Raw genomic sequence first — 71,646 nt, forward strand, 5'->3', positions numbered from 1 at the left:
AGCCTGACACAGGGGGGGGGGGGGGGGGGGGCGACACATCACTGGCCCAGCCGTTGCTGACAAGAACCGAACCGCTGCAGGACACCCAACAGGTCCTCATAGGAGACATTTCTGTGGGAGGGCAGGGAGCTGAGGACACAGGAGCAGGACACACACTTTAAACATATCAAACTGAACACATCTGAACACATCTGGAGAGGAAAAAAACATACCCGTATTGAGAGCTAAACAGTGCCATCTACTGGGCATGTTGAAGATTGTTTTTGTTTTTGCTTTCTTTTAGTGATATTAAAGTTCAGACGGCAGCTTACATGAATTCAGTGAGTCTGATGTGCCAGGGGAGGAAGCCCAGCGTGCTGTCCACGGGACCAAACTTCACCACCAGCTCAGGGTCTGGGACGTTCTTGGACTCTGAAACAAACGAGCACAAAGACGGGCAGCATGTCATCAGCACGACCGATGTTTCCGTATGAAGTCTTTGTATGAACATAGCAAAAGAAAAAAAAGAAAAAAAAAAGAAACCTGCATTTTTAATAGTGCTAATTATGAAATGTTGATGAGTGTGACACAGTGGGTTCTATCCAGTAATAAGTGGGCAGAGGTCTTCTTCTTACATTTGCATATATTTGTGAATCTGGATCATCATTAGTGGACTGTCGCAGTCATTACGTTATCGCCTGATCACGTTCATTTTCCACGATCAGTGGAATTTAAAGCCAAAGTTACAAATGTGGCAACAGATAGAAAGTGAATTAGGTGCGCTTCCATCAGCTGGGTGAATTAAGTGTCTACCTGAGCACAAGGATCCGATGCGAGGAAGAAAACATGGGGACAAACAGAGGTCGGCTGTCCAGATCTTACTGCTGTCGGACATGTTCCTGTTTCAGCTCATATCGGCCTGCATTATGTTGCTTTCTGAAGCAAGGCGGCGACAGAGAGGAGCTGATAACAGGTCTCTTTATTGTCTCCCCTACACATGCAGCGGTGTGTTTGACAGCTTGGGGGGGGGGGGGGGGGTATGCTGGAGTCGTCGCTTCCATCCAGCTTTTCTAATGACAAAATTCACATAAAAATGTCTGGGCTGCAGACAAATTGTCAAAACAATGACGTCCTATGTCTTCCAAACCGCTTTTCCTTGACCTCAATGGAAAACATCATGAGGAAAGATGTGAAGGAGGATTCATTAGGACTTAGAAAAGACAACTATGTTGCTCAGAAATATGACTCCACTTACATGACGGCTACGTAATTATGATGCTACGGCGGATGTTATTGACGTCGTTGCCGCAAGGAATTGTGGGGCGGCTCCATCACCTTTCCTTTGGTAAAGCACGGTCCAAATCAACGTCTCCCTGTGCCTCCAGTCTGCAGGCTGAATTAAGAACGGTTCACACTGGCTTTGTGTTTCCTTGTTGCATATTAACCTCGGAACATAAAATCAAGCTTCCTTCCACAGCAAGTAAACGGCTTGAAATGGATCTGTGCAGCAGAGAGCGAGGTGGAGCGTCATTTTAGCAAACTATCCGTGGACCAATAGTCTCTCCTTTTGCAAATGATTGCATCATTTCAATGAGCGGATTCCGGTCTAGTTGAATCCTCATCACTTCACTGCTCCACTCACTGAGTGAACAAAGGAAAACTACACACCAGTTTAAGGCAACTTTAATTACCTCATTAAATGAGTGATTGTAGGTGAAACTGTGTCACTTGTTTTTGCTGCAACATGTTTGTTGTTTCTACTTGCATGGATTTTTTAATAATCCAGAGAAGCAAGTTATTTCATTATGAATAGCTGCACAACACACAACATAAACAACCATCTTCATTCAGATTTGTTGGAAGTGCATTTTTTTTTTTTTTAAACAATTGTGACTAAGATCCATACAGAGCAGAACATCTCAGCGCTCTCTGGTGGACTATGATATGGTGACACCGTTCCTAAACGGCCTCAACCCTCATTTGACAGAAGTACGGGTGTGTAATTTATCGACCTGGATGATTTATGCCCACTGAATGAAGGCACATCAATAATCCCCGTCAGAAAAATATAGCAATAGAAGGATAGTATCTGTCGGCCGATTATTGCCGTTTTGAGATAATCGGCATCGGCCAATGTCTGCACTGTTGGCCGACCCCCTCGTGACAAAATGATCCGCTGATAGTCGTACTGGCTTCATACCAGCTCCATTGCAACTTTCACTACAGATTCTGTACTGCAGAATATGTAACAGACATTGATAACAGACAAAGTGATTAATACAAACTAAATGTATAAAATAAGAAACCCAAATTGACTCCAATATAATCTTGTTTATTTTAAGATAAATCCTGTATTTTCTTTTTTCTATAGGGTTAGCAATAATAATATGTAATAATATGTTAACAATAATGATGATAGTTTTTATTTTTTATTTCAAATGAGTGTACTGCAGAGTGCAGATTTACTTCAGCAAACAGGGACAAGTCAGACAACAACTGTGTTAAATAAATGCTCATTTAAGTTCAGCGATTGTGTAAATTGTTGTATTTTATCATATGCAAAAAAAACAACAAAAAGACAGCATAATATCGGCACTATTCATCAGACGCCCTGCTCTCGAAATATCGGCCATTGAAAAGCCCACATTGGTTGAATACTATAACACCTTTCCTCAACAGTGTGCTGCAGATAAGACACAGACCATCAGTTCCTTCTTTTAATCAACCCAGCTGTGTTTCACGATGAGTGTGTAATGAATATGGGCATTTTAATTAGTTTTGTGTGTAGGTTGCTGTGTATTGCGGCACTGTTCTGATGTCAAGAGTGTAATAGAAAATGTAAAGCTGAGACATGCCTCACTGTGACACACACACGGTTATGAACTGGTACCTCTTAGCAGCACGTCCAGCATGGAGACGCTGATGTCTTTGGAGCTCCTCTCTTTGTTCTCCACAGAGCGACAGAGCTGCTGCGCTGCCTGGACGATGCTCTGCTTCCCGTCCTCTGGAGACAACACCTTCACTGTGGGCCTGCAGGAAACCACTGACACACACACACACACACACACACACACACACACACACACACACACACACACACACACACACACACACACACACACACACACACACACACACACACACACACACACACGATTAACTTCCACTGTCCCATGACTGAAAATCTGAGCACGATGGTGAAAACTGTCCCGGTCCTGCATCTATAAAGCGAGTCGGACCGTCACTGATCCTGGAGCTCGATCCTCGTCCTGGGACACGGCACCTTGAGTGATAGTTGTGACCGAATCAGAGGAAACATCGATGACACTATAATAACAACGCGGTGGAATTTGCATTGTATAGAATGAGAAGTACATTTTAAAAAGGGGAGAAAATAAATTGGATAAGTACTCGCAAAGCAGCTTAAAAAACAAACGAGATAAATTCAAATTAGTGATGAGAAACAAAGACATAAAGTCTCGTTTGATGATTTGTATAAAAAGCTGCAGAAGGTAGGGTGGACATGTTTTGATATTGGAGGTGTCATGATTCTCAGCCCTTTGTTCCTACAGGTTTACCTATATGAGAGAGTGCTAGAACGTTGATTAACCAGTGCGACCAACCATTCAGGACCCAGGGGCCCTCAAAGTTGACCCTCATTTTTTTATATGTTATAGGGTAGACACTTGTTTAGATCTCCCGAAGCTTTCATGTTGTCGGTTGAGCAACAGCAGATTTCTGAGTAAGTTGTGTTGAAAGGAAGCCTGGGTGGGGCTGAACCCACCCGAATGAATTCTATGTACAGTAAAAACTGGAACTACAGTCTATGGGAAGTACACGGATACTACAAGAACCTACCTGCGTGGTGAGAAAAACCTGCTCCACAGCTTCCACAACACAGGACATCACCATCGAGGAAACTACATTCCATTTGATGGGTTCATGGGGAAGAGACTGTGGCACCATATGATTGAGACATTCAAATATCTAAAAGAAAGTCCATGGGCAGGGTGGCAGGCACCTTTTGCCTGACAGACACAAATTACTCCCCTCCCCCCCCCCCCCCCCCCCCCCCCAATTCTAGCGTGGTGCAGAATTCTTACTGTAATAACTGAATTTGCCCTCCATAACACAACTCTAATACTCTGTTGGAGTACTTCATTGTACTAAACAAGTGTGAGATAAAAAACCGTGACTAAAAACTAGTCAAGGGCTTAATACCCACTCATGAAATTTGGGGAGCCTTCCCGCAACATCCGCGAGATCTTAGGGCTGTCCCAGTGACAAACCAAGTACCAAGGACTCTCTCGCAGACATTCTGAGCCCTTTTTATGCACACTTTTCTTAAGTCTGCGTTTCTTCAGACTTTGCCTGAGGGAATTACCCACAATTCATAGGGTTGTGACGTAAAACACAGGGTTACCAGGTGTAAAAAATAAATAAATAAATATATATAAATATACATACATACATACATATATATAGCTTAAAGGTAAACAAATAAGACGGCACAAAGCGTGGCGTATTAATATCTTTGTATTATGTCTTTACCTTGTACTGTTTGTTATTGTGCTTTCCTTGTTTGACCTGCCAGGGGACTACAGGTGCGAATTAGCTTAAAGCTATAATCTGGCACGGTGCATCAAATGGTGACATTTATGTTTTAAACTGTACATGGTCCCTTTTAAATAAAATAAATTAATTAATCAAAAAGTCCCTGAGGGTTCAGGGCTAAAGGCCTCAGGTGGGGACTTTGGGATCGGGTCTAAGACCACACAGAGGAACGCAATCCTCCTGTCCTGGTATTTATCCAATAGGACGACAGTGGACGGGGGAAATAAACTAAGAACTGAGCCTGTAGTTTGTGCATACAGCCATGTTTTCTGTCATGTTCCCCTTATTCCACAGTCTTCTCCTTACTCTCAAAATAAAGCCGTTTGTTAAAATAGATGGATTCGAGGGGCTTTGGGGTCATTTCATCCAAAGTGTTTTGAGGAGACAAATTCAAACGAATGGCAACTTCATCATGTCAGCCAGTTCATTCAAGCTTGCACTTTGCACTGTAAATGTTGTGCCAACGCTCTATTTATCTGCGTGGAATGAAAATGACCCGGCGCCAGCTAGTGCAACAGTAGATATTACTTCAGCGTAGCGTATCACACTTCAGCCTTTCAAAAGGAATGAGGCGATGAAAGCTTGTGAAAACAGGAGTGGGACTCGGCAGTCAACGAACCCGATTGCCATGTTCTTATATATGAGGTTTCAGTGAGCCGGTCCATCACCAGGGACAAGAAAGTGAAGCAACAAACACTGTTCCTCGATTGCAAAGATAAATCTCACGCTGTGCCGAGGACAAGTCAACAACACAGCTGAGCAACAGTGAGTCTCTTACATGCCAAGACGCCCGACATAAAGCGAGCATCACATCTCAACTGTGACCTACTGTGAGTGAGGCAATACATGACTTGTGTCCAGAGTTACTCAGCCACCTTGGTGTGAGCCACGGAGACACTAGATTATTTTACAAGCATGCAAGATTTTAAAAAACAGGATTGAGGACTGTTTCAATACCGATTGAACTACAAAATATCAGCACCAACTCGTTGATGAAATTTTCGGTTTAAGTCTATAATTTGTGCTTTTATGTTATTATATTTGCACTTCTTGGTGGTTTTATGTGTAAATCTTTTATGCTGCCATCTTTGCAAAGTTATGATTCTCAACGGGACCATGAATAAAGCTTACATAAAATGAAACAAATAATAAATAATTGTGTTATAACCAGGTCGTGTCAGTCCTGACTTTTTCAGAAGGCGGTTGTACCTTTTAAGTTTCTGCTGGTTTATTATTATCATTATTATGTAAAGAGCCGATTAGGGCTCTTTGTGTCTCTTCCGTTACCAATAGGCCGATGTGGACCGGCAGCTTCTCCAGAGACCTGCCGTCAGACAGCCACCGTGGCCGGCGACCTGCAGTGCAGTTTCCAGTCACGGGGTTAGCGTTAGCATCAGGGTTTTGATTTAACTTCTTCTGGTGGTCCGGGAACCCAGCCAGGGCTACCGGCAGCAGCAGACCGGCCATCGCCTGCTCCCACAGCCGCCCCCTTCCAGCTCCGAAGAACCAGAACCAGCAGTAGACGCCATAACAAGCCGTAAAGCAGCGCCATTAGTGTCCTTATTCCTTGTAAGAGCCTTAAAGGATAGTGGTCTGAATGTGCAGTACATGTGCTTTTCTCTTTAAGTAGTATCTGCCTGCTAAACCTGTTTCATCTCTGCCTGCAGCTCGGTCTTTTAAGTTTCTGCTGGTTTATTATTATTATGTAAAGAGTCAATTAGAAAACCGATTAGGTTTGTACATAGCAGAGAAATCGGCCTTCTGCAGGAGGAGTCTTGCTGGGGAAATCAGGTCTCCTTAATCCCCTACCGAGACTAGGGAGACCAGATTTCTCCTCCACATGACATTTAAGTTATCAGTTTACCGGAGAAGCCTTGATCATACCGAAGTGCATGTAAATGCACCGACTATAACAGCAGAGCCAGCTGTGCATAATCCTTACCGTGGTGCTGGTGTTTGTCACTGCCGTTGCTTAGGAACTCCACATTGTATTTGGATCCATCCGCACCCAGCAAGTCCTGCTGCTGCCTTACTATCTCCTCCAGCAGACGGGAGTTGTTCTTGCGAAAAATACCTGAGCGAAGAGACCGATGGGGATGAGCACATCATTCAATCCAGAATAAAATAGGAGAGACATTTTTCATTAATTTCACTATCACATAATCAAGGGAGAGAGATGCATCAGATGGAACAGAAAAGACAGAAACAGGGCAATGATAAAGAGGAGTATTTGACTTCATTCAAAGTATATATAAAAAAAATAAAATATGTTAATGTAGAAAGTAATAAAGCAGGGTTTTACGTGACCAATTCGCATCATGTGGTCGGACTCTAAACTTTTTTTTTTTTCCAGCAGGATGAAGTTGTTTTTGGGATGAACCAGTATATTCCGTTCAGGCCCAGCAGGAGGATCCCAGTTTAGAACACAGCTTGTGAACAGTTTGTGAGCTAAACTGGGATCACGCCCCGACAACACGGCCTTCACGTCTACACGATGGACCTCTAGGAGAGGCTGGAATAAGTCACACTGGGTCCCGAATCAAACTTTAAAAATAAGCCTTGTGTGGACGAGATGTTGTCACTACTAACACTTCTGGTCCTTGTGTGTAAATGCATGTTACAATTCCACTGCTACTGTGATGATCATATCAAATAAACTAAACCTGGATAATAATTTAGACCCAAATAATAAGTAGCAGATTTTGCGACGGGCTTCGAAGAATAATAAGTCTCATTTCTGTTTCCTCAAAGACCAGGAAATGAGCATAGTCTCTGCAGATCAACGTTTTTACAACTGAGGCACATAAAGTGGAACAAACCAATATAACTTCTACAGTCACATGACGTTACAGAAATAAGACTGAGGAGGAAGGGAGGATCATTTCGACTTGTATAAGTTATGGTCAGATGAGTGAGGGAACATTAAAAAAAAGGTCAAACAAACCGTATCTAATCAAACTAATCAAACACAAAGTGGGTGTCTGTAAATGATGACGTGAGGATTGCGTAGTTTACACAGTCTTCTAGACTGTGAAATCTGTTCAGCGACAGCAAAACCTGTTCATCTGAGCCCTCCGAATTACACTGCAGATGCGCAAACGTTTGCATATTTAGACAGTTTCAGGGGTATAATTGACTTAGAAACACTAATGAAAAGCAGGACACGAGAACAGCTGCTGTCTGCTATACACATTTTGGTTTTATTTAATTAAAAAGACATGCATTTTAAATATATGGGCAATGGGAGAGCGAGGGAGCAAGTTTAGTTGGCCGTAGTTACGTTTGAAATGTAACTTAAATAGCGGTGTGGCTACATTTGGCCGGTAGAACCAGCAGACAAAACGTAAGAGAGACGGGTAGTAAAGGTAGAGATGTTTACCGTGATGATCATAGACGCTGACATAAGAAATGCCGACAGCCATACACCAGACCACCAGGTTTGCTATGTCCGTGTAGCTGGGTTCTTCTTCCGTTACCAATAGGCCGATGTGGACCGGCAGCTTCTCCAGAGACCTGCCGTCAGACAGCCACCGTGGCCGGCGACCTGCAGTGCAGTTTCCAGTCACGGGGTTAGCGTTAGCATCAGGGTTTTGATTTAACTTCTTCTGGTGGTCCGGGAACCCAGCCAGGGCTACCGGCAGCAGCAGACCGGCCATCGCCCGCTCCCACAGCCGCCCCTTCCAGCTCCGAAGCCGGACACGGAGCCAGGCGACGAGCGCTCTGTTGATGTGGACCAGAACCAGCAGTAGACGCCATAACAAGCCGTAAAGCAGCGCCATTAGTGTCCTTATTCCTTGTAAGAGCCTTAAAGGATAGTGGTCTGAATGTGCACTACATGCGCTTTTCTCTTTAAGTAGTATTTGCCTGCTAAACCTGTTTCATCGCTGCCTGCAGCTCGGTCCGCCTGCCGCCATCTTCCTCTTTCGTTGGCAACCCCTGACCTGTGAACCTTCTGCGTGATACACGTAGCTCGCTGATTGGATGAGAGAAGAGTGACGCAGTGCTAAGAGCCGCCCTAACGAGTGTCAACCCGAGCCTTGAAACCGCAACACCTAATAGAGTGAGGTTTCAGATTTTTTTGTGGTAAAATATATATTATTTTCAAGAAAGAAAATAAGTGTTGTGTCAAAGTAAAATTATATAATCAAAAATTGAAAAAAAACCTCTAGGTGTTGTGTCTTTCGATTAAACGTGGGCTGTAGGCCTACACATCCAGAAAGTTATTGACGGATCTAAGAAAGTGTAAAATGTACAGGAGAATAAAAATCTAGGTTAAAAGTGAATAGGGGCAGAAATAGTTCATCTAATAGTTCACCATTCATCTTGGTTTAATTAGATCAATATTAGATTGTGGGCATGTGTGTTTTGAATTAGACACATTGTAGGCTCCATTTATCTGGAACAAATAGGGCACAGATAAGGAGTTTATTTTAAATTCACATACAATAAAGACATATACATGAAGTCAATAACACTTAAATAATAGCATCAGTTTGAGTGACCCGCAGTGGAATGTAACATCCACGCAATTACAGTACCTAAGTATAATTTTGAGGTACTTGAGTATTTCCATTTTGTACTACTTTATACTTCTATTAAAGTGATGAATGCATTTATTATGTGTGGTATCTAATCATGAATCACTAATATAATATTTATGAATCTGAAATGAATCACTCTGTATAATGAGAACTTTTACTTTTGGTACTTTAAGTATTTTCTGATGCTGATCCTTTTGTATCTTTACTTGGGTATGCTTTTGAATGCAGTACTTTCACTTGTAACATAGTATTTGTACACTGTAGTATTGCTGTAGTATATACAATTAAATAAATTAATGAATTAATCCTAAAATCCCAAATTTGCCTCAGAGGGCTTTACAATCTCTACACATGCGACATCCTCTGTCCCGGGACCCTCACATCCAGATGATGGCAGGATTCACAAGCAGTGTAAAGGTGAACAAAATGGTAAGAAGCTCAGTTGCACTTCTGATGTCAGATGCACGCTGGCCTCCTCCAGAGCGTTATTCTGGTGCTCCTGGTTCCTACCAGCCATTCCTGATTCAGTGCTCCCTCGCCTTTGAGCTTCAGCCTTCCGCCTTCCCCTCCGAGAGGTCCCGAGTGGCGTATATCGTATCTCTCCTCACGAGCAGAGCCAAGAACTGGGGAACCGCAGAGTGGGAGCGACAGTCGTCAATCTGCTCTTCAGTCCAGCTGTTTTCCGAGGAACTGCTGAAGGTCTTTGATCATGCCACACCTGGAAGAGAAGTCACTCGAGGTTTGTTTGACCTGAAGCAGGGAGGGAGATCCGTAGCCGACTACTCCATCGAGTTCCGCACCATAGCAGCCGAGAGCAACTGGAACGCTCCCTTGCTCCTCGACGCCTTCTACTACGATCTCTCGCCCTGCTTCAAGGACGAGTTGGTGGCTCGAGATCTTCCTGCTGGCTTGGACGAGTTGGTCGCTCTCTCCATCCATATTGACATTTGTCTGCGGGAATGGAGAAGAGAGAGGGACTTTTAGGCTGCTCCACAAGGGCCACTTCGCCTGTCAGACGATCTTCGGGGGTTTCCGTCGGAATGGGCCTCTGACGGTCCGGCCGACTCTCCTGAGCCTATGCAGCTGGGGCGGACCCGGCTCTCCGTAGCAGAACGACAGCTCCGCCTGCAGGAGAATCGATGCTTGTACTGCGGCCAGAGCGGCCATTTTGTATTCTCTTGTCCAGTAAAAGAGATGGCTCACCAGTCATCCGGAGGGCACTGGTGAGTTGAAATGTGAACTTAAAAATGCCCTCTCGCACTTTGATTCATGCTCAGCTGTTTTTTTCAGGGATTAATCACACTGTCTCAGCCCTCACTGCCCTCACCTCCCAGCATGTGCCCTTCCGGTGGTCCTCTGCGGCAGAAGGGGCCTTCGGTGAGTTGAAATCACATTTCACCTCTGTTCCCATCCTCATATTCCCAGATCCCGCCCGGCAGTTTATTGTGGAGGTGGACGCCTCGGACAATGGTGTAGGAGCAGTCCTTTTCAGCGGTCGGCTGAGGACCAAAAGGTTCACTCATGTGCCTTCTTCTCCCGGAAGCTGTCCCCTGCGGAGAGGAATTATGACATTGGGAACCGGGAGCTGTTGGCGGTCAAACTGGAATTGGAGGAGTGGAGACACTGGTTAGAGGGTGCGGAGCAGCTGTTTGTGGTCTGGACGGATCACAAGAATCTGGAATACATCCGTTCAGCCAAGTGACTGAACTCTCGTCAAGCTAGACGGGCTCTTTTTTTTTTTAACCGTTTTGAGTTTTCACTCTCATACAGACCAGGTTCAAAGAATGTCAAGCCCGACTCCTTGTCTAATCAGTTCCAGTGAGAGAACTCTCCTTCCCATCCTGAAGGTATCCTTCGCCCCGAGTGCGTTATTGATATGGTAACCTGGGAGGTGGAGGACAAGGTAAAGCGCTCCCATGCCGAACACCCTGCCCCCAGTGCTTGTCCTGATGACAGTTTGTTTGTTTCTGTCAATCTCCGTCCTCAGGTCCTCCAGTGGGGCCACTCTTCCCGCCTAGCTTGCCATCCTGGAATCAGACGCACACTAGCACTGCTCAGACAGCATTTCTGGTGGTCTTCCTTGGAGGAAGATACCAAGGGGTTCATCGGTGCTTGCCAGGTCTGTTCTCAGCATAAGGGCACTCGCCAACCTCCCTCTGGGCTTCTTCATCCTCTGCCAGTTCCTAGTCGTCCCTGGTCTCACATTGCTTTGGACTTTTTTTGCTTGCTCATTGCTTGTAACCGGCCTACCCCCTTCTGATGGTAACACAGTTATTTTCACGGTCATTGATCGTTCTCCAAGTCTGCTCTGCTCATTCCACTACCCAAGTTACCTACCTGCCAAAGAGACTGCTAAAATATTACTGCAAAATGTTTGGCTCCATTGACGTGGTTTCCGACCGGGGACCACAATTCACCTCTCGCTTCTGGTCAGAGTTTTGCAGGCTGCTGGGAGCTACGGTCAGGGTTTCATCCCCAATCTAATGGGCAGGCTGAGCGGATGAATCAGGAGATGCAGACAGCCTTACGCTGCCTCTCCTCCCGCAACCCCTCCTCCTGGTCTAAGCAGCTCTTGTGGGTCGAGTATGCCCACAACACCCACCCCAGTTCAGCCACCGGGCTCTCACTGTTCCAGTGTGCCCGAGGATATCAGCCACCACTCTTCCCGGAGCAGGAACAAGAGGCAAGTGTTCCCTCAGTCCAGGCTTTCGTCCAGCGGTGCCAATGCACTTGGAGGCAGGCCCACTCCACACTCTTCTGACCGCTACCAAAGGTCTGCCAACAGACGTCGTGTCCCTGCACCCCATTATGCACCGGGACAATGTGTCTGGCTGTCTGCGCGGGACCTTCCCCTCAGAGTGGAATCCAAGAAAATGTCTCCTCGCTTCGTGGGCCCTTTTCCTGTTTCTCGAATCATCAATCCTGCTGCTGTCCGTCTTCGTCTGCCATCATCCATGAGAGTTCATCCCACCTTCCATGTCTCCAGGATTAAACCCGTCAAGGAGAGCCCCCTTCAGCCCTCCCCCAGACCCCCTCCACCCCCCCAGCTCATCGATGGGGCACCTGCCTACACGGTCCGTTGCCTTCTCAAGTCTCGGCGACGGGATAGGGGAGTGCAATATCTAGTGGACTGGGAGGGTTATGGTCCCGAAGAGCGTGAATGGGTTCCCACTCGCAGAATATTTGATCCCTCCCTGATCACGGACTTCCACCAGGCTCATCCGGACCAACCCAGTGGGACGTCAAGAGCCGTCCCTAGAGGGGGAGGTTCTGTCATGAATTTCCCCTTCATATTAGTTTGTTTTCATCTTGTCTGCTTGTTTAATTAACTCTCCTGTCATTTCAGATCCTACCATTCACACCCGATCACCTCTCATTCCCCTCACCTGGTCCTCCACACCCCATCTCACCTGCAGCCCATTCCCTCATTAGCCTTCACTATTTAGGTCCCCTCACTCGCACTTGTTCCCTGCCAGATTGTATTGTGTGCTATTGCCAAGCTCTCCAGCGTACCTTTAGATATTGTTCCTGATCTGCCTGTTCCGGTCCTGTCTGCCTGTTATTCGACCTTGGATTTTTGCCTGCCCCTTATTGGATTTGTTTGCCTGTTTGACGGACCTCCTGGTTTTGACCCTGCCTGAACACTAAGTAAAAAGAACTTTACTTGTATTTTGTCTGCGAGTTGTGCTTTTGGGTTCTAGTACCTGTAATCCTTACAGTCTTGATGAGTTTATATTTATTTGCCCGTATTGTGTTTTAATCTTTTGAGGTATTGATGCACTGTTTGGTTTTAAACATTTAGAAGAGTAATCACTATTTAGAAGTGACAGCCTGGTTGGGGCTCGGTAGGATTTGGATAATTCTTTTTGATGTTTTCTTCTTTTTGCTTACATTCTGTTTTAAATGTATTCACTCACAGTAGGCACGTGGTGCCATCTTAATGTGTGCCTACTGATGTTTTCATGAGTTAACGATGTGTTCTGCACGATGTTTAGCGGCTGTAGCAACATAAGAATTAAGGAGGTTCATTGGCCGACACTAACGCCGCGTGTTTTTGACAACAAGTTCTTCTTTTGTTATTAAATAGAACTAGAATAAATAATGAGCTTCTATGCAAATGTCAATATGTGGTGTCACCTGCGTTGTTCAGGTCTGGAACTAGAAACGCACACAGGCTAAATATGCTTAAAGGGGTACACCAACAACACATTAAAATGTGTTTTTTAATGCGTTTCGTGTGTGTGTGTGTGTGTGTGTGTGTGTGTGTGTGTGTGTGTGTGTGTGTGTGTGTGTGTGTGTGTGTGTGTGTGTGTGTGTGTGTGTGTGTGTGTGTGTGTGTGTGTGTGTGTGTGTGTGTGTGTGTGTGTGTGTGTGTGTGTGTGTGTGTGTGTGTGAACTCCTCAAAAACTCACAACAACCCGAATTATTTGGCAAAGATTTGAGCTTGCCATTTCAATCAGTACATCACAGCAAATGTGTTTTTCAACAAAAAGTTTGTTGAAGAGAAACCATGTGATGAATTTAAAGACTCCAAACTGACCACATTTTGATCTTTGATGGTACAAGTGTTTACAAGCTTTTTATCCCTGCTGTTGATGAAAACATGGTAAATGTTCACTTATATTTAATATTTAAAAACTTCTCAGATTCTGCTTTGTCTCATACACAGAATCTCTTCATATCTGTTTACATTTGCATTTGTAGTTTAGTTTTTGGCGACAGGAGACTGGTAGGTTATTATAAAAATGATAATAATACAAAGCAGAGAGAAACAACTTCCTGTAAACCTTTAAGTGTAGACATTTTACAAACTGTTATCGGTGGAACTGGGTTCCAATAGTGGCCGACGTCACATTGGGATGTACATCACCGTTTTACATGGAGGATCCAGAATATGGTGCACTTTTTGCTTAAATTATCTGCATGTTAATAACTAATAATTCAAACCTTTGTGAAAGACTCCATAAAATAGCATGATGGAAAGAAATTACTAGTGTTTTCTTAGGTGCAAAGAGCTGTTTAGTTACATAATGGTTATTAACACACTGATGAGCTGTATCAGCTGTAGTCCCACGGTGACCACTACCGTACTACTAAAAAAGATCATTCTGAATCTGTTCTTTAGTTCCTCTTTAATACATACAGTACGTATAATATACGGCACAAACAACAGTCCGACAGATGGGCTCCGTTATCCTCAAAGGTTAACGAGGTTTAAAAGACTGGAGGGAGACGAGGACATCGAGGTGGACCTGAATAACACTACTGTCATCTACACAGCAGTCACATGACTGTGATACTTGAATGGAAAAGCTCAGAGTAAAGAAACACCAGTTTGGTGTATTTATCTGGCATTTTAGCCTCTATTTTATTGGATGTAAATTGTGTAAAATGGAACCAGGGGAAATGCATACTATGATAGCATGTTGAATAAAGTCATAGTATAGAAAGTTTCTTTTTTGCTACCTGGGTCAGGAAGTCTGTGTGCCAGTCTGCCTCAGAGCTCACCTCAGGCTTCCGGTGTGTCCGATGTGGTAAGATACTCGCACCAAACTCCTGTCTTGTAAATCAGTAGCATATCTGACCTGTAACTTTGGATTCAGAATGGACTTTGACTGCTAACACTTTTCGTAATTTGGCTCAGGATGTTTGGTGCCACCATAATGATTTTAGGATGACCAAATCCCTCCTTGAATATCAAATTGTTCACATTGATTATTTACTTAGTAGAGTAAAAAAGAGCTTAGCTTACAGGAGAGAAAGGGAAATGTATACATCTTTATTTAAAAAATATAATGAGATGAAGTTTATTATCGTCGTCAATATATACATTAGGTACATATGGAATTTAAGCTCTGCATTTAACCAATCCCTAGCATATTGGGAGCAGTGGGCTGGGTTTAGTGTCTTGCTCAGGTACACTTCAGCACAGGACGCGTAGCAGCCAAGGATGGAACCGCCGACGATGCGGTTACCGGACGACCCTTTCTACCCAATGAGCCACGGTATTTATAATCACACGGTTGTAAATATTTTTTATAGAATGGGGGGGGGGGGGGGGAGTAATAAGATTGTACATTGAAAAAAGTCATAGTACAGTATGTTTAATAAAGTCATAGTATTGTTACGCCCACCCTTGGGGCGAAGAACAATCCAGTTCTTACCTAAACAAACTATAGAAGACACGTTAAAAACAATTAAACCCTTAGGATTTATTATCAGAAAAAAATCAAAAGAAAATGTTAAGCTGAGAGGCAGCAAGATCAGCAGTCGCCACACCTGAGGCCTTCCTCTTCTTGTGCTGCTGGCACAGGAGCGCCTCGTTTGGCAGTGCAGTACACCTGGGCAGAGCTTCTGGAGAGGGAACATATACGGTGTCAAAAAAAGTCACAGTATAGCATACCATAATGTGACATTTTTCATATCCTTTACTAAACTATAACATTTCTAGTAGTATCATTTTATGGCATACCATACTATTTTTATGAATTTTCATTATTTTCTATGGCATACTATGACATCTTTATAATATATGTGTTCTGTTTGCTGTCTCTTTCTGTCTTTCAGGGTATTGACCGTCATCTCATGGGCCTCCTGGTTCTGTCATATTACACTCGTCTGACCTCCCATTCATGTTGCAGCCTTTATCTACATTATCTGCTCTTGAGAATAGAATAGAATGCTCACATTCAGAGCTGCACAGTGGCTTAGTGATCAGCACTGCAGCCTCACAGAGACACCTCCACAAATAGACTGTGAGTGGAGTTTCTATATTCTCACTGTGTCTGTGTGGGTTTTCTCCTGGTACTCAGGTGCCCACACAAAATATATGAATCCACAAATTAAGAAATCTGGAAGGAAATACAAAATAAAAAATTCAATTGAACAAAAATACAATGTTTTACTTCTGAATAAATATATACATTATGAATACAACTGTATGACATCATGGTGGCTGTAAGTTAAGCACCCGCTAGACTGCTTCTTCAGCCCCTGTAGCGCTCAGCTTCAATCACTGACGTTAAAAACCACAAACCAAGCCAGAAATCTAGGTGTAGTTATGGATTCAGACCTCAACCTGAACAGCCGCATCAAGACAATCTCAAAATCAGCCTACTATCACCTGAAGAATATATTAAGAATTAGAGGACTTATTTCTCAACAGGATTTGGAAAAACTTGTCCATGCATTTATCTTCAGTAGACTCGACTACTGTAACGGTGTGTTTACAGGTCTCTGTAAAAAGTCAATCAGAAAGCTGCAGCTGATTCAGAACGCTGCAGCTCGAGTCCTCACTAAGACCAAGAAAGTGGATCACATCACTCCAGTTCTGATGTCTTTGCACTGGCTTCCTGTCCAACAAAGTATTGACTTTAAAATCCTGCTGTTGGTTTATAAAGCACTGATCTGCTGCTACCTTATGAACCATCCCGACCCCTTAGGTCGTCTGGGACCGGTCTACTTTCTGTTCCCAGAGTCAGAACTAAACATGGAGAAGCAGCGTTCAGTTTTGCTGCTCCACATATCTGGAACAAAGTCCCAGAAAGCTGCAGGTCTGCTGAGACCCTCAGCTCCTTTAAATCAAGACTGAAGACTTTTATGTTTGCTGCTGCCTTTAATTGAACCAGATTGAAGGATATTAATCAATTTCCTGCATTTTACTACTACTGTATTTTATTTCTTGAACTGCACTGCCACTATTATTCTGTTTTTAACTTTTTAGTGTTTTAATGACTGTTTTTAATGTTTCAATGAATGTTCTTAATTGTTTTTAAATCTCCTTTTTCTTTTGCAATATGTTTTGATGCTTTTAATGGTTTTTTGTGAAGCACTTTGAATTGCCTTGTTGTTGAAATGTGCTATACAAATAAACTTGCCTTGCCTGTAAAGCCGACAGATGATTACAAACAAAACACATATGAAGAGTTGATTTTAGACTTCTCTATTAGACACAGCTTTTATTTTATTATTATTATTAATAAATAATTGTTATCATTGTCATTAAAACAGGTTGATAGATGAGTCTTTTGCAAAGACAATTGTTAGCCTCTATTAAATATGAAAATACTATTAATCTCAACTGGAAACAACCTCAAATCTCACAGTGTCACCTTGTGGACATTCATACTCAATGTTTCATTTACAACAGTAAATATTTATTTTATATTCATGATATGCAGTCTTTCTTCTTGTACAAGTAAAACATGTACAGTTACCTCGTTATTTTAGCTCTTTGCTTGCTCCTAAATGGACAGCACACAAAGTAAAAGCTTGTATTTCCTGCAGAGCGGGAAGGCAGCATAAGGACCGCAGTGAGTGTCACGCCTGCTGTAAACAGGACATGTTGTCATCTGCTGCCCTCCTGTGGGGAAGCCCAGTACAACATAATAAAAAACACATCTACAAGTTATTATAAGCTGATATTTTGATTCTGTACAAGTGAAGTCAAACTCACAAAACCAACAGATTATTCTCACAAAGAACATGTTCACAGGTTACAGGTGTAACTATAGTAACTTTACTTGAGCGCCACAATACAACTGAGCCACAATTAGTTTCACCAATAATAAGTGTGACACAGGTTCATAAGTCGACACATTTACATTTCATGTAAACCCCTGTGAGGTAACAAGCTTCCACATAAAAAGTTAATAGTTGAGTCGTACAGTACAAAATAAAGTGACCGACATCCTTCTATTAAAGTTATTGTAGTTGTAATGTGCCGTCAAATACAGCTGGACATAAACCACTTTCCTCACGGTAATTAAAAGCATTGATAATAGAGCTGTTCCATATGTTTATTAAAATAGCTTAAGTAGAATATTGAGGTACTTTCCATTTCATGCAACTGAAAGCCAATATTGTAGTTTTTACTCCAGTACATCATGTTATTCTACCGATTCAGATTATTATACAAAATAAAAATCAACTAATACATTATTATTACAGATTAAACTTCCTGGTATTGTAAAATAAATAATAAAAATTAGGCCCACATTTACCATCTGCATTATAAAAGTGGTGAGCACGTGAAACCCTTACAGTCATTTCATGTTATTCTTTTATAAAGTACTACTGTGATCTGTTCTTTCATCTGGTAGCTCAAATACACAGTCCAGTAAGTACTTCACCCTCTGATATCCCTCATGTACACACTGATGTTGGCAGAGCTGGTTTCAGGTACCATGAAACGTTTAAATGGAGTCTCGCATCACTCATGAAGATTTTAAAGTGTTATGCCTGCAGAACTTCAGTGTAATAAACATTAAAACATAATGTATTTCTTATGTTATGACTTTTTAATGACTTTATTCGACAAGCTAAAATTATGATTTTCATGACTTTATTCAACATGCTAAACTATGACTTTTTAATGACTTTATTCAACATGCTGTACTATGACTTTTATGACTTTATTCAACATGCTATAATATGACTTTTTAATTACTTTATTCAACGTATAGACCCTTTCCTTTAAAATCTAATGTGAAATTCAATGGATGTCGGCTCATGAATGAGATTTTTAAGGGCTTTTATTTTGAAATGCTACATCAGAATGTCCTGGTTCTCTCTGGGTGACACCTTGAGGTGGTCTGCTATCAACCTGAAGTGAAATGATTTTGTATCTATAGACCATTTCCTTTAAAATCTTATCTGAAATTCAACAGATGTTGATTTATGAATGAGATTTTTAAGGGCTTTAATTTTGAAATGCTACATCAGAATGTCCTGATTATCCCTGAGTGACACTTTGAGGTAGTGTACTATTAATCTAAACTGAAACTATTATGTAACAATAGACCATTTCTTTTAAAAGTTAATCTGAAATTATAAGGAAGTTGGTTCATGCATGAGATTTTGAAGGGCTTTCATTTTTAAATACTACATCAAAATGTTCTGATTATCCATAATTGACACTCTGAGGTGTTTTACTATTACTCTGATGAATTTGATGTAGTTTAGTCATTTTTAAGTCATGCTGTTCTGTGTTAATGTATTCTTTATTAATATATTTGAATAAACACAATTGGAATTAATTTTTTACTTGAAATACAGTGTGCCTGCAGTAATTATTATTGTGTTTAAAGTTAGCATTTATAAAATGTATACTTTTTCATTCATTAATTTAGTTTCATTGATGTATGTATCTATTTATTTATGTTTTCTAATGTATTAATTAATTGATCTATGATTTACAGACTTATTGAATGAATGTGACATATCCTGTCACCACGTTCACCAGAACTTTGCTCTTATTTTGAAGTAATTTCTTACACGCTACTACCGTAATGCTTTGTACATATGAGTATCGCAAAACAACGTGCGGGCTGGCTTGACTGTGTTTGTCGAAGTGTATACTTCATATTTGGTCCATACTATACAAATGTAATAATTTTATTATCGATGAACTGTACAATACAGTGTACAATCATGTTTGTTATTGTCTACAGGAACTGTTTCTTATTTTATTTTGAAAACTACGACCGGAAGTTCAGTGTTTTCTGTGATGTCTGCATTGTGCATCTGTTGCAGTGAGAGTACTTGAGCGCTACAGCCTGCAGACGCGCATGCTGTGTTATTTATCATGGCTCAGTTTAAATACTGGAGACGCGTGTCTTCTCTCTTCTAAAACACAGTCGGTAGTTGAACTTAATTTTTTGTGTGTGTGGAGATAATCACTGCTCGTTGCCACCCACTAGTTTGTTTGTCGAGTCGTAGTATTCGGGATTAAAATGGTCATCAAGGTTTACATCGCCTCCTCAACCGGCTCGGTCGCGGTGAGTGTTTTTGCAATTGTGTTTTCAAGCCTGTTGACAGTTGTATTTAAGGTATGTAGGCATATTAAAAAGGCATGTGGAAATCTGTGTGACTTAAGCCACTGTGTGACTCAAGTATGTTCACAAATCAGTGGGAGTAATCAGCATCATTCAGACAGGAAGAAAGATTGTTCACTAACCAAGACGCACATTTTTAATTGCCAGTGTTGATTTATTTTGTGTTCTGGGCAATGCATACGTCAATTCAGACTGTTGCATTTTTGTTAGATGCATTTTCAACAAAAGGTTTATATTTTTCATTTGACACTGTATTAAGCCTTCATTGTGTAGAAGCTTAGTGAATAACAACATATGGTAAAACGTCTCCCTCCAGAACAAAGTTTGGTGTGCAAACAATAACCTGACCTATAAAATGACAGATCCAGTGTCTATTGGTCGTAATGTTGTTAGATTCCCAAACAGTATTTACAGCAGATTTGTGTTGCGTTACAGGACCAATAATGATCACATGGGTATTTTACTTTGAAGACATCATCAGGAGATGCACCTCTGGAACAAACCTCCTGTGTCCTGTCCTCCGCTCTTATTTGTGTTGTGGGATGTTACTTTCCACTTTGTTCCCCTCCTGAGTGATTCTAGGGTGGGGTTCCTACAACTGAGCAGCAGTAATATGCCCAAGGGATTTGGGTAGTCGATCAACAGATAATTCCAGCTTCTCGGATGTGATCTTTTTTTTTTAACCATTGTATATTCAATATGATTTGGTTTTGGACTGATACTCAGACAAGAAAGTTAAATGTTTCACTTTGAGCTATGAAAAATAGCTTTTTGCAACTCTTTTCTAACATCTAATAGACTTAACTAGCAATTAATGGGCTAATACAAACAAACAAAAAATACTGTACATATTAATCAATAATGGAAGTAATCGTTAGTCCCAGCCCTAGTGCTGTAGTGTCTATTGGGAAACAACAGACGCATGCCGTTGAGAAGGCCCAGCTGATATTGAGTACCGGCAGAAAATCATCAAACAACACTCCTCTGTGAATGCTTCAAGTCCTAGGTAATGGGGAAAATGAGTAATATGTTTATTTTATCATGCTCCATCTCTAGAAGAGGGCAGCGAAATTAGTAAGCGCTTAGATATTTTTAACCCTCTGACACGTACATTCAAAACACACAGACTCTCTCACATACACGAGGCACAGTCATGCACGCCAGAATAGGTCGACCATTTGGCTCAGTTATGCCCGTGTTGAGCTCATGTGAATGTGATTTACTGTGAATGCTTTAGAATTGAGTTACAAGTGATTGAATTAAGAGAGAAGGTGAGACTGATTTCAAGTGAAATGGATGTGTGTGTGTGTGTGTGTGTGTGTGTGTGTGTGTGTGTGTGTGTGTGTGTGTGTGTGTGATTGAAAAACAAAGAGAGAGATAGTAGTGTGAGATAGAGATGCAGGGAGACGGTGAATATAGGGAAGTCAGGAGATGAAATTTGAAAAACAGACATGTTCCTCAAGCAGGAATACGTGTGCAGAATCAAGGGAAGAGTAATAATCAAAACGCTACATGAAATAAGCATTTCGCAGCTTAGCAACAGCAGATTAGTGAGGCGGAAATCATCACCACAGAGTGAATGAAGTGTAAATTAGGTTACCCCCCCCCCACCCTCCTCAGTGAACATGTATCAGGTCAGTTAGTTTGTATGAGTATCGGTCTCATCAGGGTTTTTTTTGTTCTAATTCCTAATGCCCCAGTAATTATCCTGACTGTAGTTTTTAATAATTGCAAATACCACTATGTGTCCTCACATTATCTGACCAAAGAAATCATTTCATGCTTAGAAAGCATTGCAATCCTATTTGTGCAAATAATGTGCAAAGTTGAAAATAGTTTTTAGTGGTAATGTTTTATTTTCAGATTCTTTTTGTTTTTCTTTGTTCCTCAGGGTAGGTGAAATGTTTTCTATCCAAAATCCTCTCTTTTGCCCGTGTCCCTCTCTGTCCGCGACTGATGGATTAGTCTGGACCTCCGGTTAATCCCTACATTTCAGAACAATGCATGCATACTCGTATACTGTAATATGAGTGTTTGTTTACGAGTGTCATTTGTGTATTTGTCTGTAATCCTACAGGCATACCAAAATCTGAACTCATCCATCCCCTTTCACACTCGCTCACTCACCCTCACAGGGGGGACCTCTTTCATTATTTAGTCTTCCCGCTTTTCAGCTCAGGGGAAGCTCGTATCATTTGTACTATGTTGCATCGCATAGACTCACACCAGTCGTTCTCTATGGAGTCTTGACCTTTTGACGAGAGCAAACAGACACATTTTTCTCTTTAAAGACAGTCAGTAAACATCCAACTCATTTACTCTCTTGCGAGAGTCCAGATAAAGCTGTTTAATGGCCACACAAAGGAAATCACCAATAGAAAGAAGACACAACAGATTATCTTGTTTGGGTGTTTGTGTCTGTAACAGACGGTCCAGAACAATCTCTTACTGTCTTTAAGGTAAAACAATAGCCCCATTGTGGCCCTGCGCATCACTAAAATTTTGGACAGACATGACGTGTACACACACACACACACACACACACACACACACACACACACACACACACACACACACACACACACACACACACACAAACACATATCATTAAATCATTATCTTGTTCATCTTATGCATCACATAGAATTCCTAGAAACATGTTTCCAGGGTACTCGATAATACATGATCATTCAGCCACAAAATATAAGGCCTTGTTTATTTTTGACCATATTATATTTATATCCCCAAATTGTTTTGAATAATCAGCCCTTTTGTCATGTTAATGAATGCTCAAGCATACATAGTGTATTGACTGAATTTAAATCACCGCAGTGGACCGCATGAGATGATAAAAATGTAGACAAAACGCAATGAATGAACAAAGTGGGTGTTGTTACAAGTGGGAAACATTAACGAATGATTACAGTGAATGTGGAATGATTTTGGTGCTCTACTCAAACTTAGAAATAACACAAGCTAGATGTGAATGAAAATGATCAATTGAAAAAAAGGCAAAATACTGTTGAAATTAGGTAAAATTAGTAAGCTAATTGAGTAAATTCCATTCATCATTCTCATCATATAACTCCAAGACATGTGGACTGTGCCTCTGTGTTTACGACTCTCAATTCTGTGGGAGTTTTCTCTCATCTGAAATGATCCTGGTATTTCTTTTTTTCTCTCAGCATGTCGTGCGCTTTCATTCACTCGCAGAATGTCCCAGAGCACATACAGGGATAATACCACAGGGATCTGTGTTGTATCCGTCGCATGGAACACAAATGGTCAAAGTACATTGCATAGTCTTCAGGATGAGGTTCCCTCTTTAGTGAACACTTAGTCGTGTGCCTGGGAAGTACACAAAGTACACGCAGCTGCAGAAACGATGCTGTATAGGAAAATTATGTCAGCTCTCCGACTTTAAACATAATCTCCTCTGCTAATCAATAATCCTTTATGTCCCCATTACCAAAGGAGTCGCTATGCAGTGAATACACCAGTAGTATACATCATACGGCTTGGCCAAGAGCAATATAAAGAGACAGTGACCAGCTGTACTTTATGTACTTGATGGCAATATGAGATTATACATATTTGGTTGTACATTTGTCACCACCTCTCCCTAACCAACCGATCTTCACTCCACCCTCTTTCTTTCTTTTATCCATTTTCGACCTGTTCCAGGTAAAAAAGCATCAGCAGGCAGTGGTGGGTTTCTTGGAGGCCAATCGGATCAGCTTCCAGGAAGTAGACATCACCATGCTGGAGGAGCAGAGGCTCTGGATGTACCGAAACATCCCCAGAGACAAGCAGCCGGAGAAAGGCAACCCACTGCTTCCGCAGATATTCAACGAGGATTGCTATTGTGGGGTACGATGGATGTTTATCTCTAATTTTAATAATGAGCCATCAACCATGTGGAATGCATTCTGGCTTCCAGAAATCATGTGAAAATTCCACAGATTCACATGATGCACAATACTGATGGAATGTGAGATACAGACTGTGGATCCGCTTATCAAAACATTGAGGTAACGTGACACTAGTGGTGAAAAATCACATTCGATCAGACACATTTATGACACTTAGTGCAAATAAATCATCCAGAAAATTGCTGCATTTTATAGGAAGAAAAAAAGAGGGATTTTGATACAAAAAATACCAAAAAATTGTAAATCGTTTGGACATATATTTAGCATATAACAAAAGATTACAGAACACTAAACACAGGAATACGGGGTTAGAATGTATTTGAATGATTGTTAACGCTCAAGCTGGTTATGCACAACAGGTCACATCAGTCTAAGTCAGTACAAAGTTGAGCTACCTATGCTGGTGAATGAGTTCGATCCGTCAATGCGTGCCAGTTTATGTCCTCCACTGATCGTGCACGCCACTCTGTAATCCTGTCGTAATCCAGTTTCATGGGTGGGGCAGATTATCTGCTCTGCCTGCCGTCACTCTCACTGGCCAAGGTAATCCAACATTACTCTGCAATGTCATGGCAACTGAATTATATTAAAAGCAGAAGAGGAACTATTTGGCAGGGATGTTTACAACCGTCTTTCAAACGTAGAGATTATGTAACATTCTCATGTTTTTGTCTTCCCCCTCAGGACTATGAAGACTTCTTCCAGTCAAAGGAGGACAACACTGTGTTTGCATTCCTTGGGCTCAGTTCCCAACCCTCGGTGAAAGTAAGGGAGGGTATGCATTTGAAGACACTAAAACACACTGTTGCCTCTGTGGTATAAATCATACAACCAACAAGATTTGCTGTCAGGTCCCAGTTTCGCCACAGTGCTGGATCAGCAGCTGTAGTTTCTGCAAACTGCCTCTGAAATGTCTGATTTATAACTTATTAGCATTTCATGCGAATCAGCTTTTTTTCTGGTAGGAAAGAGAAGTCAGTTTAAAAGCATCAAATCCCATACATCTAGATTCTCAATCTCTCTTCCTCAATCTGTTGTACAAATATCAATATGTATCTGCTGTGTCTCCCAAAGATCCTCTTAGAATTTAGATAATCAACCAATGGAAAAAGTTAATCTCTGTGCTTAGATGATCGGGAAACTAATACAATGCACAGCAGAGTATCTCTCATCGGCATAGTGGATTTGGACTGAAAAATTGAAAATTACAGAAACCATTCAATGATTCTCTTATCAAACATCAAAGGACCTTACCCCCCCCCCCCCCCTCACATCCTTTTTCTGTCTCTCTTCTAACAGTTGATGAGATAACTAAGTTAAAATAGATCTGATAACGCGTAAACAAGCAGGATATTGCAGATACATTCAGTGTGGTCATGTTACATGACTAGTAGAAATGTCTAGCTATATAGCATGTGTGCATAATAATAATAATAATATGAATGTAGATGATAATTGTTCAATCTCTCTTCCCCTTCTCCCCCAATAGGATTCTGAGTCATAGCCTAGGTCAATCCGCTGGTACATGACGTCCCAGGAACCTTAAAATATGAAGATGAAAACGCATCACTTCCTGCGTTGCATCACCTCTTCTCACGTGTTCCTCCTGCTCCAGCATCTTGCCAAACATCAGACCCCACGGATTTCCCCCTGTGTGACCTCTCCTGACTCGTTAAACACTCCAATCACTTTAGTCTCCAAGAAGTGTCTGATTCTCAAGATAGACGTAATCACAGAAGAAGAGGATTGACTTCACGATGGATGCATTTGTGTTTCCTTTTCATGTTTAATACACTGTGACAGCAAACAGCGAGAGTAGCATAAATTCTGTGTACATTAGCTATAGTAGCTTTTGCATCACTAGACCAGCTGCTTTAGGTCAATATACAATGCAGTGAATGGGGAAAGAACTAGCACACAAGTCTCCTGAATACACACCTATGACCTTTATTGTGTGTGTATATGCCTTTGAGTGTGAGTGTGAGTGTGTGGGTCTGTTTCAATCAGTAGCTGTTAATGAAGGTTGTGTTAAGTAAGAGCAACCTGAAATAACTGTGTGTGTGTGTGTGTGTGTGTGTGTGTGTGTGTGTGTGTGTGTACATGTGTGGCCAGCCTTCATGTTAAGTATGTAGTCACTGTCATCAAAACAAACCTTACTCGTATCATTCCACTGCCAAACTACTTTGATTAAAGGACTGGGTGGCATTTATTATATGTTTTTATATCTTATAGTCTATAAATCTAATAAAAAGATCAAAACCAACAATGTGTTAGTCTTTTACGTTCTGACTTCCATAACCTGTCTGTGGCACTCAGCCCATAAGTCTTTTTAAATAGGTTTCAATTATATAGTTTCATGTTTTAAAAGGCCAAGTAATTCCCTAAAACAGCAGGGCACTGTAGTTTTTAGCAAATGTTACTCAAACAGGAGTGAATAGCACATTTGTAGGGACTGTTTTAAGCTGTTGAATATTACACATGTGGTGCTCTAATGAGTATTTACAGCAGCAGGACGGTGTTTATAGGATTGACTCAAAATAAACTACAGTGGCCAGGTTCAAAATAATGAAGGAAGATGACAGTTGGATCAATTAATTGTTGGTTTTGGCCTTTTCATTGGATTTGTTGACAGCATGAAAAACAGTGCCAGCTTTATCCTCTAATCCAGGCCGCTGTAGACAAAGCATGGTTACAATCACGGTCACATGAGCCATAGAGGTGCACTTCCCAGATTACTACTCCGAAGTCCTATTAATTAGACAGACGACAGGAGATAAGAAATTATATCTTATTGCTCAGAGATAATCAAAGCTACAAAGCTCTGCACAGACAGACTTCAACTCGGCTTCCCCTGCTGTCTCCCCTTCTCCGTATATATTTCCTAGTGGCTGAGTAAACAGATGCTGAAATGTGAGCACACTGCCCTCTGCGTGTTTCATAAAATGAACATGTTGACACACCATGGCCAACCTGCCGTTACGTCCTCCAATCTGTGTCCTCCGTCCCAAACACCAACACTAAGCATGTCTCTCGTCCTTATTAAATTATCATGGGTGGGTGGTTAACTAATTCCTTTATGTTTACACATGAAGGCAACACCCTCACTAGCCATGCTTACCTAAATGTTGTGCCATCATGTGAAAGGATGTCATTTTCACGTATTTGAAATAATGTAGGGGGCATCAATGTACTAACGACATTCCTATTTGGCTGAGTTGTGTCCTTGTGTTGTGAAATAATGTATACTAACAAGACAGACTCCAGAGACAGGTGAAGGTGGAAACATAAGAAGACAACCAAGCAGAGAATATGTGTGAGGAGGTCCCTGTACATACAGGGGTGAACTAATGGGGATAGCTCATGAGGAAGGAGGTTGAGAAACTGAACTCTAATCTTACACCAGTATATAAAATCCACTGTGCCTTTCTAGTGACTGATTATTAAAAACACTCAACACCCGTATCTCTCTGAATAGAGCAACTGTGTAGAACCCACTTCTAAAATGTTCCTTGCTTTTCAAGGCCGCAATACCAAAAACATTATGTAGCAGTTGTGAAGTTCACCTGTTTCCCCTTTGCGCTGTTGTAATTTAATCAAGATAAACTGAACTGAGATTTGCTCATTAACTTGCGTTTGAACTTATGGGACGATCATCCTGCTTGTGACGTGATTTACCCAGACATCAATATGTGCTTAACCTGCTGTCCAAACCTCAGTATCATCAGTTCTGTCATTAGAGAATACTGATTGAAGACGGGGGTCACTGTGTCACTATTTTAGAGTCTGTTATTCTATAGTCCTGAGGAGACAAGTAGGTGAACAGATGAACAGGTGAACAGGGACAGCTGAGTAGAACTGAGTCATTGTTAATGTCATTAGTAAAAACCTGTGGCTTTTCTTACTATGACAAGTCAAAGGGTTGTTGTAAGAAATGCCTGTTTGGCTTACAATAACACAACTCATCAACGAACAGCTCAATATCCCTAATCAACCTTTGTCTTCTCCTTTAGAACATAAAACATATTTGATTGTCTATTGTGCATATGGTATGTGGAAAACAAAGAAGTTGTTTCCTAGTTAAGATGAGAATGAGCATGTACGGGATCTACTTGAAATAAAGTGTCAAAACTACAAAATCAAAAGGGTGTTTGTGGTCATATTGTGAAATGGCGACAGGATGCAAATTGCATTGTATTAGTCTGACAGGGACAGTGCTTACTGATCAATAGAAACACATATGTAAATGAGCCAGAGTTAGCCCAAAAAGTTGCTGCTGTCTCTCGCCAGATGTTAAAAAGACATCTTAAAAGTAGAAAAAACTGTGTTGCAGAATAACATAATAAATATATGTAAAATAGAACAGTGCACATCACCAATAAATAATGCCACAGTATAACAGATGGTACTTAGCTAAAAATAAAAAAACAGCAGTAGTTAATGGGTGAAAGTATGCCATTTATATTTACTGAAATATGAACACATTCCTTGATATTATGAATTTTGGGTCTGGCTGTTCCACATTGTCTTTTGGGGCACTTTGAGAATGGTTGGGGTTCTTCTGGCAACATAAATTGTGGCTCCAAAGGTACAGTGGTGATATTGTGGTTTCTCCACACAAAATACATTTAAAAGGAAGAGACAAAACTGCAGTATTTTGAGGTCTATAACAGGAAATTAACAAATACAACAATGACTGAGGCTCAGAATTTCACAAGGGGAAGTGTTCACCATTCCCAGTCCCAATGAGTCATGTTGTCTATAGGATGAGGGACAAGAACTGGTTCTGTCCCGCCGAGCGCTTGTGAAAAAACAAACCTCAGTGAATTAAGTTCTGTTGGCTCAGACCATAATTACAACATCAAACCATTTCATAAGGTAAGAAAATTATTTGTGAAATATAACATTTCCTTTTAAAGCTGAAAGTTTGGTGCATGTAACCTAACAGAAGTTTTGGATACATAATGAGCATGTATTGTTAATAAAGACCTGGATTACAATATAATCCATGTATTGCATTATATTATGAGTAAATAATGCCAAAATATTAACCAGGACTGAACATATAAAGGTTTGATGCATGATATACAGTAAATTCAAACATGAACAATGCCATTTTTGTTTTATGTTGCATTTAAATGCATTACTAAATAAAGGATCAGATGTGTCAGATATGATCAGCTTTTTCATTTTGAATTGTGAGGTCATTTAAACAGCTGCCTACACTTGTTGGATCTAAAAGGTAAGGGGGCTACTAAATCACGTTTGCAGATTTTGGAAGGAACTGCTTCCAAAAATCAACTATAGCTTCTCTTATTGTGCCAGAAGACAAATGAGACAGTAAAGGAACACTGTTTTTAACAATATCTTTTTTTCTGTACCTCTACAGCATTTGATCTACTTTGAAGACACAATATGATCTTCATTACTGCTGAAAAACTACATTTTGTTTATTATTTATCAATAGGTAAGTTTCTGTTTTTTTTTAAATTGACTTCTTCCTTTTGAATTTCTTTTCTTGACTTCTTAAATCAAATTACATGAGTACAGTTACAGTTTGGTTGCATGCTCGCAAAACCATGAGAAATATACACTAAACAGAAGTAAAAGTCTCATAGTAGAAAACTATCATTTAATTATTGAAACTGTTTTTTTTTTGTTTTTTTTCAAATGTCCTTTCTTTGATCAATTTTACAAAGTTGATATTGGACAATTATAAGATGTGTGTTTTTCTAACTTCATGGTACATTTCAAGGAGCCTGTCCTGAAACATAATGAATTTGATAAATCACAGCGCTGACATTACAGTGTTACAACATTTATTGGACAATATTATTTTAAATATTCATGACAAATCTCTGGGCTGAGCATTTTCCTTTCTGCTTTAGGTCTATTGGGTCTACCACTGCTTACAGGTCAGTAAGTTATATTTATGTTTCATACCTGAAAACACATGCATTAATAAGATTTTTAGGTTTCTACACTCCAATTTAATGAAAAGGGACTTTTCCTTATTGAGTTCATAATAACACAACCTACAGCTACTGTGCTTTTTTCATTTCTAGAATGTAACAAAATAAAGCTGGTCGGGCCTTCACGTTGCTCTGGTAGACTGGAGGTCTACAACAGAGACGAATGGGGAACGGTGTGTGATGATCAATGGAGCTTTACCAACGCTGACGTGGTTTGTCGAGAGTTAAACTGTGGGACAGTTCTTGAGGCCAAAAAAGCTGCCTCTTTTGGAGAGGGAAAGGGCATGATCTGGTTGGATGATGTACAGTGTACTGGTAATGAGTCTTCTGTCCTCAAGTGCCCACACAGACCATTTGGGGATAATAATTGTGGCCACGGTGAAGATGCTGGGGTTGTCTGTTCAGGTAAGACTGAGCTCATTCACTTATCTTTGGCTTTACTTGATCCACTTGCGTTTTACTCAAAGATGTAATTACCAGTAGGATACCACTCAATTGGGAACCTAATCAAATAGTACATTTTGCTACTTTGTTAAAGTAGTAGTTGGACATCTTTGGAAAATATGCTTGTTTACTTTCTCACAAAGAGTTGAGAAGTTGGACAGGCTAGCTGTATCTCTCTGTTTCCAGTGTTTCTGCTATGCTAAGCTAAGATAATAAAGCTGGCTGTAGCTTTATGTTTATCGAGTAAATATGAGAGTGGTATCAACCTTCTGATCTAACTCAACCAGTAAGTAGGTTAGTGAGTAAGTAAGTGTATTACCCAAAATGTTAAATTTTTGCTTTAAACATGAATTAAGTATTAACCTGAAATCACAGTTAGCTCATTTAATCAAGCATCACAAAACCCTGCATTACAAGGCACTTCCTCAATTTAGACAGGACCAGAAATGAGGAACTGTCACTTGAAATTGGGAAATAAAAGCTGTTGAGAAAAACAACTAACGCACATTTATTTTAGCAACTGATCATATTATTGCATCAAAGACCTAACGATTTTATTGTCAGTTGACAATTTGTTGTCTACTTTAAGATGATTGCTATCTGTGGCAGTGATGTTGCAGCAGAAGCACATCAAGGTCAGCACATGACCGGCTGCTGCAAATGTAAAGGTCAAAGGGCAGGAGGTAGAGATGAGAGGTAAACCAAACAAAGCAACATGAGTGCTTAGCTTTGCTATGATAATGTTGAGGGATATTTTAAAGAATTGAAATATTTAAAGTGATGGTCCTGCAATTTAGTATTGCTCTAAAAACTAAAAAAGAAGCTACAAATGCAGGGATGTCCTGACTTTCAGTCCCATGTATGAGTCAAGCTCCAAAAAAGCTGGATCCTACATTGCCCACAATGCACTTCCTCTTAATAAGGTACTCATCATGTCAAGTCAACTGAACTTTATGAGTAAAATTGGTGATGTCTGATTTCAAAATATTCTGAACCTGGAGTAGCCATTGCATGTTTTAACAATATGGAGAGTCATTTGCGCTATTCAACAGTTTTGTATTAAAACCGTCAAACGTGATATTTATTTTAGTGTATGCTACTGTACAATACAAAGATTTAAAGGACTTTAATGAGCTTAACACAAACATTATATTAATTGAGAGATTTTTGTATTTGTTGCTTTTGTTTTTGTACAGATTAAACAAACAAGAACACAAAGATTTTTGTTACCATCAGACAGAGCTAGAATAGATTTCCAGTCTTCATGCTATGCTAAGCTAAGCTAAACAAAGAGACTCCTGGCTTCATAATTAGCATGCAGAGTAGTTTGGGAGCAGTACTTTACTGCTGGTTTCCTGGCAACTGTTCATACCCAAGAAATAGTACAACAGATAACATCCCGTAAAATAGTGAATGGTAGTTTTTACACTATTTTTGTACACATACGAGTATATGTTAATAGTGAATTTTAGTAGAGCTTGTGTGATTTTGTAAACATTGGACATTTGTTGGGTTTTATTTAAATTTCTATTCACATCACTTGCAGAACATGTGAGGGTGCTCAACGGAAGCAATCGGTGTAGTGGCAGAGTGGAAGTCTACAACAATGGCAACTGGAAAAGACTGTGCAGCAGTGACTGGAGCAAGGAAGACGCTGACGTGGTATGCCGAGAGATAAACTGTGGCACTCCGGTCACTCAGTCTGAAGTACAATATTTTGGAGAGGCACAAGGACTTGGTAGCATCAAATCCAACTGTTCTGGAAATGAGAGCTCCATCTCACAATGCACACTTCAGGAAAGCAAGGAGAGCTGTGTTGATGCCATTGTTGTCTGTTCAAGTAAGTAATCCATCTGTTTAGACAAAATCAGTATTTTTGTGTTGAACTTTACGTAGTTAGATCTGCTGTTTTGGATGGATTCTAGATAAACATGCCCTTGGCTTTGTTTTCGTTTCCAACTGACAGACAGTAAACCAATTCGGCTGATGAACGGGACTGGTCGGTGCTCTGGTCGACTGGAAATCTATCATGATGGACAGTGGGGAACGATTTGTGATGACAGATGGGGGATGCAGGAAGCAACTGTTGCATGTCGAGAGTTGAACTGTGGGAGTGCTCTCTCGGTCAAGTACAAGTCCCACTTCGGCAGAGGTCACGGTCAGGTGTGGTTGGACGATCTTGAGTGTACTGGTCATGAGAAGTCCCTCGCCGACTGCCCACACAGAGGTTTTGGAAAACATGACTGTGACCACAATGAAGATGCCAGTGTTGTATGTTCAGGTAACAAATACTATACTGTTACTTCAACAGTAATCTAATTCAATCCGGTTGGTGAGAATTCTGACGGCACCACAATTTTCAATGTCAAAGCAATATAACAAGAAACATGGAAAATCATGACTTAAAATAGGAGCTGGAAATACTACAGTTATCTTTTCTTTTCTTTTTTTTGATCTCTAATCAATACTGAATTGGAAATCCAAGAGACATTCCCATTTGGGCATTTGTGTGCAATGGTGATGCATGCACAACTATTTATGGAAAATATTGATTGGTTTTTGCATGCATGTCTGCTATATATGTACCTGCTGTATCAGCAGTTAACCCCCTGCTGATATTTACTGAGGAATTTTCTTCAACATTACTTTCAAATTTCTACTAGAAAATGACTATTAGAAAATCCTGTCACAATCATCCTTTGCTGTTCCTCTTTTTTGTAGTTGTTCTTTGGTGCAATATCACAGATTTAGATTACAGTCTGTTATCCTTACCTCAAATCCTATCATGTGAACATATTGTATTTCATTGCTGAAATGTTAATATTTTACATTATAACATTTTCAATACAATACTGCTTTCCAGAATCAGTCAGACTGATCAATGGGACTGACCGCTGCTCTGGCAGAGTGGAGGTCTTCCATGACGGCCAATGGGGAAAAATGTGTAACAACTGGGGCAATGAAGAGGCTGCAGTGGTGTGTCAGGAGCTTAATTGTGGATTACCCAAAAAATCCCAAGAAATCTTCCATTTTGGTGACAGCGGACTGAGAGGGTACACAAGTAGATGCTCTGGCAATATGAGCTCCATCTCCCAATGCACACTTCAAGAATACACAGGGAGATGTGAAGGTGCTTCTCTTTCATGTGCAGGTAAGACACAAAATACAGCAATATACTGTGCTGAAGCACCGTTCAATTAGAATAGCAAAGGACATGTGGTCATTAAAAACTAGATCGGTGCATTAAATCTTTAATACTTGTGAATATTTTGACCTGATGGTGGCAATAAGTAACTATTAAAACTACTTAACTGAGTACATTTGAAAGTCCAGTTAAAACCTAATATTTCATAATTTGACTTTAACTTGTGAGTACCTGTAACATGAGTGGAGTTGTTTTCAGGTATTCCACTACTAAGGCTTGTCAATGGCACTGACCGATGCTCTGGTAGAGTGGAGGTTCAGCATGATGGCCAGTGGGGAACAGTGTGTGATGATGAGTGGGACATCAGAGATGCTCAGGTGGTGTGCAGAGCCATGGACTGTGGAACAGCTCAGACAGCTAAAGGCAGTGCCTTCTTTGGTCAAGGCCAAGGGAACATCTGGCTGGATGATGTAGGCTGCTTCGGTAATGAGACGTCCCTTTTGCACTGTCGACATCCCACCCTCGGGCAAAATAACTGTGGCCATGGTGAAGATGCCAGTGTGGTGTGCTCAGGTATCATCTCTGTTATTAGCACTTTTATTTACTTTATTTCACACAGTGTTATACTTAGAACCGTCTCCCCTAATGCCTCAAATGAATATTTAGCTTAATATTGTCAAGAATTAAACTGTTGTATGACAGTTATTTCTACTACAGTATATCAATCAGAATATTAATTTGAATCCCAGGTATTGCTTTCAAATGTGTCCAAACACCAAATAGTGGCTGATTCTATCCCCTTTGCTTTCCAGCTCACATGAGACTGATCAATGGGACTGACCAGTGCTCCGGCAGGGTGGAGTTCTACCATGGTGGACAATGGTCATCAGCAACTGATGTCAACTGGGGAATGAATGAAGCTGCAGTGGTGTGCAGACAGATGAACTGTGGAGATCCCGTCAAGTTCTCAGGATCATATGGCCAAGGCGGACAACTCAGATGGTATAAGATCAGTTGTAGCGGTAGAGAGAGCTCTCTCACACAGTGCACACTGAGAGAATATGTCAGGACCAGCCAGGATCGCATTGAAGAGGCATCTGTCAAATGTTCAGGTGAGGCTGGAAGTTGAATTTAAAATTGAATTCTCCTCACTTATTGTGTATGGAGATATTAACTGCAATCATACAGAATGAAAAAAACAACTTTTTTGGACATATGTTTGGAAACAGCATTTAACATTAAGCATCATGCTGCATTCACATGGAATCAGGGAGACAGCAGACAGACAACACCTTCTTGATGGCACAGGAAACACAAATAAACAGTCCGACGAAATGGATTTTGACAACAGGTTTGAGGTGGAGCAAGTGACACTTTGCCAAAAAAGAGTTAGTGTAACCGTTTTTTTCAAATAAGTGCCATGTCGCACGTATTAGGTTTGGACATCTTTATTGCTTCATTGGCGAAAACTGAAACATTCTCATGGTCGCTTGCATGACGCGCATAGGGACGTGTTGCTTGCACTCGCTCTATTTCAGCTCCAACCTGTTGACAAAATGAACAGTAACTGACAGTTAATCAATATCACTCTTTTACAAAGACTGTAATTATTATATGAAATTACTCAAGTAATTTATTTTATCTTTAATGCAGCTTTCCTTTAACAATATATTGCAAACTTAAAAAATGTTTGTCTTCTGTGAGCGAGCTACTTACCATGTGGTTGTAAATTCTACTGCGGAGTACGGCAAAAAGTTGCCTTATTCCATGTGAGTGCAGGATCAGGCCTGCCATGTAGCCTTTGGACGTTGATGCAAGACTTTTTTTTCCTCCCCTTTTCAACAAGCCAATATTGAAAGACATCTGTCCCTCCACAATGGTCATCATTTGGGAGGACTCATCATGCTGTTCAGTTTGTACTTACTTTGGAAAGTTGAAGCTAGCAAGTTAGGCTAGTTAACCTAGCTCTCTAACGCACTGATTATCACTAGGCTCTGAAAGGAAGGGGGGCTAGGTAGCCTAAACTGCCTCACTTCAACGAGTCAAGACGATATGACAATATGACAGGACTGTCAAAAGTCAAAGCAATGAGTCCAGTAGCTAAAAAACAGCAACCTCATTACTACATATGTTACCTTGTGACCTGACATGGAGTAACTAACGTCACAGAATAACAAAAGAGGTGCTGAAATTACAAATGGGATGAAGCATCGACTAACAATGTAATGTAGTTCATTTCAACTATGACCAAAAAATTCACACATAGAAACATAGACCAAATTTGAACTGACATTCACATAACTGTCATTTCAAGGTAACGTGAAGTTGTCCGGTGGGCTCAGTCGTTGTGTTGGAAGAGTGGAGTTCTTCGACAAAGGCCAGTGGGGGACCGTGTGTGGTGAATCCTGGGATGTGAATGATGCAAATGTGGCGTGCAGACAGCTGGGCTGCGGGAGGACTCATACAATCACCACCAATGCTGAGTATGGCCATGGCACAGGACACACCTGGATCAATCAAATTGAATGCAATGGACTGGAGTCAACACTGAGTCAGTGCCAACAAAGGCCATTTAGAGGCAACACTTGCAACACTATCTCAATTGCTGGTGTCGTCTGCGCGGGTAAGAAAAAACATAATACATTATTGTTGTTCAATTGTATCTCTCCTAACCCTAACCCAACCCAAACTTGTTTCTACATACTGTATTGCTGCTTTCAATCTCTTGCCCCCATTGCTTCATTGAAAAATGAACAAGGTCCAGTTTTGGAAATATTTTCTGGTCTTCCTCTGCAGATTAGAGAGCATGTTTGGTTTATTTCGGTTCAGTTGCTTTCATGTCACCTAAATATGTCCATGTTGTTAAAGGTATACTTCACTAGTGTTCTTGTTTGATTATTATTCATCTGCCATTTCTTTGACTACATTCAAATTAATTTTAAATGTCTGATACTGTATAATAATTTTAGTTTACTTAACTTTATAGGAAGTCTGGAGGTCCGCTTGGCTAATGGTAAGGATGAGTGCTCTGGCAGAGTAGAGGTTCGTCATGGCGACGTGTGGCAAACTGTGTGTGACACCGACTGGACCATGAGTAAAGCTCAGGTGGTGTGTGACCAGCTGGAATGCGGAAATGTAGTGAACGCTCCCGGCGGAGCCCATTTTGGCCAAGGCATTGGATCAGTAGTCGAGGCTAGCAACTCATGTTTTGACAATGCGACATCTCTTCAGCAATGCTCACTCAAAGGTTTCAGAGGAGCCGGGTGTGGACACGACCACGATGCTGGCGCTCTCTGTGCAGGTAAAGTCTTTTAAATGATCTGTTCAAAATGATCACACACAGTGAGACAAATAAGTTTCACAAATGTATTTTTTTTTACACATACAGAGTAAAAACAGTGTGTGAGTTGAAAGTGATTATATGTACCTAAAATCATGCCTTAAAGATGTTTGACATTTCAGGGAATACACTAATTTGCTTTGGTGTCAAAAATTTGATGAAAAGATTGATACAACTCTTACTTCTTCAAGGTAAATAACCTGCTGGAGCCGGCAGCTGGTTGGCTTAGCTTAACATTAAGACAATTGAAAGAAAATTGTGTAACAGCCCTTTGTGAATTATAAATCTGATAATATGGCTAGCTGGTTCCCCATTTCAAGTCTTCGTGCTAAGCTAAGCTAACCGGCTGCTGGCTCTAGATACATTTATTGTAACTAATGTTCAACACAAAAGCTAATTACAATATATCCTAAAATGTCAAACTATTGCTTTCATGTTTCATTTGCATGACAAAGGTGACATACATCAAGTCATATTCCACATCATTATGTCTCTGCAAGTCAACCTTTTTTCCCTTTATGCTGTCGAAATTAGCTTTTGATATGATGGTGGGACAAGCAATACTTTCAAAATACTTTGCATTCACTATGTGTGTTAGAATGAATGTGTATTAACTCAGAAATATGAAAGTCCACTTTTACAATTTTTACACTTTTTTTCATATGCAGCACAGATTCGGTTGGTCGGCGGCTCAGGTCAATGCTCTGGTAGAGTGGAGGTCCTCTATGAAGGCCAGTGGGGAACTGTGTGTGACGATGAATGGGAAATGGGCAATGCCAATGTGGTCTGTAGACAGCTTGGCTGTGGTCATGCAGTCTCGGCTCCTGCAAGTGCCCACTTTGGCCAAGGCACTGGTCCAATATGGCTGGATAATGTGGAGTGTACAGGCGAAGAGTCCGCTCTCACACATTGTAGGCATCCCAGTTTTGGAGAAAATAACTGCGGGCATGGTGAAGATGCTGGAGCTATCTGTTTAGGTAAGAGACCTGGCTCATTTTAATCTGTGAGTGAAGTCATTACCTCTCAACTGGTATTAGATGAAGCTGCGTTGGCTGTTATGACAAAACCAACTTCAACTTATTATCTGTTACAGGTTCTCTACAGAAGCCCCAAATCACTTTGAGTCCTGCTCCAGAGGTAAACTGGGGTGACAGAGTTGAGATCACCTGCTCTGTAGTAACAGAACACTTGGGTGGGACATTCGTCCTGAAAAGGAGCCAAGACTCATTTAAAATGGAAAGATACTCTGAGAACGAAGCTGCAACCTTTACCTTCCCCACAGTGGACTTCAGCAAAACGGGGTCATACTTCTGTGAATATCAAAAGAAATTGCCCAATCAAGTCATCTATTATCCTCAAGGAAATACTGTAGATCTCTCTGTCACAGGTCAATCATTTTCTGCTTTGTTTTTCCAGTTGAACATGATTGTTGGAAGTTTGACTGCAAAGATTGCAAACGTTTGTAAAAATCTGTCTTTTACTCTGCAGTGAAACTGGAGAAGCCCAGCATCTCCCTGACATCTCCTCATGCAACGGTGATCTACAGCCCTGACAAAATATCCGTCACCCAAGGCAGCAGCTTCTCCGTCACTTGCTCTATTCATTCCAGATATCCTGGAGGTTTCTTCTATCTGACAGAGTCTAACTTGAACACCACTGAATCGATAGCAGCATTTGGCCACTCTATCGTCTACTTGGCATACTTTGAATTCCCAGCGATAGATTATAAAAGCCAAGGAGAATATTACTGTGTCTACGGTGTTAACGTCTCCTCAAGGTCCTTCTGTTCTGTTCCCTCCAAGTCACTCCAAGTAACTGTAGTCGGTAAGATCCAAAGAGCCCATGAGAGTTTATTCGTCTTATTATAGCTAGTTTTCCCCATCACTAACTCTTCTACTTGATCATTTAACCCCTACAGCAACATCATCCTCAGTCGCCATAGGAGTGGTTGTGGGTGGGCTTGTGGTGCTGCTAGTTGTGCTGGTTATAGGTTACCTGGTCTGGAGAAGGAGAAGGTGGGGTGCTGGTAAGTGGCAGCATTACACACTTTCATATTACAAAATGCCCCAGTGCTCCTTTTGTCTTACTGTCATATAATGTGTCTAGATTGTTTAAAGCGGCATCAAGTAATATATTGATATTAACAATGTAAAACATTGAAATTATAATATGAAAATTGCAGGTTGTAGTGACAAACCAACTGATAATTATCGCTTGACTGTGCAGTTCTCCCCAGCTCAGAGCATTTTTCATCTTTCAGCACATTGATTTGGTTGTATGGCCTGGGACTCGCAGTAATAATGCGTCTGTGTTGGGTTTACACATTGTTTCAACTGACCCCCAAGAGGTTCAAGAATGAACAAAGAATGATGACATGACCTGCCCAGCGCTAATTGGCAGACGATCAATGTTAGCACCTGAATACTTGAATACAAAGTTAATGCTGATGTAGCTCCTCGCTTGGGAGGGGTTAATATGTCAATGTTATGTTTACAGCTTGTTGTGCTGCCCCCAAGTGGCCCAAAATAAATCTGATAATGCAGGTCTAAATATGACATAGACCTAGTTGCTCTGGATTCCTCCAGTATTTGATTCAGCTCAAAACCTTTTCTTTTACTTTTCAGGTACCGTGGTTCAGTTTCGTAACATGTTGGAGTTGCAATAAAGCCAGATACCGATGACATGAGCAATTGAGCACTTGATGGAAGGTACTAAAAATAAAAACTCATGTTATTTACTAATATAAGCACCTTTTTATTTTATATCAAGCAACTTTAAAGACATCTTTGTGATTGCTACTGTCACCCTCCTTATCTCCCTCCTTATGCACACAGTCGTGGCCCAGAAGACAACAATGCTGATGTTGATGACTCTGTTGAGAGGGTCCCTGAAGACCTGGCTGGGAGAGTGTGTTATGAGCTTGAACCACTCGTTCTCTCATGATGACCAAATGCCTCATGGAATCAATAACCTATGTCATGCAACTTTTCTAAATTTAAAGAGTAACATAGCACCTGGCTGACAAACAAGCTTTTATGACTCTGTCTGGCTGAAAGTTTTAAGTCTGTTGCACCAGAAATGAAACCAAACAGTGATCGGTTCATCAACACACCCTGACGTACACTTCTACATCACTGCAGTAAAGAGAGAAGGGACCACTGAAAATGTCATTTTGAATATCATACATCACACTTATTTTCATACTTATTTCTGAAGTGATTTTTGTTTTTCTGCGAGATTCTGCCAATCACAAAGCTAAGGTCCACTATCCTGTGGGAAGATACTGATTTCATTGTCTTTGTATTGCATGAAAAATGTCTTTATTTGTTGTATGTGATCTGATCAATACATCTGTATTTCTTACAACACTTGCACCTTTTTATTTGACAGAGTTTTGGATTGATTACACCCTGCAGATTAGGGAGCATTAAACTTGATCAAAACAGCAGCCAAGATACACTATACATCAGGGGTGCCCAATACGTCGACCGCGGAGGTAGTGCGGGTAGATCGCATGCCATTAAAAGAAAATTAGATGTCCTCATGGCATTTGCCACTTGATTGACGTATATTGTTCGGAGAGATGTTGTTCAGTTCTTGGCGATCCTCTTTACTGTAAACTGGCGTTTGTAGGCCGGTAGGGGGGGAGAGTCTTTGAACTCGGTTTCGCGATTCCTTACTGTCGACAGTGTAATTCAGTTTGTAATTGTCTTTTAGCATTTGTGAATTATAAATACTTTTTCATTGTAAGCCGGATCCAGCTGATTTTTCTTAGCGTGACTTTGTTGCTCAAACAACAACGAAAGAGCGAGAGGTCCGCGGCCTCCTGCAAGCAGAGGTCCCACTTCACCACAATGGCAGCCAGTCTGAGATCACGTCTTTTCTAACACACGGGTCACCACGTATGCGTGGTCAACCGCACAACTCCGGCGAGCTAATTAGTTAGCCTCCCAATTTATTTGTACTACAGAAGCTAAAGCTGCAACGCCATGATTTGGGAAACTTCCAAAACCTCGCGCCAGAACGAAAGCTGTGTGCGCAACTTGACAGCGCGCGCTACACAGAGCAGATTGACAAGTGTCTGTCAGAGTTTGACAAACGCTTTAAAGACTTTGCTTTACTCGAGCCAGTCGCTACATTTATGTGCTGCACATTTCGGGAAGATATTGAGGTGATTTTAAAATTACAACGCTGTTTCACCTGAACTCGTCTGGAGCGGAGGATGATGTTTTGACACTACAGGCTGACATTCAACTGAAGTCTAGGGCTCATGGTCAGTTTTAGAACTTACTCACAGAGGAAAAGTACTCAAACATGAGGAAATGTGCTACCTTCTTGACTGCATTATTCGGCTCTACTTATTTATGTGAGTCAGCCTTTTCCCACATAATGAATATTAAGTCCAAACACCGTTCCACCATGACTGATGTTCATTTGAAGTCAGCTTGAGGCTGGCTACCAGCTACTGTCCGGACTATGCAACCCTGGTTGATTCCATTCAGTGCATGTCATCAGAGCAAGGTATGACCAAAAATGTACAGAATTGTATTGTGCCATAAGGATTCATGCAGTTATGCAAGGTACGCCAACATATATTGTAAATATAAAGTATACTCATTATATATATATATATAAATAAATAGATATTTAGCATTTTGAATGTAGGTAGATCATTTTGACTTGGTCATTCTAAAAGTAGCTCGCAAGCCGGAAAAGTGTGGGCACCGCTGCTTTACACCATCAAATACAGAAAGGAATTCCTAACTTGTGTAAATCCTGCTGATTAAAAGAGTCACATTTGATCTGTTCCTCATTAACTTGCCTTTGAACTTGTGGGACGATCATCCTGATTGTGACATGATCGTCCTGTCAGTCAGGTTTTCATTGGCCCCTTGCCCCGCATGAGTTGTAAGGTAATTTCCCATCAGAAAATGATGCAAATCTTTGTGTCTGTAATGATTTACCCAGACATCAATATGTGTTTAATCTGCTGTCCAAACCTCAGTATCATCAGTTCTGTCATTAGAGAATACTGATTGAAGACGGGGGTCACTGTGTCACTATTTTAGAGTCTGTTATTCTATAGTCCTGAGGAGACAAGTAGGTGAACAGATGAACAGGGACAGCTGAGTAGAACTGAGTCATTGTTAATGTCATTAGTACAAATCTGTGGCTATTCTTACTATGACAAGTCAAAGGGTTGTTGTAAGAAATGCCTGTTTGGCTTACAATAACACAACTCAAAATTCTCATCAACGAACAGCTGACTATCCTTACACATTTGTATGAGAGCTTTTCTCTTCTCCTTTAGATCATAAAACATATTTGATTGTCTATTGTGCATATGGTATGTAGAAAACAAAGAAGTTGTTTACTAGTTAAGATGTGAATGAGCATGTATGAGATGTACTTGAAATAAAGTGTCAAAACTACAACATCAAGAGGGTGTTTGAGGTCATATTGTGAAATAGCGACAGGATGCAAATTCACTATGTGTGCAAACTGATGGCTAAACACACCAACCCAAAATGCTGAATAGACAAGTCAGTTATGCAACATCACGTATAGCCTCATGAAATTGGACAGTAAGAACAAAATGTCAGGAAAACTATCTGAAGTTTAAACCACTTACATTTTTTTTTTTTTAAATACATTCATTGACACAAATTACCAAAACAGATAGGTATAACCATGGCCAACATATACCAATAGCTATATTCTACTTGCTGTGAATGTCATTTATTACGTTGTATTAGTTTGACAGGGACAGTGCTTACTGATCAATAGAAACACATATGTAAATGAGCCAGAGTTAGCCCAAAAGTTGCTGCTGTCTCTCGCCAGATGTTAAAAAGACATCTTAAAAGTAGAAAAAACTGTGTTACAGAATAACATAATAAATATATGTAAAATAGAACAGTGCACATCACCAATAAATAATGCCACAGTATAACAGATGGTACTTAGCTAAAAATAAAAAACAGCAGTAGTTAATGGGTGAAAGTATGCCATTTATATTTACTGAAATATGAACGCATTCCTTGATATTATTAATTTTGGGTCTGGCTGTTCCACATTGTCTTTTGGGGCACTTTGAGAATGGTTGGGGTTCTTCTGGCAACATAAATTGTGGCTCCAAAGGTACAGTGGTGATATTGTGGTTTCTCCACACAAAATACATTTAAAAGGAAGAGACAAAACTGCAGTATTTTGAGGTCTATAACAGGAAATTAACAAATACAAAAATGACTGAGGCTCAGAATTTCACAAGGGGAAGTGTTCACCATTCCCAGTCCCAATGAGTCATGTTGTCTATAGGATGAGGGACAAGAACTGGTTCTGTCCCGCCGAGCGCTTGTGAAAAAACAAACCTCAGTGAATTAAGTTCTGTTGGCTCAGACCATAATTACAACATCAAACCATTTCATAAGGTAAGAAAATTATTTGTGAAATATAATATTTCCTTTTAAAGCTGAAAGTTTGGTGCATGTAACCTAACAGAGGTTTTGGATACATAATGAGCATGTATTGATAATATAGACCTGGATTGCAATACAATCCATGTATTGCATTATATTATGAGTAAATAATGCCAAAATATTAACCAGGACTGAACATATAAAGGTTTGATGCATGATATACAGTAAATTCAAACATGAACAATGCCATTTTTGTTTTATGTTGCATTTAAATGCATTACTAAATAAAGGATCTGATGTTTCAGATATGATCAGCTTTTTCATTTTGAATTGTGAGGTCATTTAAACAGCTGCCCACACTTGTTGGATCTAAAAGGTAAGAGGGCTACTAAATCACCTTTGCAAATTTTGGAAAGAACTTGAATGCTTCCAAAAAGCATCTGTAGCTTCTTTCATTCTGCTTTTTAACAATACTTTTTTTTCTGTACCTCGACAGCATTTGATCTACTTTCAAGACACAATATGATCTTCATTACTGCTGAAAAACTACATTTTGTTTATTATTTATCAATAGGTAAGTTTCTGTTTTTTTTAAATTGACTTCTTCCTTTTGAATTTCTTTTCTTGACTTCTTAAATCAAATTACATGAGTACAGTTACAGTTTGGTTGCATGCTCGCAAAACCATGAGAAATATACACTAAACAGAAGTGAAAGTCTCATAGTAGAAAACTATCAAGCAGTTTTTTTTTATTCTTTTCAAATGCCATTTCTTTGATAAATTTTACAAAGTTGATATTGGACAATTATAAGGTGTGTATTTTTCTAACTTCATGTTACATTTCAAAGAGCTTGTCCTGATACATAATGAATTTGATAAATCACAGCGCTGACATTACAGCATTACAGCATTTATTGGACAATATTATTTTAAATATTCATGACAAATCTCTGGGCTGAGCATTTTCCTTTCTGCTTTAGGTCTATTGGGTCTACCACTGCTTACAGGTCAGTAAGTTATATTTATGTTTCATACCTGAAAACACATGCATTAATAAGATTTTTAGGTTTCTACACTCCAATTTAATGAAAGGGGACTTTTCCTTATTGAGTTCATAATAACACAACCTACAGCTACTGTGCTTTTTTCATTTCTAGAATGTAACAAAATTAGGTTGGTCGGGCCTTCACGTTGCTCTGGTAGACTGGAGGTCTACAACAGAGACGAATGGGGAACGGTGTGTGATGATCAGTGGAGCTTTACCAACGCTGACGTGGTTTGTCGAGAGTTAAACTGTGGGACAGTTCTTGAGGCCAAAAGAGCTGCCTCTTTTGGAGAGGGAAAGGGCATGATCTGGTTGGATGATGTACAGTGTACTGGTAACGAGTCTTCTGTCCTCAAGTGCCCACACAGACCATTTGGGGATAATAATTGTACCCACGGTGAAGATGCTGGGGTTGTATGTTCAGGTAAGACTGAGCTCATTCACTTATCTTTGGCTTTACTTGATCCACTTGCGTTTTACTCAAAGATGTAATTACCAGTAGGATACCACTCAATTGGGAACCTAATCAAATTTGTACCTTTGTTAAAGTAATAGTTGGACAGCTTTGGAAAATATGCTTGTTTACTTTCTCACAAAGAGTTGAGAAGTTGGACAGGCTAGCTGTATCTCTCTGTTTCCAGTGTTTCTGCTATGCTAAGCTAAGATAATAAAGCTGGCTGTAGCTTTATGTTTATCGAGTAAATATGAGAGTGGTATCAATCTTCTGATCTAACTCAACCAGTAAGTAGATTAGTGAGTAATTAAGTTTATTTCCCAAAATGTTAAATTTTTGCTTTAAATATTAAGTATTTACCTGAAATCACAGTTTGCTCATTTAATCAAGCATCACAAAACCCTGCATTACAAGGCCCTTCCTCAATTTAGACAGGACCAGAAATGAGGAACTGTCACTTGAAATTGGGAAATAAAAGCTGTTGAGAAAAACAGCTAACACAGCATATATTTAGCAACTGATCATATTATTGCATCAAAGACCTAACGATTTTATTGTCAGTTGACAATTTGCTGTCTACTTTAAGATGATTGCTATCTGTGGCAGTGATGTTGCAGCAGAAGCACATCAAGGTCAGCACATGACCGGCTGCTGCAAATGTAAAGGTCAAAGGGCAGGAGGTAGAGATGAGAGGTAAACCGAACAAAGCAACATGAGTGCTTAGCTTTGCTATGATAATGTTGAGGGATATTTTAAAGAACTGAAATATTTAAAGTGATGGTCCTGCAATTTAGTATTGCTCTAAAAAAATGGGGCGGTCAAAAACGAAGCTGCAAATGCGGGGATGTCCTGACTTTCAGTCCCAGGTATGAGTCAAGCTCCAAAAATGCTGGATCCTACATTGCCCATAATGCACTTCCTCTTAGGAACTCCTCATGTCAAGTTAACCGTCAAGCGTGATATTAATTTTAGCTTAACACAACTGTTATTCTAATTGAAAGATTTCTGCATTTGTTGCTTTTGTTTTTGTACAGATTAAACAAACAAGAACACAAAGATTTGTTTTACCGTCAGACAGATCTAGATCAGCTTTCCAGTCTTTATGCTATGCTAAGCTAAGCTAAACAAAGAGACTCCAGGCTTCATAATTAGCATGCAGAGTAGTTTGGGAACAGTAATGTACTGCTTGATGGCTTCTAAATAAACATGCCCTTGGCTTTTTTTTCGTTTCCAACTGACAGACAGTAAACCAATTCGGCTGATGAACGGGACTGGTCGGTGCTCTGGTCGACTGGAAATCTATCATGATGGACAGTGGGGAACAATTTGTGATGACAGATGGGGAATGCAGGAAGCAACTGTTGCATGTCGAGAGTTGAATTGTGGGAGTGCTCTCTCGGTCAAGTACAAGTCCCACTTCGGCAGAGGTCACGGTCAGGTGTGGTTGGACGATCTTGAGTGTACTGGTCATGAGAAGTCCCTCGCCGACTGCCCACACAGAGGTTTTGGAGAACATGACTGTGACCACAATGAAGATGCCAGTGTTGTATGCTCAGGTAACAAATACTATACTGTTACTTCAATTACAGTATTCTAATTCAATCCGGTTGGTGAGAATTCTGACGGCACCACAATTTTCAATGTCAGAGCAATATAACAAGAAACATGGAAAATCATGACTTAAAATAGAAGCTGGAAATACTACAGTTATCTTTTCTTTTCTTTTTTTTAATCTCTAATACTGAAATGGAGATCCAAGAGACATTCCAATATGGGCATTTGTGTGCAATGGTGATGCATGCACAGCTATTTATGGAAAATATTGTATGGTTTTTGCATGCATGTCTGCTATATATGTACCTGCTGTATCAGCAGTTAACCACCTGTTGATATTTATTGAGGGATTTTCTTAAACATTACTTTCAAATTTCTACTAGAAAACTTTTTTGTTGTTGTTCTTTGGTGCAATATCACAGATTCTACTATCCTTACCACAAATCCTATCATGTGAACATATTGTATTTCATTGCTGAAATGTTAATATTTTACATTATAACATTTTAAATACAATACTGCTTTCCAGAATCAGTCAGACTGATCAATGGGACTGACCGCTGCTCTGGCAGAGTGGAGGTCTTCCATGACGGCCGATGGGGAAAAATGTGTAACAACTGGGGTAATGAAGAGGCTGCAGTGGTGTGTCAGGAACTCAGTTGTGGATTTCCCAAAAAATCCCAAGAAATCTTCCATTTTGGTGACAGCGGACTGAGAGGGTACACAAGTACATGCTCTGGCAATGTGAGCTCCATCTCCCAATGCACACTTCAAGAATACACAGGGAGATGTGAAGGTGCTTCTCTTTTATGTGCAGGTAAGACACAAAATACAGCAATATACTGTGCTGAAGCACCGTTCAATTAGAATAGCAAAGGACATGTGGTCATTAAAAACTAGATCGGTTACTTGTGAATATTTTGACCTGATGGTGGCAATAAGTAACTATGAAAACTACTTAACTGAGTACATTTGAAAGTCCAGTTAAAGCCTAATATTTCATAATTTGACTTTAACTTGTGAGTACCTGTAACATGAGTGGAGCTGTTTTCAGGTATTCCACCGCTAAGGCTTGTCAATGGCACTGACCGATGCTCTGGTAGAGTGGAGGTTCTGCATGATGGCCAGTGGGGAACAGTGTGTGATGATGAGTGGGACATCAGAGATGCTCAGGTGGTGTGCAGAGCCATGGACTGTGGAACAGCTCAAACAGCCAAAGGCAGTGCCTTCTTTGGTCAAGGCCAAGGGGACATCTGGCTGGATGATGTAGGCTGCTTCGGTAATGAGACGTCCCTTTTGCACTGTCAACATCCCACCCTCGGGCAAAATAACTGTGGCCATGGTGAAGATGCCAGTGTGGTGTGCTCAGGTATCATCTCTGTTATTACTGTTACTAGCACGTTTTTTTTAACTTTATTTCACACAGTGTTATACTTACAACTGTCTCCCCTAATACCTCAAATTAATATTTAGCTTAATACTGTCAAGAATAAAACTGTTGATTAACAGTTATTTCTACTACAGTATATCAACCAGAATATCAATTTGAATCCCAGGCAGAGATGGGCAAAAATACATCAAAATGTATTTTGATACAAAATACAAAATACCCTTCAAATAAATGTATTAAAATAAAATACAAAATACTGGTGCCAGAAAATGTAACAAAATACAATACATGTATTTTGTATTTAAAATATAAGAAATACTTTTTCAGGATTTTCCGTTTTCTCACAATTTGGTATAGCAGAGCATTCAAGTTTGGGAAATATATATATATATATATATATATATATATATATATATATATATATATATATATATATATAATGTACACAAAGCTCTGGTGAACCCAACAAAAAGTCACAACAGTCACAGAATGTCAGTGTAACTAAGCAAAGCTATTAAAAGACAACAACTTGATTGATTATGTGTATATATATATATATATATATATATATATATATATATATATATATATATATATATATTATTAATGGGACTAAACAGCCCATAAACTTTGTATCAATAAGAAAATATTCATCACATATGAATAGCATCACACATTAGTCCTATGTATACTATAAAAGCAAAATATAGAATTAAAACCAGTTGTACAGGTAAAGAGCCTAAATAAATTACTGTACTGAGACATGCTGTCCACCTGGCCAACTGTATACTGTATAAAATAATAAAACTAAGAATACTTTCATAATATGCCTTTTAAATAAAATAAATTGGATATTTAATGTTTTTTTTTTTTAACAAATGGACATCTACTGTCATAGCCTGGCTAACTGTGAACTATATTATCTGCCAGTAATTGATATTATGATATTCACATTGAGAAGATACAGCATCACTTGTAATACAGTGCAAGATGAGAAGGTCAGACGTCTCTTGATAAGGTTTTTCATGAACATACAATCTCCCAATTTCCCTCTTCCTATAGCTAGCTACTCCACTAATAAGTTAACGTGCTAAACACTGGCTATGCACTAGCCTAGAAAGCATGCTAGCAACATTAGCATGTTATTATCGATCGCTAGCTTGATATTATAACCATCACCATGTATATACAATAGGCTATGTAGCCAGACCCAGACATAAATTATACATCAAGCTAGTTGACATCTGTCACACTCAGATAAAATATTTACCTTAACAGACAATCCGTTGAACTTGAAGATCTGAAGACTGAACTTCTATTCTATCCCTTTTGCTTTCCAGCTCACATGAGACTGATCAATGGGACTGACCAGTGCTCCGGCAGGGTGGAGTTCTACCATGGTGGACAATGGTCATCAGCAACTGATGTTAACTGGGGAATGAATGAAGCTGCAGTGGTGTGCAGACAGATGAACTGTGGAGATCCCGTCAAGTTCTCAGGATCATATGGCCAAGGCGGACAACTTAGATGGTATAAGATCAGTTGTAGCGGTAGAGAGAGCTCTCTCACACAGTGCACACTGAGAGAATATGTCAGGACCAGCCAGGATCGCATTGAAGAGGCATCTGTCAAATGTTCAGGTGAGGCTGGAAGTTGAATTGAAATTTGAATTCTCCTCACTTATTGTGTAAGGAGGTATAAACTACAAACATACAGCATTTAAAAAAAAATAAAAAGATTTGGCTAAACCTTTTTTGGACATGCAGCATGAGTGGAAAGAGCATTTAACAATAAATGTCATGCTGCATTCACATAGAATCAGGCAGATGGTAGACAGCAAAACCTTCTTGATGACACAGGAAACACAAATAAACAGTCCGACGGAATGGATTTTGACAACAGGTTTGAGGTGGAGCAAGTGACACTTTGCCAAAAAAGAGTTAGTGTAACCGTTTTTTCAAATAAGTGCCATGTCGCACGTATTAGGTTTGGACATCTTTATTGCTTCATTGGGGAAAACTGAAACATTCTCATGGTCGCTCGCATGACGCGCATAGGGACGTGTTGCTTGCACTTGCTCTATTTTGGCTCCAACCTGTTGACAAAATTACTTAAGTAATTTGTTTTAGCTTTAAAATGCAGCTTTCCTTTAATATTATATTGCAAACTTAAAAAACGTTTGTCTTCTGTGAGCGAGCTACTCATCCGGTGCAGAGGACGGCAATAAGTTGTCTTATTCTATGTGAGTTCAGGATCCTGGAGCCTATGGACGTTGACACTAGAATTTTTTCCTCCCCTTTTCAACAAGCCTATATTGAAAGACATCTGTCCCTTCACAATGGTCATCATTTGGGAGGACTCATCATGCTGTTCAGTTTGTACTTAATTTGGAAAGTTGAAGCTTGAGAGTTAGGCTAGTTAACCTAGCTCTCTAACGCACTGATTATCACTAGGTTCTGAAAGGAGGGGGGGTCAAGACAATATGACAATATGACAAATGACCAGACTGTCAAAGGTCAAAGCAATGAGTCCAGTAGCAAAAAAAACAGCAACCTCATTACTACATAGGTTACCTTGTGATTTGACATGGACTAACTAATGTAGTCACAGAATAAAAAAAGAGGTGCTGAAAATACAAATGGGACGAAGCATTGACTAATAATGTAATGCAGTTCATTTCAACTATGACAAAAAAAGGACACACATAGAAACATGTGTGTCTATATGTCTATATTTGGTCAACATAGACCAAATTTGAACTGAACATTCATATAACTGTCATTTCAAGGTAACGTGAAGTTGTCCGATGGGCTCAATCGTTGTGTTGGAAGAGTGGAGTTCTATGACAAAGGCCAGTGGGGGACCGTGTGTGGTGAATCCTGGGATGTGAAAGACGCAAATGTGGCGTGCAGACAGCTGGGCTGCGGGAGGACTCATACGATCACCACCATGGCTGAGTATGGCCATGGCACAGGACACACCTGGATCAATCAAATTGAATGCAATGGACTGGAGTCAACACTGAGTCAGTGCCAACAAAGGCCATTTACAGACAAAACTTGCAACACCACCTCAATTGCTGGTGTCGTCTGCGCAGGTAAGAAAAAACATATACATTATTGCAACATTTTCTGGTAGATTAGAGAGCATGTTTGGTTTATTTCGGTTTAGTTGCTTTCATGTCACCTAAATATGTCCATGTTGTTAAAGGTATACTTCACTAGTGTTCTTGTTCGAAAATTATTCATCTGCCAAGTTCTAATTAATTTTAAATGTCTGATACTGTATAATAATTTTAGTTTACTTGACTTTATAGGAAGTCTGGAGGTCCGCTTGGCTAATGGTAAGGATGAGTGCTCTGGCAGAGTAGAGGTTCGTCATGGCGACGTGTGGCAAACTGTGTGTGACACCGACTGGACCATGAGTAAAGCTCAGGTGGTGTGTGACCAGCTGGAATGCGGAAATGTAGTGAACGCTCCCGGCGGAGCCCATTTTGGCCAAGGCATTGGATCAGTAGTCGAGGCTAGCAACTCATGTTTTGACAATGCGACATCTCTTCAGCAATGCTCACTCAAAGGTTTCAGAGGAGCCGGGTGTGGACACGACCACGATGCTGGCGCTCTCTGTGCAGGTAAAGCCTTTTAAATGATCTGTTCAAAATGATCACACACAGTGAGACAAATAAGTTTCACAATTTTTTTTTGTTTTACACATACAGAGTAAAAACAGTGTGTGAGTTGAAAGTGATTATATTTACCTAAAATCATGCCTTAAAGATGTTTGACATTTCAGGGAATACACTAATTTGCTTTGGTGTCAAAAATTAGATGACAAAGGTGACATATATTACAGTACTATTCTACATCATTATGTTTCTGTAAATCAACCTTTTTTCCCTTCATGCTGTCGAAATTATCTTTTGATATGATAGTGGGACAAGCGGTACTTTCAAAATACTTTGCATTCACTTTGTGTGTTAGAATGAATGTGTATTAATGCACAAAAATGCAATTCAAGTAAACTTTTACACTTTTTTTCATGTACAGCACAGATTCGGTTGGTCGGCGGCTCAGGTCAATGCTCTGGTAGAGTGGAGGTCTTCTATAAAGGCCAGTGGGGAACTGTGTGTGATGATGAATGGAAACTGGGCAATGCCAATGTGGTCTGTAGACAGCTTGGCTGTGGTCATGCAGTCTCGGCTCCTGCAAGTGCCCACTTTGGCCAAGGCACTGGTCCAATATGGCTGGATAATGTGGAGTGTACAGGCGAAGAGTCCGCTCTCACACATTGTAGGCATCCCGGTTTTGGAGAAAATAACTGCGGGCATGGTGAAGATGCTGGAGCTATCTGTTTAGGTAAGAGACCTGGCTCATTTTTAATCTGTGAGTGAAGTCATTACCTCTCAACTGGTATTAGATGAAGCTGCGTTGGCTGTTATAACAAAACCAACTACAACTTATTATCTGTTACAGGTTCTCTACAGAAGCCCCAAATCACTTTGAGTCCTGCTCCAGAGGTAAACTGGGGTGACAGAGTTGAGATCACCTGCTCTGTAGTAACAGAACACTTGGGTGGGACATTCGTCCTGAAAAGGAGCCAAGACTCATTTAAAATGGAAAGATACTCTGAGAACGAAGATGCAATCTTTACCTTCCCCACAGTGGACTTCAGCAAAACGGGGTCATACTTCTGTGAATATCAAAAGAAATTGCCCAATCAAGTCATCTATTATCCTCAAGGAAATACTGTAGATCTCTCTGTCACAGGTCAATCATTTTCTGCTTTGTTTGTCCAGTTGAACATGATTGTCTGAAGTTTGACTGCAAAGATTACACACATGTTCTATGATCTAAATGAGTTTGTAAAAATCTGTCTTTTACTCTACAGTGAAACTGGAGAAGCCCAGCATCTCCCTGACATCTCCTCATGCAATGGTGATCTACAGCCCTGACAAAATATCCGTCACCCAAGGCAGCAGCTTCACCGTCACTTGCTCTATTCATTCCAGATATCCTGGAGGTTTCTTCTATCTGAGAGAGTCTAACTTGAACACCACTGAATCGATAGCAGCATTTGGTCACTCTATCTTCTACTTGGCATACTTTGAATTCCCAGCGATAGATTATAAAAGCCAAGGAGAATATTACTGTGTCTACGCTGTTAACATCTCCTCAAGGTCCTTCTCTTCCGTTCCCTCCAAGTCACTCCAAGTAACTGTAGTCGGTAAGATCCAAAGAGCCCATGAGAGTTTATTTGTCTTATTATAGCTAGTTTTCCCCATCACTAACTCTTCTACTTGATCATTTAACCCCTACAGCAACATCATCCTCAGTCGCCTTAGGAGTGGTCGTGGGTGGGCTTGTGGTGCTGCTAGTTGTGCTGGTTATAGGTTACCTGGTCTGGAGGAGGAGAAGTTGGGGTGCTGGTAAGTGGCAGCATTACACACTTTCATATTACAAAATGCCCCCAATGCTCCTTTTGTCTTACTGTCATATAATGTGTCTAGATTGTTTAAAGCTGCATCAAGTAATATATACAGTATCTCTCTCTCTCTCTCTCTCTCTCTCTCTCTCTCTCTCTCTATATATATATATATATATATATATATATATATATATATATATATATATATATATATATGAAATTATAATATTAAAGTTGCAGCTTTAGTGACAAACCAACTGATGATTATCACTTGACTGTGCATCTGATAATGTAGGTCTAAAGATGACAGAGACCTAGTTGCTCTGGATTCCTCCAGTATTTGATTCAGCTCAAAACCTTCTTTTTTTTTACTTTTCAGGTACCGTGGTTCAGTTTAGTAACACGTTTGGAGGAGCAATACAGTCAGATATAGAAGACAGGACCAATGGAGCATTTGATGGAAGGTACTAAAAAGAAAACGTAGCTGATGTTATTTACTAAGATACACTTTTTATATCAAGCAACTTTAAAGACATCTTTGTGATTGCTACTGTCACCCTCCTTATCTCCCTCCTTATGCACACAGTCGTGGCCCAGAAGAGAACAATGCTGATGTTGATGACTCTGTTGAGAGGGTCCCTGAAGACCTGGCTGGGAGAGTGTGTTATGAGCTTGAACCACTCGTTCTCTCATGATGACCAAATGCCTCATGGAATCAATAACCTATGTCATGTAACTTTTCTAAATTTAAAGATTAACATAGCACCTGGCTGACTGACTTTTATGACTCTGTCTGGCTGAAAGTTATCAGTCTGTTGCACCAGAAACCACACCAAACAGTGATCGGTTCATCAACACACCCTGACGTACACTTCTACATCACTGCAGTAAAGAGAGAAGGGACCACTGAAAATGTCAATTTTAATTTCATACATGACACTTGTTTAAATAGGCCACACTTACTTTCATACTCATTCCTGAAGTGATTTTTGTTTTTCTGCGTGATTCTGCCAATCATAAAGCTAAGGTCCACTATCCTGTGGGAAGATACTGATTTCATTGTCTTTGTATTGCTTGAAAAATTGCTTTATTTGTTGTATGTGACCTGATCAATACATTTGTATTTCTTACAACACTTGCACTTTTTTATTTGAGTTTTGGATTGATTACACCCTGCAGATTAGGAAGCAAATGGGATTAAAGTTGACCAAAACAGCAGCAAGACACAATATACACCATCAAATACAGGAAGGAATTCCTAACTTGTGTAAATCCTTTACATCACAATCATCAGTAATTATCTCAACACAATATTCACAATGTCAAAGCAGCAAAAATTGAACTCAGCCATCATAAATTTGATCATTTACATCTGTGCTTTTCCTTTTCTAAATATCCTGCATGAAAAAGGTCTGTGTAGTGGTGTAAAAGGTACCTCTTAAATGTGGTGGAGTTGAAGTACAAACTATAAATACTTAAGTCAACAAGTATCTCTAAATGTGCTTATGTACAGTAATTGAGTAAATGTAATTAGTTACTTCCACCACTGGTGGTAGTGCCTGTGTGTTTTTGCTTTCACAATAAGCACAGGCTCTACAACTATAGCATGTCACACAAGTGGGTGTGTCCATGCAGGCAGGTGAGTCGTGTCCAAACCTGCTCACCTTGTCTGCTGTTGCATCAAACCAGCTCTACATACCTGCATTCAGGGCACTAGATCAGTCTGTCTTTCTGCATTGTTTTAGTTGTTCTTGTTAAAATAGCAGAAATGTCGATCAAAGTGTATTACTCCAGCGTGAGCAGTTCCCTAGAGGTACAGTATGCAATCTTACTTGCTTCATTCTTTTACTTTATTATATTGCTAATACATTGGCTCATTGGTAACATTTGACAAAATGCATAAGGCATGTTGAATTCAGTATATCATACTTCACAAGTACAGTTTGTTTCTGTAGACAATCTGCTCAATGTTGACTGTGTATGTAACTGATGAAAGACTGTCCTCGCAAACACTCTCTACACTGTAGAGTGTAATAATAATATTAATCATCATATACTGTAGAGTCTACAGTATATGATGATTAATATTATTATTATATTAAGATTAGTTTGTATGATAACTGCTACTATCTCTCTGTCTCTCTATACACCCACAAATCTCTGACCCCCGACACCCTTTCTTTCTTTCTTTCTTTCTTTCTTTCTTTCTTTCTTTTAGGACTACAAAGCATTTGAAAATGCAATCGAGGAAGAAGCATTAGAGAGTTTTCTCAAGCTCTAAAAGGAATGGGGACCAGCTATGAGACAACAATAAATCTATACTATAACAGTGGCGGACCGTGCATTTTATACCTGGGCATTCTGTGCTGTCCTACTAGGCTTGAGCCATCTCCTAATAATCTCATTATGACGCCACAGCTACAGTTATTTGTTTATAGGGGTGTAATAATACACGTATTCGTATAAAACCGTTACGGTACAAGGCTTAAGAACCGAACAATACGTTTGAATAATACTAATGCATTTGGAAAATGCAGAAGCTTAAATTGTGGTAAATATAATGTTTATGGTGGACTGCGTTCATGTAACAGACAACAGGCTTTGTGACCTCTGAACCCGGAACAATAACAAAAAACTGCTGAGGCTGCAGCACCACACGTGTCTTCAGGGGGGCTAAGCTAACTAGTTTAGCGGGGAGCCCGAAATACCATTCATACAAATCCTTTTCCATGCTGGGTCATGGCTGCTAGCTGTGGGCTTGACTGACCCTTTGATACGATGTCCAGCTTTTCTGGAAATGTCCTTCTCCAGAAATTCATTTAAAAACGCTCAAAATGTCATGTCAATGTCATAACTTCTTACATATGTTTCAACTTGAACTCTTACTAAACACTAAGATCTGCTAGCTAGCTTTCTGTTTGACTAAAGTCACGCTGGCCCACTGACCAATCACGGCACACCTTAATGCTGACGTACTTAGCAGGCTACCTGGGTAGCTCTGGCACGTCAAAGAATACGTCCAACATGTCAAACTAAAGATCTGATTGGTTGAAGACGATGACAATCAACAATATCGTCCCCATATACTTTAATCTGCAAGGTCTACCTAGAGGACCTCTTTCTATTGTTTATATAAAAAATATAAAATATGTGCATATGTGTTACTGCAAGTTAATAAACGTGTTTGCAGGTAACATTTTTAATCTTGATTTATTTCCTCTGCATTAGGATTGCTATATACGTATATGTGTGTATATGTAAATATATATGAAATAAAGTTATTGATAAGTACATTGGTCGAAGATGAGATGAGAGATGAGATGATAAATACATTGTTTTAATTACAAGAACTATAACTGATTGAAAATTAGTTATTTAACAAAGTAACTGATTTAATTAACTAATTATTAATTTAGAAAAACAATATGAAAAAGAAATGATTGAATATATGATTAAAAAACTATAAACATTAATTAATTAACATTAATCTAAAACCTTTACAGTATATATACTGAAAAGGTTTTAGTTTAATGTATTTATGTGTGTGTATATACATATATATATTTATAATCCTGCTGAACAGGGATTATATATATATATATATATATATATATATATTTATAGTGTATATTTATATATATATATATATATATATATATTTATAGTGTATATTTATATATATATATATATATTAAATTGGGGGGGGGCTGGAACAGCTGGTGATGCAAACAGAAGTCCTCTCTAGCGTAGGCCGTCTCATTTCAGATACCACACGGTCCAGCCTTCACGGCCCTCAAAGGACACGGCCGACGTAGATCGCGAAGGCTGGGTCCTCCGAAGGATGCAGCCCCTGAATTGAGACACAGCTTGAGAAATAGGGGCTGAATCTGATTGGATAAGAGCTCTACTTAAAACAAGCTGCACTGGAAGCAGAGCAACTGAGGAAGACAGTATCTGTGCAATGAGAAAATAAGCTAATGGGAAAAAGATGATAATACTTGTAGTGTATTTGTGAAAAATGATTAAATTATAAAATAGCTATAACTTTGTGATTCTGTTTAGGCCAGCAGAGAAGGCTTAGCTGGCCCTGACGGCACACTGCTATATAAACATTTCTGTTTCCTTTTGTTTTATTATGATAGAAGCCTCATTCATATTTGATGGATAATACCCACATGTAGGGAATTTATTTGTCCTACAGTGAAGTGGAAGGGCTTACCTTCTTTTCAGGGTAAGGCTTTGGAGTTGCACATCTGTGCTTTTTCTTAATTCTTAAATAAAACGCTGCCTGATGCATTCATTAACATGAGTATTGTCATGTCTTATTTTTGTAAAAAAATGAGTACAAGTGTTATATATCTGCAGATTTTCAAATGAGCTGAGATAGTTACTGTATAATCTGGCTTTATGGAAACACAATAATGTACACATAATGGAAATAATTAATTGTTAATATTTAAATTAACAATAATGTTAATATGGATATGAATATTAATCAATATTGTGGCCAGCTAGGGTTTTTCCCTTTGAAGACCTCAAAATTCAGAGTGTTCAGTTCAACTGTTTTTTTTTATTAACGAATCAGATCAGAACATCAGCACAGCAACATATCATAGTGTCACCAAAACTACACATAACCACGTTTAAAAAGGTTATAGGTCTAACCATAGTTGCCCCTAATAGTGACCAAAGTAACCACAAAGTACTTGTATGTGTGAACTCAACGGTAACATTGCAGAGTAAACAGAGAATATAAGCTCCATAAACATATCGTACCGCTGCTTATAGTGGACTTTCACACACCTACAGCTGGGGCGCCACAACATTGAGAAAATACTTAGCAAACCTACTATAAATATTTGAAAAAGCCCTCTTGCAAGACTTTTATTTACCTGCAGCTGTAGATATTGTGTAAAACAAAACAAAATATCCTCCTCAAATGTCACCCACTGTCTTTAATGATTGATCAAAATGTCAACATGCATGTCTGCAGTCCAAGTCCAGGCAGCCCCTTTTATTCATAACAATTACTGGATCTGTACATGGTGTTTTTAATCAGATGTGTCAGATATGATCAGCTTTTTCATTTTGAATTGTGAGGTCATTTAAACAGCTGCCCACACTTGTTGGATTTAAAAGGTAAGAGGGCTACTAAATCACCTTTGCAGATTTTGGAAAGAACTGGAATGCTTCCAAAAATCAACTATAGCTTCTCTTATTCTGCCGAAGACAAATGAGACAGTAAAGGAACTCTTTTTAACAATACATTTTTTTCTGTACCTTAACAGTATTTGATCTACTTTCAAGACACAATATGATCTTCATTACTGCTGAAAAATTACATTTTGTTTATTATTTATCAATAGGTAAGTTTCTTTTTTTTGATTTCTTCCTTTTGACTGTCGTTTTTTGACTTCTTAAATAAAATCACATGAGTTTGGTTGCAAGCTTGCAAAACTCTGAGAAATGTACACAGAATTGAAAGTCTCATCGTAGAAAATAATCATTTTATTACTGAAACTCCTTTTTTTTTAAATGTCCTTTCTTTGATTAATTTGACAAAAGTTGATGTTGGACAATTATAAGATGTGTTTTTCTAACTTCATGGTACATTTCAAGGAGCCTGTCCTGAAACGTAATGAATTTGATAAATCACAGCGCTGACATTACAGTGTTACAACATTTATTGGACAATATTATTTTAAATATTCACGACAAATCTCTGGGCTGAGCATTTTCCTTTCTGCTTTAGGTCTATTGGGTCTACCACTGCTTACAGGTCAGTAAGTTATATTTATGTTTCATACCTGAAAACACATGCATTAATAAGATTTTTAGGTTTCTACACTCCAATTTAATGAAAGGGGACTTTTCCTTATTGAGTTCATAATGACACAACCTACAGCTACTGTGCTTTTTTCATTTCTAGAATGTAACAAAATAAAGCTGGTCGGGCCTTCACGTTGCTCTGGTAGACTGGAGGTCTACAACAGAGACGAATGGGGAACGGTGTGTGATGATCAGTGGAGCATTACCAACGCTGACGTGGTTTGTCGAGAGTTAAACTGTGGGACAGTTCTTGAGGCCAAAAGAGGCGCCTCTTTTGGAGAGGGAAAGGGCATGATCTGGTTGGATGATGTACAGTGTACTGGTAATGAGTCTTCTGTCCTCAAGTGCCCACACAGACCATTAGGGCTTACAGATTGTGGCCACAATCAAGATGCTGGGGTTGTCTGTTCAGGTAAATTCATTCTTACACTTATCTTTGGCTTTACTTGACCCACTTGCGTTTTATTCAAAAATGTAATTACCAGGAGAATACCACTCAATTAGGAACTTAATCAAATACTACACTTTGTACCTTTGTTAAAGTAATTGTTGGACATCTTTGAAAAAATATGCTTGTTTGCTTTCTCACAAAGAGTTGAGAAGTTGGACAGGCTATTCTTTCTGCTATGATAAGCTAAGATATTTGGCAGCTGGCTGTAGCTTTGTGTTTATTGAGTAAATATGAGAGTGGTATCAATCTTCTGATCTAACTCCGCCAGTAAGTAGGTTAATGAGCAAGTAAGTGAATTTCCTAAAATGTAAAAGTTTTTGCTTTAAATATTAATTAGGCATTTACCTGAAATCACAAAACCCTGCATTACAAGGCCCTTCCTCAATTTAGACAACACCAGAAATGAGGAACTGTCACTTGAAATTGGGAAATAAAAGCTGTTGAGAAAAACAGCTAATGCAGCATTTATTTTCACAACCAGTGATGTGCGGTGAGGTTCGTGGCTGGTGAGGCACTGACTGCACACTACATAAGTCAGATTTCCAAATATATGAACCCAATAGAGTAGCTTACATCACCATTCAATTGGCAGCCTGCACATTGACTACTGGTTGTTTTTCATACACACACACATAGGTAAGGTACATATTTGATTCCACCGCGAGCGTGTGCGCCGCGACCTGCAATCTGCCCCACCGACCTGCCCCACCGGGAGCGTTTCAGAAGCGGAGCGCTCGCGGGCACCACCCGCGAAAATCGTGAGATTCCGCGATAATCTGTGTAACAACCACGGATGTATAAAGAGAACAACGAACACATAAAAGGTTACTTTACCTGTCCGACGTTGAATTGCTGTTGATTTGTTCATATTTCCTTGTTTTTTGAGACATTTTTAAGCTTGGATATAGAATCTTACATTATTGTGGTCAAAGCAAAATATAAGAAGAAGAAAAGTGTAGAAGAAGAGCAACGACAGAACAAGCATAAACACGACCCGTGGGCTCTCACACGCCCTCTTCAGTGAAGCAGAGTAGTGTTTGCCTCCCCTCTGTGCTTTTTCACTGCGGTTTAATGTCAGATTAGCAACACTAAATATGTTCTACACAGACGTGAAATACATTACCTATTCTATGGAAAGAAAGGACATATAATGAAAGTGTCTACAGATATTACAGTGGTGACAAACAATGAGACAGGTGAGGCTCTGCCAAATGTTGCAGCACATCAAGGTCAGCAGATGACCGGCTGCTGCAAATGTAAATTTCAAAGGGCAGAAGGTAGAGATGAGAGGTAAACCAAACAAAGCAACATGAGTGCTTAGCTTTGCTATGATAATGTTGAGGGATATTTTAAAGAGTTGAAATATTTAAAGTGGTGGTCCTGCAATTTAGTATTTCACAAAAAAAAAAGTTGCAGTCAAAAACATAGTTGCAAATGCGGTGATGTCCTGACTTTCAGTCCCAGGTATGAGTCAAGCTCCAAAAATGCACTTCCTCTTAACAAGGTACTCCTCATGTCAAGTTAACTGAACTTGATGTGTATAATTGGTGATGTCCTTTTGAAAATATTCTGAACCTGGGGTAGTCATTGCATGTTTTAACAATATGGAGTCATTTGCGCTATTCAACAGTTTTGTATTAAAACCGTCCAAGCGTGATATTTATTTTAGTGCATGCTACTGTACAATTCAAAAAATGTAAAGGCCCTTAATGAGTTTACCTCAAACAGGACACGACGGACGGCTGCCTCGGTGTGTTGGTGCTCATTGTTTTGTGTTGTTTTTGTTGTAAATACTGTTTTCTGCTGTGATACCTGGAGCTTTTTCATTAGAGACAAGCACATAAATATCAGGGGAACTCCAGCGGACTTAGTTCCAACTTTTCTGTTAGGCCCGAGCGTCCCCCATTTGGACGCAAGTGTACATAAAACGTACATAGTTTAGCATACAAAGTGAATGCCAATGAACCCACAAAGAACGAATATAATGATGTTATAGTTCTGCAAAAACCTCAGAAACGGGGCTACAACATGAACCAAGCCACTTCTACATGAAACAAACACAACTCTAACAGCCAACTAAACAAATAACCAAAATATCATATTCATAAATCGCCAGGAGTCTGCCGACACGAGGCATTACATGAGGTAGCGACGGTGAGCTACGTGCTAACAACAAAAATCGAATATTGTACTCACCTTTTGTCGAATCTCAGCGAAAAAATAAATATTTCCATAGTTTTTCATCTCTGTTTGTTCATCCGTATGTGCTCTGTGTGAATCGGGAGGTCTCGTCTTTCTCCGACACTTATCGGCTTGTGGGTAGGCTTCTAAGTCTCAGCAAATCGGATTTCAGATCTGACATCAGATTGGACATTTTTTATTCTGATTGGCTAACAATGCTGTCAATCATCTAACTTTCAATTCCCTCCAATTCTATTGGCTTCTACGATTTGAAGGCAGTCTCAATGGCGGAAATCAGATGAAGGGGGGTGGATTTACAACCCTGAACAGAGAGAGAGGGCTGGATCTGAAAGAAATTCAAATGAACACAGAGACTTAGAAAGGGCTTAGAAAGGATCCTGGCCTTCAAATAAAGCCCAAACTGCTCTATTTAGATGTATTGAACACGATTAATGATCTATACAAGTGAAATATATAGTTTGGTACATGATAAAATTAAAATAACACACATTGTGCAACATGTGTAAATGTGTACATTTTGGAATCCCCACCTGAAATCTCTGTACTAGATCCTCTCTTACTTATGAATGCTTCACTTTATCAAAGTAAAGATTTGTTTAGAGACTCTCAACATATTGTTCTATGATCTGGGAGAGCTAAAGCTTGGATCTACATCATTTCTAAATAAAGTTATCCTGAAATTGCTTCTTTTTTTAGGCAAAAATTAAAATTTTCAATTTGTGCTGTGTGCCATCTTAATGTATTCTTAACCAGTAACATATATACTGATATTTATACACCTCAACACATCTCACAAGTGTTAGGGTTATTTTAATACCAAAAGTATTAAAAAGCCCTCACAGTGCCAAAACGACACTAATTTTAGTATGAGTATGCTATTTTCGAGCGGAGGCCTACAAATAGGCTTAGGGTTTAAAAGGTTCTTCTGTTGAATTACTGGACATTCTAGTCAAATGTGCTCTCACATTAACGCATGCAGGGATTCGCCGATGGAGAGGTAAACACACCAGAGCGCTTGTGTGTCTTCGCACACTTCGGATTTTGCACACCGCTGCCAGGCATATATCTCTCCATGTTCGCTCACAGTGCAACAAACTGGTTGAACGGACCAACCCATTCTTTAGTTATTGTCCTTGGTGACTTTAACAAAGGAAACCTCAGCCATGAACTCCCCAAATACAGACAGTTTATTAAATGTCCAAACATAGATGAGAACATTTTAGACCACTGTTACACCACAATCAGCGAGGCCTATCACGTCGTCCCTCATGCTGCACTGAGACTCTCTGACCACGTCATGGTCCATCTGATTCCTTCATGCAGGCAGAAATTAAAGCTCTGTAAACCTGTGGTGAGGAAATTAAAGCAGTGGACCAGTTAAGCTATGGAGGATATTCGGGCGTGCTTAGACTGTACAGACTGAGATGTTTTCAGGACTGCTACCAACAGTCTGGATGAGTACACAGAGGCTGTGAAGTCATACATCAGCTTCTGCGAGGACAGCTGTGTTCCAACAAGCACCAGGGTGAGTTATAACAACGACAAACCCTGGTTTACAGCAGTACTCAGACAGCTAAGGCTGCACAAGAAACAGGCATTTAAGAGTGGGGGCAAGGGCATGTATAAAGAGGCAAATACATATTTAGAGGTTAAGCAAGGCGGTGAGAGACGCTAAACGACTGTACTCTGAGAAACACCAGCTCTCAGCAAGTGACTCTGCTTCTGTCTGGAGAGGCCTCAGACAGATAACCAACTACAAACCTAAACTCTCCCACGCCATGAATAACCAATGCCTGGCAGACAAGCTGAACGAGTTCTACTGTAGATTTGAAAGACAATGGGACAGTCCTGACCCCAACCCTCACGGCTCCATCAACCAGCCCCAGACCACCAGGTCCCCCTCCCTCAGCTCAGCAGGGTCTCATGCCTCTGTACCACCCATCCCAGTGTGTGGGATGGGTGGTTGGTTTTTTCCCCAAAAAAACAAGGATCACAGGACTTAATGACTACAGGCGCGTCACCCCGACCTCTGTGGTCATGAAGTTGTTTGAACGCCTGGTCCTGTCCCACCTAAAAACCCTCACTGACCCACTCTTGGACCCCCTGCAGTTTGCCTACATAGCCAACAGGTTTGTAGACGACGCAGTCAACATGTCCCTTCACTTCATCCTCCAGCATCTGGTCTCCCCAGGAACCTACGCCAGGATCCTTTTTGTGGACTTCAGCTCTGCTTTCAACACCATCATCCCGTCTCTGCTGCATGACAAGCTCTCTCAGCTGCACGTGCCTGACTCCACCTGCAAGTGGATCACAGACTTCCTGTCTGACAGGAAGCAGCACGTGAAGCTGGGAAAGCATGTCTCAGCCTCCCGGACCATCAGCACCGGTTAACCCCAAGGCTGGGTTCTTTCCCCTCTGCTCTTCTCCCTGTACACAAACAGCTACACCTCCAGTCACCAGTCCGTTAAGCTCCTGAAGTTTGCGGATGACACCACCCTCATTGGACTCATCTCTGGCGGGGAGGAGTCCACCTACAGGTGGGAGATTGACCCTCTGGTGACCTGATGTGGTCTGAACAACTTGGAGCTAAACGCTTTAAAGACAGTGGAGATGGTTGTGGATTTGAGGAAGAACGCAGCCCCACCTGCCCCTATCAGCCTGTGTGACTCTCCCGACGCTGTGGAGTCCTTCTGCTTCCTGGGCTCCACCATAACCCAGGACCTCAAGTGGGAGCTTAACATCAGCTCCATCACCAAGAAGGCTCAGCAGAAGATGTACTTCCTGAGGCAGCTGAAGAAATTCAACCTGCCAAAGACAATGATGGTGCACTTCTACACAGCCATTGTTGAGTCCATCCTCTGCTCCTCCATCACCGTCCAGGGTGATTGGCTGCAATCTGCCATACCTCCACGACTTGTTCCCCTCCAGGACTCTGAAGCGAGCAAGAAAGATTGTAGCCGACCCCTCTCACCCTGGACATAAACTGTTAATGCCTCTTCCATCTGGCAGGAAGTTGCGGTCCATCAGGACCAAGACCTCACGCCACATGAACAGTTTCTTCCCATCCGCAGTCAGGCTCATCAACAAAGCCCGGGACCCCCACGACTCAGTCATCCCCAGGACAGTTTCCTACCGGTCCATTCTCTGTTTTTTTATTTAACCTTTTAAAAACGAGGCCTATTTGCAGGCCTCAGCTCGAAAAAAGATAAGAAATACCTAATTAAGTGTTTAATTAAATACATTTTTTTTTTTTTTTTAAATTATATATTTTTGAGATGTGAAAAGTCATGGAAATATCAGTATACATGTTACAGGTTAACATAAGATAAGGATGGAACACAGCACAACTTGGAAAATTCTAAAGCTCGCTCTGGAAAAACAGCAATTTCAGGATATTGTTTTTTGGAAATTATGGAAATCCAAGATTTAAAATATTCCCAGCTCTTATAACAACTGATAAAGGCTCTCTATACACAGCTATACATAGATACAGTGAAACATGTATAAAATATAAAGCATATAAAATTAAAAAACTGATTAAATATTCCAATATTTGAATAAAAAAATATTTTTTAAATTAAAAAACACTCTATATCACTTCTATGTATCACTGCTGATGTTCAATGAATCAAAAGACAAAAGATTGGGCCTTTTTTGAGTGTTTTAAGCTCTTTCTAAGCCCTTTTTATAGATTATTTTATGGTCACATACTGCTTCAGATTCAGCCCACTCTCTCTGTTCAGGGCTGTATCTCAGCCCCCCTTTCTCCGATTTTCACCATTGAGACCTCATTCGAACCGTAGGAGCCAATATAATTGCCTGGAATTGAAAGCTAGATGATTGACAGCACTATTAGCCAATAAAGCTCAAAAACGTCCCATCTGATGGCAGATCTGAAATCTAATTTGCTGAGCTTCCAACCCTCCCAAGAAGCCGAGAAGTGACGGAGAGACACGATTCGAACGGATTCACACGGAGCACATGCAGCTGGACATACCAAGCAGTGGAAGTACGGAGATATTTCATTTTTTCGCTGAGATTCGACCAAAAGTGAGTACAATATTCGATGAAAGCTGTGTGACTTTTTGTGTTCGAAGCTAAATATCTCTGCGATGGTTTACCGGAGAGAGAAATGGAAGATATGTCCGTAATCTCCGTCAAGCGGACGTGCTTTTTCATGCTGCATGTTCGTAGGTAGCACGTTGCTAACGGAGTGTAGCATCTGTTTTCTCCGGTCTTTTCCAGTCATATCGAGTATGATTTATGATATTTTGTTATTTGTTTGCTTGGCTGATGGGAGATGCGTTTGTCTCATGTAGAAGTGACCGAGTTCATGTTGTTCCCAGGACGCTGAGGTTTCTGCAGAACTATAACATCATTATATTCATTCTTCGTGGGTTCTCTGCCAGTTACTTTTAACACAAAACTCTCTAAGTTTTTATGTACTAGGTCGTCCAAATGGGGGACCCTCGGGCTTAAAACACACTTGACACTTTTATACTCCACTTCATCATACTTATTTATAGTACTGTTATCTGTTTGTGCACTTTATTTTATATTTTTATATTCTATTGTAAATTTGTATATGTTTCTATTTCTTGCACTGTATGGATTGCTGTTGATTGTTTAATGTTATGTACCACCCGCCATGACAAATTCCTTGTATGTGCAACATACATTGGCAATAAACGATTCTGATTCTGTAAAACAGTGAATGGAAGTTGTTACACTCTTTTTGTACACATATGTTAATAGTGAGTTTTAGTAGAGCTTGTGTTATAGATTTTGTAAACATTGGACATTTGTTGGGTTTTATTTAAATTTCTATTCGCATCACTTGCAGAACATGTGAGGGTGCTCAACGGAAGCAATCGGTGTAGTGGCAGAGTGGAAGCCTACAACAATGGCAACTGGAAAAGACTGTGCAGCAGTGACTGGAGCAAGGAACACTCTAACATGGTATGCCGAGAGATAAACTGTGGCACTCCTGTCAGTCAGGCTAAAGTACAATATTTTGGAGAGGCACGTGGACTTGGTAGCATCAAATCCAACTGTTCTGGAAATGAGAGGTCCCTCTCACAATGCACACTTCAGGAAAGCAAGGAGAGCTGTGTTGATGCCACTGTTGTCTGTTCAAGTAAGTCATCCATCAGTCATTTGGTGTTGAACTTTACGTAGTTAAATCTGCTGTTTTGGATGGCTTCTAAAGAAATATAACCTTGGCTTTTTTTTTTCTTTTCCAACTGACAGACAGTAAACCAATTCGGCTGAAGAATGGGTCTGGTCGGTGCTCTGGCCGACTGGAAATCTATCATGATGGACAGTGGGGAACGATTTGTGATGACAGATGGGGGATGCAGGAAGCAACTGTTGCATGTCGAGAGTTGAATTGTGGGAGTGCTCTCTCGGTCAAGTACAAGTCCCACTTCGGCAGCGGTCACGGTCAGGTGTGGTTGGACGATCTTGAGTGTACTGGTCATGAGAAGTCCCTCGCCGACTGCCCACACAGAGGTTTTGGAGAACATGACTGTGACCACAATGAAGATGCCAGTGTTGTGTGCTCAGGTAACAAATACTATACTGTTACTTCAATTACAGTATTCTAATGAAATCCAGTTGGTGAAAACTCTGACGGCACCCCAATTTTCAATGACAGAGCAATATGACAAGAAACATGGAAAATCATGACTTAAAATAGGAGCTGGAAGTACTACAGTTATCTTTTCTTGTATCACAGATTCAGATTACAGTCTGTTATCCTTACCACAAATCCTATCATGTGAACATATTGTATTTCATTGCTGAAATGTTAATATTTTACATTATAACATTTTAAATACAATACTGCTTTCCAGAATCAGTCAGACTGATCAATGGGACTGACCGCTGCTCTGGCAGAGTGGAGGTCTTCCATGATGGCCAATGGGGAAAAATGTGTAACAACTGGGGCAATGAAGAGGCTGCAGTGGTGTGTCAGGAGCTTAATTGTGGATTACCAAAAAAATCCCAAGAAATCTTCCATTTTGGTGACAGCGGACTGAAAGGGTACACAAGTAGATGCTCTGGCAATATGAGCTCCATCTCTCAATGCACACTTCAAGAATACACAGGGAGATGTGAAGGTGCTTCTCTTTCATGTGCAGGTAAGACACAAAATACAGCAATATACTGTGCTGAAGCACTGTTCAATTAGAATAGCAAAGGACATGTGGTCATTAAAAACTAGATCGGTGCATTAAATCTTTAATACTTGTGAATATTTTGACGTGATGGTGGCAATAAGTAACTATTAAAACTAGTTAACTGAGTACATTTGAAAGTCCAGTTAAAGCTTAATATTTCATAATTTGACTTTAACTTGTGAGTACCTGTAACATGAGTGGAGTTGTTCTCAGGTATTCCACCACTAAGGCTTGTCAATGGCACTGACCGATGCTCTGGTAGAGTGGAGGTTCTGCATGATGGCCAGTGGGGAACAGTGTGTGATGATGAGTGGGACATCAGAGCTGCTCAGGTGGTGTGCAGAGCCATGGACTGTGGAACAGCTCAAACAGCCAAAGGCAGTGCCTTCTTTGGTCAAGGCCAAGGGAACATCTGGCTGGATGATGTAAGCTGCTTCAGTAATGAGACGTCCCTTTTGCACTGTCAACATCCCACCCTCGGAGAAAATAACTGTGACCATGGTGAAGATGCCAGTGTGGTGTGCTCAGGTATCATCTTGGTTATTACTCTGTTATTAGCACTTTTTTTTACAAGTGTTACACTTACAACTGTCTCTCCAATACCTCAAATGAATATTTAGCTCAATAGTGTCAAGAATTAAACTGTTGTATAACGGTTATTTCTACTACAGTATTTCAATCAGAATTTCAATTTCAATCCAAGGTATTGCTCTCAAACGTGTCCAAACACCAACTAGTGGCTGATTCTATCCCCTTTGCTTTCCAGCTCACATGAGACTGATCAATGGGACTGACCAGTGCTCCGGCAGGGTGGAGTTCTACCATGGTGGACAATGGTCATCAGCAACTGATGTCAACTGGGGAATGAATGAAGCTGCAGTGGTGTGCAGACAGATGAACTGTGGTGATCCCGTCAAGTTCTCAGGATCATATGGCCAAGGCGGACAACTCAGATGGTATAAGATCAGTTGTAGCGGTAGAGAGAGCTCTCTCACACAGTGCACACTGAGAGAATATGTCAGGACCAGCCAGGATCGCATTGAAGAGGCATCTGTCAAATGTTCAGGTGAGGCTGGAAGTTGAATTGAAATTTGAATTGTCCTCACTTATTGTGTCAGGAGATATAAAATGCAATCATATGGCATTTAAAATGAAAAAGATTTGGCTAAACCTTTTTCTGACGTGTGGAAACAGCATTTAACATTAAGCATCATGCTGCATTCACATGGAATGAGGCAGACAGCAGACAGACAACACCTTCTTGATGGCACAGGAAACATAAATAAAAATCCGACGGAATGGATTTTGACAACAGGTTTGAGGTGGAGCAAGTATAAAGGTGGTTAACCTCTCCTCGCAGGAGGCCGCGGACCTCTCGCTCTGATGTTGTTTGAGCGACGAAGTCGCACCAAAAAGTCAGCTGGATCCGGTTTACAATGAAAAAGTATTTAATTATTCACAGAAGCTAAACGACAGTTACAAACTGAATTACACTATCGATAGTAAGGATTTGCGAAACCGAGTTCAAACACTCCCCTCCCCAATAGGCCGACAAACACCAGCTTGCTGTAAAAGAGGATCGCCATGATGAACTGAATAATGTCTCTCCGAACAATGTTTTTATACCCGAAAGTCAGTAGTTTACTTTCAAAAGTCCATTATCAGCTTTGTGATTGGCTGAAATCCGATTGTCTCCTCCTGTCTTCAGACAATGCTCTCGATTGGTCTAAGTGATCCGGATAATGTCTGAATAGTGTCTGCTGGTCCTACCTGTCCTCCTCCTCGTAAAACTGCATGTACCCGATCCCCACGCTTCCTTAGGGCTGTATTCATCAACATCTCTGCTTGATCAATACATCTCCTTCCCCCACTGTTCACACCTCACATTCCTGAAGCCGGCTCACCAAACTTATCACATTACCATACAGTCGTTTTCGGATCTGAAAAGCCTGTCTCAAAGGTCTCTCTCTTTCCCTCAAAACATTCAGTAACTATATTTTATAGTTTAATACATATAATGATTATACTTTTATGATTTAACACTTCTTCAAATAAACATGTTATAACATTATATCCACCACTAGGTGTGCTTATTGAACACGCTAACATTGCTTTTTAACTTTAAATTCCTCACACAAGTGCAAGTGAATTTTTGCCAAAAGAGAGCTAGTGTGACCGTTTTTTCAAAGTGACACGTCGCACGGATTAGATTTGGACATTTTTATTGCTTCATTTGGGAAAACTGAAACATTTTATGCTCGCTCACATGACACGCATAGAGACGTGTTGCTTCCACTCGCTCTATTTCGGCACCAACCTGTTGACAAAATGAACAGTAACTGACAGTTAATCGATATATAACTTTTTAAATTTTTTTTTACAAAGAATATAATTATTTTATGTAATTACTCAAGTAATGCTTGTAGCTGTAAAATTCAGCTTTCCTTTAATATTATATGGCAAACTTTAAAAACGTGTGTCTTGTGTGAGTGAGCTACTTATCATCCGGTTGTAAATTCTGTTGCGGAGGACGGCAAAAAGTTAAAATATTTTAACTTTGAACGTCAATGCTGTCTAGCGTTACCATCTACCTCATTCCATGTGAGTGCAGGATCAGGCCTGCTATGTAGCCTATGAATGTTGATGCAAAACTTTTTTTTCCTCTCCTTTTCAACAAGCCCATATTGAAAGACATCTGTCCCTTCACAATGTTCAGCATTTGGGAGGACTCATTATGCTGTTCAGTTTGTACTTTATTTGGAAAGTTGAAGCTAGCAAGTTAGGCTAGTTAACCTAGCTCTCTAACGCACTGATTATCACTAGGCTCTGAAAGGAAGGGGGGCTAGCTAGCCTAAACTGCCTCACTTCAACGGGTCAAGACAATAGGACAATATGACAAGACTGTCAAAGGTCAAAGCAATGTGTCCAGTAGCTAAAAACCAGCAACCTCATTACTCCATAGGGTACCTCGTGACATGACATTCAAATGGATGAAGCATCGACTAACAATGTAATGTAGTTCATTTCAACTATGACCAAAAAAGTACACACATAGAAACATAGGCCAAATTTTAACTGAACATTCATATAACTGTCATTTCAAGGTAACGTGAAGTTGTCCAGTGGGCTCAATCGTTGTGTTGGAAGAGTGGAGTTCTTCGACAAAGGCCAGTGGGGGACCGTGTGTGGTGAATCCTGGGATGTGAAAGACGCAAATGTGGTGTGCAGACAGCTGGGCTGCGAGAGGACTCATACGATCACCACCATTGCCGAGTATGGCCATGGCACAGGACACACCTGGATCAATCAAATTGAATGCAATGGACTGGAGTCAACACTGAGTCAGTGCCAACAAAGGCCATTTACAGACAAAACTTGCAACACCACCTCAATTGCTGGTGTCATCTGCACGGGTAAGAAGAAAACATATACATTATTGTTGTTCAATTGTATTGCTCCTATTTCTTTGTATTATTTTATGTATGTTTTTTTCACTTAGTTTTGCCAAACTTGTTTCTACATACTGTATTGCTGCTTTCAATCTCTTGCCCACATTGCTTGATAGAAAAATGAATAAGGTCCAGTTTTGGCAACATTTTCTGGAGATTAGAGAGCATGTTTAGTTTAATTCGGTTCAGTTGCTTTCATGTCACCTAAATATGTCCATGTTGTTAAAGGTATACTTCACTAGTGTTCTTGTTTGAATATTATTTATTTGCCATTTCTTTGACTACATTCAAAATCATTTTAAATGTCTGATACTGTATAATCATTTTAGATTACGTGACTTTACAGGAAGTTTGGAGGTCCGCTTGGCTAATGGTAAGGATGAGTGCTCTGGCAGAGTAGAGGTTCGTCATGGCGACGTGTGGCAAACTGTGTGTGACACCGACTGGA

The 71,646-nt window shown here is 40.2% G+C and overlaps 5 protein-coding genes across 6 annotated transcripts in view; 4 read left to right on the forward strand and 1 right to left on the reverse strand.

Moving 5' to 3' along the window:
• The window catches only part of nus1 (NUS1 dehydrodolichyl diphosphate synthase subunit), a 10,578-nt gene extending 2,053 nt beyond the window's left edge, over positions 1–8,525 (reverse strand). Inside the window, exons 1-5 of the mRNA XM_068708777.1 lie at positions 7,973–8,525; positions 6,536–6,667; positions 2,870–3,022; positions 312–411; positions 1–129 (exon numbers count right to left, since the gene is read on the reverse strand). The exon at positions 1–129 is cut by the window's left edge and continues 2,053 nt beyond it. Of these exons, the coding sequence (XP_068564878.1) occupies positions 39–129; positions 312–411; positions 2,870–3,022; positions 6,536–6,667; positions 7,973–8,372 (876 nt within the window). The 5' untranslated portion in view covers positions 8,373–8,525 and the 3' untranslated portion in view covers positions 1–38. The remainder of the gene's footprint in view (positions 130–311; positions 412–2,869; positions 3,023–6,535; positions 6,668–7,972) is intronic.
• Positions 8,526–19,666: 11,141 nt separating this feature from the next.
• On the forward strand, positions 19,667–27,998 carry sh3bgrl2 (SH3 domain binding glutamate-rich protein like 2). 2 transcript variants are annotated; one of them, XM_068708780.1, is made up of 4 exons: positions 19,667–19,912; positions 23,654–23,839; positions 24,586–24,676; positions 25,391–27,998. In XM_068708780.1, the coding sequence occupies exons 1-4, from the start codon at positions 19,868–19,870 to the stop codon at positions 25,396–25,398; spliced, it is 330 nt and encodes a 109-aa protein (XP_068564881.1). In that variant the 5' UTR covers positions 19,667–19,867; the 3' UTR covers positions 25,399–27,998. The 2 variants fall into 2 exon arrangements, with proteins under 2 accessions (XP_068564881.1, XP_068564883.1); XM_068708782.1 differs by having other exon boundaries at positions 24,586–24,666.
• A 585-nt stretch (positions 27,999–28,583) lies between these two features.
• On the forward strand, positions 28,584–40,262 carry LOC137871411 (deleted in malignant brain tumors 1 protein-like). Its single transcript, XM_068709222.1, has 17 exons — positions 28,584–28,776; positions 29,288–29,365; positions 29,787–29,813; positions 29,964–30,275; positions 31,861–32,154; positions 32,281–32,595; positions 33,178–33,465; positions 33,718–34,032; positions 34,272–34,571; positions 35,774–36,082; positions 36,446–36,760; positions 37,468–37,776; positions 37,893–38,186; positions 38,288–38,623; positions 38,718–38,825; positions 39,424–39,507; positions 39,634–40,262. Exons 2-16 carry the CDS (start codon positions 29,314–29,316, stop codon positions 39,462–39,464), a joined length of 3,615 nt encoding a protein of 1,204 aa, XP_068565323.1. The 5' UTR covers positions 28,584–28,776; positions 29,288–29,313; the 3' UTR covers positions 39,465–39,507; positions 39,634–40,262.
• Positions 40,263–43,115: 2,853 nt separating this feature from the next.
• On the forward strand, positions 43,116–54,220 carry LOC137871133 (deleted in malignant brain tumors 1 protein-like). The gene is made up of 17 exons (XM_068708763.1): positions 43,116–43,230; positions 43,524–43,594; positions 43,715–43,792; positions 44,199–44,225; positions 44,376–44,687; positions 45,959–46,273; positions 46,801–47,088; positions 47,326–47,640; positions 49,002–49,301; positions 50,450–50,758; positions 50,978–51,292; positions 51,708–52,016; positions 52,134–52,427; positions 52,549–52,884; positions 52,979–53,086; positions 53,465–53,549; positions 53,672–54,220. The coding sequence occupies exons 3-17, from the start codon at positions 43,741–43,743 to the stop codon at positions 53,778–53,780; spliced, it is 3,474 nt and encodes a 1,157-aa protein (XP_068564864.1). The 5' UTR covers positions 43,116–43,230; positions 43,524–43,594; positions 43,715–43,740; the 3' UTR covers positions 53,781–54,220.
• Positions 54,221–58,129: 3,909 nt separating this feature from the next.
• Positions 58,130–71,646, forward strand: part of LOC137871132 (scavenger receptor cysteine-rich type 1 protein M130-like) — an 18,376-nt gene continuing 4,859 nt past the window's right edge. Inside the window, exons 1-11 of the mRNA XM_068708762.1 lie at positions 58,130–58,224; positions 58,374–58,451; positions 58,838–58,864; positions 59,015–59,326; positions 66,411–66,704; positions 66,818–67,132; positions 67,423–67,710; positions 67,963–68,277; positions 68,516–68,815; positions 70,854–71,162; positions 71,545–71,646. The exon at positions 71,545–71,646 is cut by the window's right edge and continues 213 nt beyond it. Coding sequence (XP_068564863.1) covers positions 58,400–58,451; positions 58,838–58,864; positions 59,015–59,326; positions 66,411–66,704; positions 66,818–67,132; positions 67,423–67,710; positions 67,963–68,277; positions 68,516–68,815; positions 70,854–71,162; positions 71,545–71,646 — 2,314 coding nt within the window. The 5' untranslated portion in view covers positions 58,130–58,224; positions 58,374–58,399. The remainder of the gene's footprint in view (positions 58,225–58,373; positions 58,452–58,837; positions 58,865–59,014; positions 59,327–66,410; positions 66,705–66,817; positions 67,133–67,422; positions 67,711–67,962; positions 68,278–68,515; positions 68,816–70,853; positions 71,163–71,544) is intronic.

The sequence above is a fragment of the Cebidichthys violaceus genome, unplaced genomic scaffold (genome assembly GCF_023349555.1).
Source record: "Cebidichthys violaceus isolate CVI_PGR_0920_01 unplaced genomic scaffold, fCebVio1.0.p SCAF_14, whole genome shotgun sequence".
Taxonomy (NCBI): domain Eukaryota; kingdom Metazoa; phylum Chordata; class Actinopteri; order Perciformes; family Stichaeidae; genus Cebidichthys; species Cebidichthys violaceus.

Coding starts and splice junctions, on each gene's coding strand:
- sh3bgrl2 (XM_068708780.1), top strand. CDS start 19,868: ATGGTCATCAAGGTTTACATCGCCTCCTCAACCGGCTCGGTCGCG. Junction 19,913..23,653: donor CCTCAACCGGCTCGGTCGCG/GTGAGTGTTTTT, acceptor GACCTGTTCCAG/GTAAAAAAGCATCAGCAGGC. Junction 23,840..24,585: donor ACGAGGATTGCTATTGTGGG/GTACGATGGATG, acceptor CTTCCCCCTCAG/GACTATGAAGACTTCTTCCA.
- LOC137871411 (XM_068709222.1), top strand. CDS start 29,314: ATGATCTTCATTACTGCTGAAAAACTACATTTTGTTTATTATTTATCA. Junction 30,276..31,860: donor TGCTGGGGTTGTCTGTTCAG/GTAAGACTGAGC, acceptor CATCACTTGCAG/AACATGTGAGGGTGCTCAAC. Junction 33,466..33,717: donor TGCTTCTCTTTCATGTGCAG/GTAAGACACAAA, acceptor AGTTGTTTTCAG/GTATTCCACTACTAAGGCTT.
- LOC137871133 (XM_068708763.1), top strand. CDS start 43,741: ATGATCTTCATTACTGCTGAAAAACTACATTTTGTTTATTATTTATCA. Junction 47,641..49,001: donor TGCCAGTGTGGTGTGCTCAG/GTATCATCTCTG, acceptor TTTGCTTTCCAG/CTCACATGAGACTGATCAAT. Junction 50,759..50,977: donor TGCTGGTGTCGTCTGCGCAG/GTAAGAAAAAAC, acceptor TTGACTTTATAG/GAAGTCTGGAGGTCCGCTTG.